Below are 72,089 nucleotides of genomic sequence, written 5' to 3' on the forward strand. Positions count from 1 at the left end.
GACAAGGAGCTTCAAGTTCCACAATCATTTCAGAAGAGGAGAACATCAATGAGACCATAAATGTTGATGAAGGAAACACAATAGAACCATTTAATTTAGGTGCATCTTCTAATCCATTATTGGATACATGTATGTCTTCATAGCCCTATGTTTTTTCTCATGAAGAAATTGGTGATTTAGTAGAAGCGGGTTACTTATTAAATCAAACGCCAATTGAAAATCAAACCCCAAATAAAATTAGAACTCAAGTTGAAACTGAAATTGAAATGCAAATTGAAACCCCAAATGAAACTAGATCTCAATTTGAAACTGAAATTGAAACCGAATTTGAAACTCCAAATGAAATTGAAAATCCACCTGCAACTAAAACCAATAATGTGTATGTAGACATTGAAACACCAATTGAAAATGAAACATGTTTGAATGATAATCAAACAAATGAAAATTTTCAAATTAAAAGTGATGTACTGGACAACCTTCCCGGCTTGGTTTCATGGAGATAGATTAGGACACATGCAAATAGATTGTTTAGACATTTTTTTAATAATAAGAAATTTGGGTTTCAACGTCAATTAATGGTACAACTAATTAAAATTACTAAAATACGAAAAGTGATGAAGAAGTTAGGCTTTTATGTCAAACCCAAGAAGAAGGACGAGTCTTTAAAACAAGTTGTATCGACTATTGCTAGTGCCTTTGATACAATCGGAAAGAAAAGTCGTTCTAAAGATTAAAATGTGGCATGACGGGTGATAACAACAACTTTAGTAAGCCAAACAACTTCTAATAAAAGAATGATGAGTAACATAAGTGGATATCTTAATATTCATCGTAAAAATTTGTCAAGAGTTGTAAAAAGAAGAGTTAATTTTGAAAGTGATCTGGCAAACAAATTGTGGACTTTTAGTGGTAGACTACCAAGGTCTGATATGAAACTTACTGGTGAAGTAAAAAAATTGATCAAAAAATTCTGGCACGATAATACGAGAGTATCACCTAATGTTAGAGATGTTCTTAAATTAATAGCTGGGTCAAAAATTCATGATCCACATCCAAAACACCTATTGGACATGACTCAAACTGAATTGTACAAAAAAAAATTGGATAATAAGGTGTTGACTATTAGCATTTTTCAAAGGTCTTTTGAAAAGTGTAAACCTTGGTATGTTCGAATTAACAAGGAAAGAGTCACATGTTGTTGCAAAACTCATGTTCAATTTCACTACCATTATGATTTATTTTGATAAATACGTGTTACCATGCATAGTAATGGAATGTTCCAAGAATGTGGTATAAATATACCACTTGAAACTATAAAGGAGTTTATATCAAGTTTGTTTTACAACCCACCAAACGAGCAAAATTTTCTTTTCAATGCATGTGTTTCCGATGTATGTGATATATGTGGCAATCTTGCATTGTTGGATGAATGTTTGCATGCAAATCTTTTAAATGATTTTGGGCAACAATTAGTTGATGTTAAAATATTTAAAACTATTGAGTATCCACTGAAGGATGGAAAGGTTGGAAGACGATGCAATCTAATCACTAAAAAAGTTAGCATTTGTGCATTTATAAATGAATTTAAGAGTAACATCATACCTAAATATGTTAAACACACTCAAAATGGTAGATGGCTCAATGGTCAGTTTTGAATATGTAAGGATACATTTCCTATTGGTAGTATACCTTCGGTTGTTAACTTTGTAGAGAACTACACGCTTGCACCACAAGACGAGGTCCAATCACAATACTACAATTCAGTGCAAGTATTGATTTTTTTCCATATTGTCTATATGCATGCACCAGATAGTACAGAAGAGGATTGCAAAATTTTGAGTACCATTTCTATATATGTGATAATAATTACATTCATCTAAGTTTGTCCAGTATTGCTTCAAGACCTTTTTTTAGAATTTGAGGGAGAGAGAAATTCATATGACACAACATCTAATATGGTCTGATAATTGCACAAGGCAATTCAAGAATGCTAGAATGTTTTATTGGTTGAGTAGGATTCATAAGAAAACTAATATCAAACACATGTGGAGTATTTTTGAGGCTGGACACGGGAAAGGAGAACATGATGGTTCTGGTGCATGTGTTAAGAGAACCCTTTGGAGAGAGCAACTCAAATTTGAGGAAAAGGCTAAATTTAAAAATGCAAGTGCAATTGTGGATTGGTGTAGTGCAACTTTATCCACAGGATCAAGTTAGAACTCTACAATTAGATGTTTCTTTTGGCTATTTAAAGAGGAGAATATCCTTCCAAGATATGATTGTGATACAATCAATGGGTCAGCTAGATGGCATTCATTTAAGAGTTCTAATTCTAACACTTGGACTATATGGACTAGAGATCTTGCATGTTTTTGTCAATTTTGTGTTGTAGGTGATGGGAACAATGCGAGAATACAGAATGGGTCGAAGAATGGCAACACAAATCCTTAACACCTAGTGAGACACAATATCAAGATGTTAGAAGAAATGAAGACCCAGATCATGCATTTGCATCAGAAGATTGTGATTTTGTTTCAGACCTCATACAACCTAATGATTTAATTCAATTTCTACATGTACTTAAATTTATTTTCTAGGACATGTGTATGTTGTTGTTGCACCTGAGGATAATGATGAGCAGGTTGAGTATTGGCTAGCTAGATGTGTAGAACCTAAGAAAATTTTTATATGTGATCAAGTAGATGATGATGGTTTTCAGTATCCAGTTGGGTCTGTTGTGGTAGTTGGCACATGGCTATGCAAATACTTAACAAGAAGGAATGGCTTACCAGCTTATGAAGACTACCAAACAGAACAGAAGATTATACACTATTCTCATTTGGTGGTGGCAACAAACATCAAATTAGAAAGATACAAAGATAGACCTACTAATAAGGTATTGTGGACACTTTCAGTAAAAGAGCATGAGGCAATCATAGACGCATTGTAGAAGATAGAGGATGTAGATGGTACATTAGGTTGAATCAAATTTATATGCATGTAATTTTGTGTTACTTGTGTGAAATCTTTTATATTTAATCATGATAATTATTTTTCTTTGTCCCTTTAACATTGTATTTGTCTACATTTGATACAATTTTGGTTTCATAAACAACATTGTATTAGTTATCTTCTTCTTAATGTTATTTTGTGCACATTGTAATTGTGTTACAATCATTCTAATTTTTTATGATATATTTATTTTATCGTAATCTCTTCATAGATTAATTGTAAGTTCTTGATTTTATTATTATTTTAAGAATAGGATGTTATTGTAAATTGGGATAATTATTTTATTGAATTATAAACTATTGCACTATAAGATGATCAATCACAATGTTACAATATAAAATCATAAATAGATCATATATAATCACTAGAGGGCACCAAATCACAAAACAACATCACATATATATAATCACTAGAGAGCGCCAAATCACATAACAAGACCTAATATCATAATAGCAATGAAATGACATAATAAAAACTCCTATATATAATCACATAACAATTCTTGATGACATAATAACAAGTCTTGAAAAAATAGTAATAAGGAAATGACATTAAAACAAGTCCAAATAACATAATAACAAAACAACATCACATATATAATCACTAGAGTGCGCTAAATCACATAACACGACCTAATATCATAATAGAAACAAAATGACATAATAAAAAGTCCTATATGTAATCACATAACAACAAGTCCTATATATAATCACATAATAACTGTAAAGTGGAAAATCGCGATCGAACCCTAGTTGCTCTCCCCTCTTCCAACTCCAAGGAGAGAGAAGGGAGGTTACTCTAGGGTTAATGGTTTTCACTTAGGGAAGAGACTTTACATTCAAAAGAGGGGTTGAAACCCACAAGATCCAATCCCACACAATACAAGATTGGATGCTAAATGAGTTTCAAGGGTTAAGAAAGCAAGGCTACCCTCTTTTGTAAAGAATGTGCATAGGAGAATTAGGCTAGGAATGCATAGAAAGTGACAAAGATTCGCTTATAAACTGAGATAGGGATATAGGATGAAGCTGCGGACCTGGAATTAGCAGTAAAATGTCGATACGGCACTGTCCTGCAAATTTGAGCAAAAGTTGTCGGGACGATGGCGCCCGGCACCACGGTCCTCCGAAAAATCCGCGAAACGAAGGGGGATTTGTTCGTCTCTGCACAAGGATTTCAGATCTTCAATTTCAGCTGCGTACCTGCAACCTACACATAGAAAAGCGAAGACGATTGGGGGGTTAGGGATTAGGGGTTTGCCATTAGGTCAAACCCCAGTTTTGGAATTAACCAAGAAATGAGCAAGAGTTGTAAATGTAAATGACTGTAAAACAAGTACTAATACCTTGTTCTAAGGATGTTTGTATCCTTATGTGCGAAGGTATAGATGTTGTATGTTGTTGTTGTATTAGTATGTTGTATGTAGCATGTAGTATGTGATCTCCTCTTCAATGGTTGAATCCTTGTCTTGAATGCAACACTTAGCCTTGAATGGAGACTTGAAATGATCAATTGCTTGAATGCTTGAATGCTTGAGTATAGTTTCCATGCTTTTGCACATATGACCCTCTTCCCCAAATGGGAGAGGACAATGTAGTTTATATACTTGTCATTTAGGGCTGATAGACTGATTTTCCCGACCTTAGGCCGACCAGGAAAGTTTATTTTCCAAATTGCAAACAAAAAGACCCGAAGTCCAAAGGAGACCGGGCCCAAAATAGGACCCAGGGACCAGGGCGCTGGGCGCCATGGTCCTGGGGGACCAGGGCACTGGGAGCCCTAGCCCTGAAGGACCAGGGCACTGGGCGCTCTGGTCCCACCTCCCGGGACAGCAGGGTGCAAGGAGGTTCAGGCCAGGGTGCTTGAAAAATGCAGTTTTCAGTGTCGTAATCAGGTTTCCGGGTCTCCATTCAGGTTGTGTGTTGCGTCGCCATCGTGAAGACCGAAATGCAGTCAAAATTGCAAGTGTCGCAATTTTAGGACGCTACATTTAGCCCCCACTTTAGCGGGAGTATGTATGCTCATACTTCCGGTAAAGTACAAGGAACAATCATTGAAAGACTTTCACCACGTCAAGGAGGCAAGACACACCAAGCCCCCAGTGGACTAAGGATCTTACGACTTCGATTGACAAAGTAAAAGGGAAGATCATGAGGGAGAACCATGACTGTCAGTAGTAAGGTTCCCTCACTATGAGTCATGCAAGAAAGATATCAAAAATTTTCAAGGCAAAGCTAAATTTGTCAAGAAATTTTCAAGTATCTTGAAAAGATATGAATGGGATGTATGCCCCCCGACATTAAAGCGATCACACACGCCTCACCGGGGGTGATTGCTTTAAGGTAGTGATACATATAAGAAATGAGAAAGGATCGGAGCACGTTATCGCAAGGATTTAGCCCCCAAGTGTGAGATAAACCCAAGGATAATAGACACAAAACACAAAGCACAAGGTGACTTCTCTTTCCTTGGGGTCAGTATGCTGTATGATAATTCATGTATATATATCATATGTATGTATGCATAATTGTTCTTCATTCCCCAATCAAGGAAGGTCACCTAGAAGAAGGGAACACATGTGTCTTTTGAGTCAACATGAGAGAGATCGAGAGATCTCAATGCTTTGCATCGTCCTCAAGTAGACAACACTAAGGACGACAAATAGAAGAATGAGAATAACATATAGAAGAAGTAACAAAAGAGAGGAGGAGAGAATCTGCTATGCTAATGAAACTAGTCTAGCACGTCATCTACCCCCGATCTTGCTGATCAATGTTTCGGGAAGGCAGGGAACACGCCAGAGGAGGAACATCCAACATAGCAGATGGAGCTATCACAAGATCCAAACAAGGGCTATGTTCATGTTCCGAGCCACATTGTTCTTGTCTAGGAGCTAGGATAAGTGCTTTAGAAAATTCATTAGATAAATGGTTATCAATATCAACAAGTTCATATTCACTATCAGAAGCAAGAGGAGAAGTAGCATTTTCATCATGAATAACATTTTCATCTATATCATCATCAAGATTTATAAAAATAGGGTCTTTAATTCGCACAGGATCAAGACCATCATGCATCTTATGTTTTGGAGATTTTGGAGAAAATGGAATAATGCTTGTTGAAGGTGTTTTTGGAGATTGCAAAGTTTGAGAAGCAGCTGCTTGAGCCCTAAGACGACGCTTTCGTCGGTGTTCACGTGTAGAACGATTACGTCTAGTCTTAGTAGGAAGTTGAGAAGATTGAGGAGGAGGAATGTTTTTCATCCTTATCACTTGGGTGTTTAGGTTGTGGTCTCTTAGGCTAGATAATAGGAGAAGAAGAAGGTCTCTTCTCTCTATAAAAAGAAGGAGGAGGAACTGCTCCATATAAGGGAGGAATATTTGGTTTAGGAAGGAGACCAAGTCCCTCATGACGAGGAGGGATAGGTCTACTTTTAGGAAGTTTATTAGATATAGACATAGTCACATCCATAGGGATGGGTTGGGAATCTTCTTGAGGAAAGACATTAGTTTTATCTTTCAAAGGAAGAACTTCCTTCTCAAGAATGATAGGAATATCAAGTTTAGGTGTTCTAGGTTCACTTAAAGATAGGATCATATCTGTTTTCCACTTTTGATAAGATTTGAAAAGATGATCACTTCGCGGAGGAAGAGATTGGAATTGTTTAGGCCAAAAGTAATCAATAGGAACGCTAGAAGTTCTTTCAGCTGGTTTAAAGAGACTATGATTGACAGTAACAACTTCACCATTATGGGGAAATTTCAAACACTTATGAATAGGAGAAGCAATAGCTTTCATGGAAGATAGCCAAGGATAGCCAAGCTTCACACGAAATTGTTCGGAAGATGGAATAATAGCAAAGTTCACATCAAGGGATTTGTTATGGACCTCAATAGGCAATGTAATAGAACCAATTGCAGGAGAAGAAAATGCATCAAATAGTTTCACAATCACATCTGTTTTGTCATATATCACTTGATTCAATTGCAAAGTAAAAAGAAATTCTTCAGTAATAACATTAACCATGCACGAAGGATCAATAAGCACTCCACGACAAGGTGTATTCTTGACTTTTGCAACTATGTATAAAGGACCATCAGGTGCCCTAATGGTTTCACTATAATCAAATGTGATGGAAGGTTCTTTAGGGTTTTCTTGCTGCTCTACAAAGTTAATCACATTCGGAGCCATAGACACAAGACCAGCAGATGAGAGAGAGGAATCATTAGCCTCAATTGCATTAGAGGTATGAGAAGGTAATGGATCAGTGAAAATCTGAAGATTTTGATAAGGAGGAGCTACAGATGTATTGCCTTTATCATTCACTCCAGAAACAGAAATAGTATTATTATCAATCAAATCTTGAATTTTACCCTTTAAAGAAAAACATTTTTCAGTATCATGCCCAGGCTGACGATGAAATTGACAAAAGGCTTTGTTATCAAAATAAGGTGAAGTAATCTTTGCAGGATCAATTTGCCTTATAGGAGGAAGAGTAAGCACATTTTGTTCCAATAACTTATTCATAATACTATGTAATGATTCATTCAAAGGAGTATACTTTCTTTCTTTCTTGAAAAATTTAGAAATAGGAGGCACACCTGATGCTGCATTCACATTGTTGTTGATGATGTTTTCATTGAATTTGATGGAATCTCTGTTTGGTTACTTCCCAAATGGTTGTTGACTGCTATCACCCTTATCACTCGGAGCCATAGGATGTGATTGTTCCATTTGACTCACAGTCAGTTGATAATTGTGAAGAGTTGCACACAACTGTTGGAAAGAAGTAAACTCAGAAAACAGAAGTTTGTCTCGAATATCTTTTTGTAAATTAGAAATAAAGATTCTTTGAATATCATTGTCAGGCACTGGAAAAGAAATTTGAGCATACAAATGCTTATATCTACCAATGAAATCAGTCACTTTTTCTTTAACACCTTGTTTACAATGCATTAAATCAATCAAAGTAACTTTAGGACTTATATTGTTTTGAAATTGTTGAATGAAAGCATTTGCAAGTTGTTCGAAAGAAGTAATAGAATAAGAAGGCAACGAGCAATACCATTGTAGGGATTTGTCTCTTAATGTTCTAGTGAACAGTTTCGCAAGCAACCTTGGGTCATAAGCAAAATCAGTACAAATTGTTTGAAAAGTCTTAACATGTGTTAGAGGATCTCCTTTACCATTATAAAGTTCCAAATGTGGAATTTCAACATGTTTAGGGGGAATAGCTCGGACAATGTCAAGAGAAAGTGGGCTCGCAACGTCAAATGTGGGCACACTAAACTTAGATTGATTCATAGAGGCAATTTGTTGCTATAAAGAAGAGACAGTTTGTGCAAGATTATTAATGGTCGCTTCAGTCGAAGAGTTCATATTAGACGTGTTAGATTGAGATGGAGGTGTTATGTTATTGAAAGAAGGTAAAGAGTAAGGTGGTGGGACTCTATGATAATTAGTCATAGGAGATGATTGGACAGGAGGAACACTACAAGGAGGAATGGAATGATTGAATGAATTGCCCCCTTGCATCATGTTCATTTGTGAAGATGTAATAGGAACACTCATTGAAGGAGTGAATGAAGAAGTCGGATTAAATGAAGGAAGAGGGTTAATTGAAGAAGAAGAATTGCCCCCATGACTGGTGATCACAGGAGGAATGTCTTGTGTAGAAGTAGCCATTATGTTTGATGTAAAGGTAGGTATGCTAGCAATAGAAGTCATCAAAGGAATAGAATGATTGACTTGAGTAGGAGGTTGTGTATAACCTAAAGATTCGGCACAACTCTTCATAGGCATCACATTCGAATCCACAATGTGTGCAATACCATGCAAAATATCAATTCCATTCTTATCACTTTGAAGCATACATTTTAGACCCTCAATTAAAGGAAGATCTTGACTATCGGGGTATTCTTGAGACATCTAGTGTCGAAAATCGTCAAATTGGTTATCCAATTTTGAAAGTTGTTCTACAGAAACCTCATGGAGAGCTTCTTCATTATTAAGAGGATTAGAGGAATTACCCATGTCCTCGTTAAAAAGGCTATTCAAATTAGGTTCCATCTCCTCGGTAATTAAACCTCGGAAAGACTTAATTCTACGGCTTCGTCTAACGGGAATAGTGTAAGTAGGGCTTATTGTTGTAAAACTCATGCACTAGAAAGAGAGAGAAGATTTTGATTTTAGAGGTAGCAATTTTTAGTAAAATCAGCCAATCTTCTGGATTTAAGCTGTTAAATGCAATCACGACAGTCTCCCGAAATTTCGAAAAAAATGTCCGGGACCGTGGCGCTCGGAGTGCAACACGGTCCTTGCAACTTTTTTCAAAATTTGCAGGGATGAAAGGTATGATGATTTTAAAGCTAATCTGAAAAAATTGAGTGATTTTACGATCTGTAGGTAGGCCAAATTAAAGTTGCAATCTCAAAATTGAACCCTACCAAGATTGTCGAAAAATGCAAAATTTGAATTTTGAAAAAGAGAGGGAAACTGAAATTTTGAATTTTATGATTTTAGAGGGAATGTCAAAAGAAATGCAAGTTTTGAAATTTAAAAATTGACTCAATTTCACGCAAAATTCAATTTTGAAAGCGGAAATCAAAGTTGTTGTAATTAAGCACTTAATTTCAAAAGTCACAAAATGCAAGAATTTGAATAAAGCACTGAAATTTCGAATGAATGCAAACACACTTTTCAGATTTAGGACAGTAAGAACACAATTTTGACACAAAATTTCAGTTTCAATGATTTTTGAATGTTTAGAAGCCTTAATCCAAGCAATCACAAGACCAACTTTGACTGTAATTTTGAAATTGTTAGATTTGATGAAATCAGCCAAAATTCTAGATTTTAGCAGGAAAATACAGTAAGATCTAGCTCCTGAAATTTCGGAAAAAATGTCGGGGACGATGGCGCTCGGAGTGCACACGGTCCTCGCAACTTTTTTCCAAATTTTCAGGGATGAAAGATATTGTGATTTTATTGCGGAATCCAAAGTTACAGCTGATTTGGAGATGTTTTGATCAGTGAAATTGTCGGACAAAGGTTGAATCAAGAGGGTTTAAAAAATTAGGGTTTTGACACTTAACCACTTAATTTTTAGAATTAAAGCATAGATATGAATTGATAATTTGTAATAGAAGGACAGATCCGAAACAAGCATTAACATTTAGACATTTCGCAAGTTCAATTACTAAAAAGAAAATTTAGGGTTTTTATGCAATCAACCTCTAAAATTTGCAAAAGATCAAACATGGAAATGTAATCAAGGAATCCAATTTCAGATCTAACCATGAATAATCAGAAAGGATGTTCACGTCAGGTTCACCAAAATGTAAAGCGGAAAATCGCGATCGAACCCTAGTTGCTCTCCCCTCTTCCAACTCCAAGGAGAGAGAAGGGAGGTTACTCTAGGGTTGATGGTTTTCACTTAGGGAAGAGACTTTACATTCAAAAGAGGGGTTGAAACCCACAAGATCCAATCCCACACAATACAAGATTGGATGCTAAATGAGTTTCAAGGGTTAAGAAAGCAAGGCTACCCTCTTTTGTAAAGAATGTGCATAGGAGAATTAGGCTAGGAATGCATAGAAAGTGACAAAGATTCGCTTATAAACTGAGATAGGGATATAGGATGAAGCTGCGGACTTGGAATTAGCAGTAAAATGTCGATACGGCGCTGTCCTGCAAATTTGAGCAAAAGTTGTCGGGAGGATGGCGCCCGACGCCACGGTCCTCCAAAAAATCCGCGAAACGAAGGGGGATCTGTTCGTCTCTGCACAAGGATTCCAAATCTTCAATTTCGGCCGCGTACCTGCAACCTACACACAGAAAAGCGAAGACGATTGGGGGGTTAGGGATTAGGGGTTTGCCATTAGGTCAAACCCCGGTTTTGGAATTAACCAAGAAATGAGCAAGAGCTGTAAATGTAAATGACTGTAAAACAAGTACTAATACCTTGTTATAAGGATGTTTGTATCCTTATGTGCGAAGGTATAGATGTTGTATGTTGTTGTTGTAGTAGTATGTTGTATGTAGCATGTAGTATGTGATCTCCTCTTCAATGGTTGAATCCTTGTCTTGAATGCAACACTTAGCCTTGAATGGAGACTTGAAATGATCAATTGCTTGAATGCTTGAATGCTTGAGTATAGTTTCCACGCTTTTGCACATATGACCCTCTTCCCCAAATGGGAGAGGACAATGTAGTTTATATACTTGTCATTTAGGGCTGATAGACTGATTTTCCCGACCTTAGGCCGACCAGGAAAGTTTATTTTCCAAATTGCAAACAAAAAGACCCGAAGTCCAAAGGAGACCGGGCCCAAAATAGGACCCAGGGACCAGGGCGCTGAGCGCCATGGTCCTAGGGGACCAGGGCACTGGGCGCTCTGGTCCCACCTCCCAGGACAGCAGTGTGCAAGGAGGTTCAGGCCAGGGTGCTTGAAAAATGCAGTTTTTAGTGTCGTAATCAGGTTTCAAGGTCTCCATTCAGGTTGCGTGTTGCGTCGCCATCGTGAAGACCGAAATGCAGTCGAAATTGCAAGTGTCGCAATTTTAGGACGCTACAATAACAAGTCCCAGGATAACATAACAAGTGTCATCATAAAAAGTCCATAATACAATAACATGACATGATCTAAAATATATAATCTAAGAACTCACGTGCATCTCATCTGCATTCCTCTTCACTCCACATGAAGGTGGCTGAGATGAATCATCCTGCTACACGTGGTCCTGAGATGTACCATCCTATGTGTGTGCAGTATCAGTGTCTCCACCGTCCTGTGCAGTATTAGTCTCTCCACCCTCCTGTATATTATTAAAAGATTTTACATGAGAGGAATTTACTTGCATAATTCACTTTTAAAGTAATTAAATACTAAAAAATTAAAATAAATTACCATACGACCATGCTCTACAATGCCCTCACTGGTATGTGGAGGTCCACTATCATGAACAAGAAAAGTGGTTGTAGTCAAGTCCTACAAAAAAAACATTGTACATCAATTTTGATATCCCTATAAAAGCCAGGTACACAATATAAACAAATTAGAAATTATTTTTCTAATCATCACCGCAAATGACAATGTCGACGGTTGTATCTAGCTCAATCCCATAGCCATACCAATACTGGTAGTGGTATCGACCTGAACAACATATATAAAGCATGAATCAAACTTGTATATATTCATAAATTATAAAGTATATATATAGACTACAAGTTTATCACAAAAAAGCATACATTTGATGCAGGCAAAGTTATTGACGGGTGAAGGCGTATGTGTAGGGGAAAAAGCTTGACTAGGCTAACATGCCCTAATCCTACCTTTTGACACACATTGTGGAATACGAAAGATCCTAGAGGTATCACACAATTGGATACTTCTTTTTGTGGAAGAGAGAGCCACAGGCTACCTATTAGGGTTTCTATTCCTTTGTTGTAATTAAAAGATAAAATGATGCAAGTTCAATTCCTAACCCTAAAGTGCAAGTATGAACTAATAACAAGATTGCAGAATTGAGATTAAACAATGGAAAGCTGTAAACACAAGACCAAGGCAAGAATGCAGATGTGTACCAGGAGTTAAAATCTGAGTGAAAATGTTCGGGATGGGGGCGCAGGCGCCACTGTCCTGATACTGCTCCTGAAACTGCTATTTTGCAACCTGAAAAGCTGTCAGAAATGCTAAAACTTGTTGTCTAACAGAGGGACCAGGGTGCTCAGTGCCCCTGTCCTGGCAGGACTAGGGCGCCCCATGCCCCTGTCCTAGTCTTTTGTCTTGAAATTTGGTGTGTAGCTCAGTTTCTGTCTGCTTCTGCCAGATCTACAATTTGCGGCATCGTCCGAATCCCAAAATCTGCACTTATATCTGAAAAGGTATATTGGGTGGCTATATGAGGTTTTGCCTTAGTCAAACCCCCGCTTTGGTGATTTCCACCTCCATGAAGAGCCAAGTTGTATTGTAAAAGTAGTGTGTGTGCAGACCTTGTGTGTGTGCAAGATCCTAAAATGCAAGTAAGCAAACTAGAGCAACCTAGAAAGTAAACCCTAACTGCTTGTAAATGATAATGTAAATGCTCCAAATCAAGATGCAAAGTGATCTAAAGCATGAATACAAATGATATAATGAGGCTTATGCAAAGACATGAAAACAACATGAAATCATACCCAACCCCAAGGGAGGGGTACAAGCCAATCTTCAGTCGGTGATCCCCTATTGCTCTTCAATGTCTTCAAAGCCCTAAATGGATGAATGAAATTGATGAATTCTTGATGGATGGATGTTGGATGTTGTTGAAGTCTTCAAAGATCTTCTCTTTCACTGCGTAGAAGGCCCCTGAAACCAAAATTCTGATCCTTTCAAATGAAGAAAGAGAGCTCTTATATATGAAACCCTAGGTCTTAATTTCAACTTTTGGCTGTCCTAGAGATTGAATCTCCCGCCAATTTCTTGGGGTTAAGCTTTATTTTATGATTGGATTGCGCTCCTAAAATTTCAGGAAAAATGTCCAGGGCCGTGTGCACTCCGGGCGCCATGGTCCTGACAACTTTTCACCAAATTTTCAGGGCCGTCGGATATGATGATTTTAGAGAAAATCCCGAAGTTACAGCTGATTTCAAGATGTTTTGACCCTTGAAATCAAGCCCCCAAGTTCAAAATAGGACCTAATTAGGGTTTTTGATTAAATGATGTATTGGAGGAATAAAATAAAAGGGGCACACTTCAATGAAAAGGGCCCAACTTTATGACATGGGAGATGATAAAAATAGAACCTTAGACCTAATTAAGTGCTAAAGGGGAAGTGCAATGAAAAATGAAAAATGCGCCAAGGCGGGTGCTAAACCAATTGTGAAATTGTACCACCCTAGCAAGTGTGTATAATTTACGATGCTACAACATACATGTGATGCACCATCAAACAATCTAGAAGCCTACAATTGCAAAAAATAACGAACTTGAATCAAAATTGTACATAAATTAGTAAGCATATAAACACTTCAAATTAATGGATGAAAAACATACTAGTGGTATATGAGGCTAAGCCTCAATGGTCCACGGGTCACGTGAAGAACTACCCACCTTGATGCTACACGAAGCACCCTACAAAATTGAAAAAACATATCATACACATCATTACATTAAAAATTTTATTGTTTATTTTAAATGTACATATCAATACAATGTATCTAGATGAAAGTACATACCGTAAATGAGGCACCAACATCTCTAGGTATTGAGGTAACATGATGTCGGTTCCTCAATGATGTGGTATGATCCATCCTCTATTCAGAAAAAAATGACTCATGTTATGGTTCATATGTGTATATATAAGGAATTTAATATTGCACTATAAATTATATAAATAAATTTGTACCTCTGTAGGCTGATCATCGTCTGCCCACAGGAGATCAACATATGAAGAGATGACATCAACATGTGCAGCCTCCTCGACATCATCATAACCACCATGGGTAGCATCAACATCATCAAAATCACCATCTCCTCCAGGGGCAACCTCACTCTGTGGACCCATACATACATCCCCGCAACTCATGCAAACATGTGCTAAGCTAGGGGCATCCCTCACCTCGCACAACTGCTGTACCAAATTGCCCGATAGGTCACTCAATGAACCAAGAGCAGAATCCACTGGTCGATGATGGGTAGGTGCTGGAACAAGTGGTGCTGGAAGAGGAACCAAGGGATCATCGTGCACACGGTTTCTAACCCTGTCACTCAATTTGGCTCCCGACCTATCCTGGGGCATGCCTCTCCTAACCCCCTGAAATGATCTAATATCAAAGTAATTGGGCTTTTTACCCAATTCAAATTCGGCCCATACTTTTTTCAAAATATACATTGGGACCTCATGATTGGAGTGTGGTGGATGGTCAAAGACCATCCACCACCACTCCCAAAAGTGTCTAGCTATGCCTAGGTGCCTACACCATCAAATTGAGATCGGTGGCCTCTTTGGATCTATATCTTCACCCGTCTTAGGGTTCACAAAATATTGTTTCAAATCCATTTTGGTTATTTTTAATTCATTGACTTATTTGTATGTTAGGCCATCAGTGTAAAATGCACGCAATCCCTCCCACCAACTATGATAGCTATCCAACTCGCTATCTAAAGCATGTACAAAGTGTACAATCCCTTGCATACTATCTGCAATGTGTAACAGCTACGGAGGTGGATGAGGCTCATGTCTAATGGTATGGATATCTCTAATCAAAGAATCAATATTCCCCCTAATGGTTTGCCTCAACTGATTGGGTGGAGGTGGAGGTGGCGCTAGACCTAATAGCTCATCTATCTCAAACTCATCCATTCTATGAAAATAATCTGCATATATATACAAACATGAAAATTTACAATTACTATTTAATTTACATTTCACCTTCCAAACAAACTTATAATTAAATACAATTTACCAACTTAAATATAAAAAAATGAAACTCACATAGATCTATAACATTATTAATAGGTGGGTCTATTTTAATAATAAGCATCATTTAAGAAATATTATCCACTTAAATCAAGGTATAAGAAATATTCTATAAAATAAAACATCATAATGCCCACACAACTCAAATAGTACTTTTTAACATCTAAAGATGCATTAGTATAAGTTCCATCAAAATCATAATAAATAATCATGAGAGAGAGTGAGAATATATAATGAATAAAATGACTCCACTGATTTAGATAATTAATAATCATCTCCTCTAGACTCCACTAAGGGCTCATTCTCGATTAAGATTTTTTTTTAGTTGACATTTTGGGCCATCATGGTGCATTTGTATGTTTGTTATAGAGAGATGGATGATTACAATACCTATGATAGTTGTACTTTGGAACCCATAATAGTTGACCATCTTGTCATGAGAGGCTTCGAATCATAGTTTAATGGTAGCATTGTGTAGTTCATATTTTTAAAGAAGGTAACTTCCATGGAATTATAATTTAGTACCCTTGCAATATTTAACCATTATCGTCAATTAGGCTACCACTTTTATTTTCAACTTGATAGGAATCGATTCAACTACTCTCTTTTGGTTTTAACTAAATTCATTAAAGTCATAAGTTATATCTATGAACTTGTCAATACATGTACTACTTTGTTGTGTTCTTTGCTAGAATCATGGGATGATTTAGTGATCGCAACTAGTAGTACTACACTAAGTTGAAGTTTGAATAAATAGTAGGTTCTCTACTCTTGGAGGAGTTAAAACAAAAAAAAAATCTATTTTTTTTTATATTCAATTTTATATTGGTATTTTCTTGTTCAAAGTCGCAACCCACAAAATGTGATTCCAATATTGATCTATATTTGATTCTTATTTTTATTAAATCTGCCAGTAGTGTGATTTATTGTCCTCTTAACTTAAATCAAGATATGTAAATTTAAAGCCTCGTAACTTTTGATAGAGAGCATATTTTTCCATGCTTCATGTGGCATTGAAAAGGTGGTTCATAAATCTTCATAGATCACACAATTATTTTCTAGAATATTCCCTCGTATTTTATATTTTATTTTTTGTGATTTCACATTCTAGTCATTTACTTGGACATCTTGGCACTTGAAAATGACCGTCTTACATGAGATGAATTTGTTTGATATGTTTTATATGTATTGATTTTATTGATCTTTTAATTTTTTATTTGAGGAGGTATCATAGGTTTCTCTATTCATCCTTTTGTGGTAAAATTAGAAAGGGATAACTATGGTTCTTTTGTAAAATGATATCTTGATAAGTTTTAGGTGGTGTAATCATTTTCCTTTTATGTATGGACTCATACCTAAAATAGAAACACTAGAAACTATATAATCTTGGTGTAACATCATTGACCATGTAGGAGTGATTTGATCTAGTATCAAGATCATGATTCTATGTGTATTGCATTGGATATTGATTTCCCCCACACACTTTGGAATATACTTTAGGAGATCCATGGAGACCCTCATATCTCTCCATTCCTAGAGGATCCTATTGTAGATTGTTTCATTCCCTTTGTAGATGAAGATCACATACCCATCAATGGTGATACTTAAGAGGAAATTTATTATATCATAGGTCTTGCATGTTTTGACAATTTAGAGGCTTGTCTCATTCTTCAAGTACTCATCCTATCAAGACCTAATATACATCTTATGTTTTTTATTATTTTAGATTATTATCACCAATTCCATAAACCCAATTGATTTAGTCTAGCATGGCATTAATCACCTTCTAAACATGACCACTCAGGATTCATATCTTTTGAATATATTATCCTTGTTTGAGGAGTTTAGAATTACATATGTTAAATATTATTTTGAGGATATTGATATCCTCTTTCATGATAGCTATGCCATCATTGGCAACCCATCATATTATATTTGGCACTCATTCTACTTCGATCCTCACAAGATTCTTTATCATCATTTTGTTCCAACATGTGAATATTTGCAAAGTTTTTAGAGACACAAGTCTATTTAGATTTGAATTTTGTATTTACCCAACTTATTATAATGACATTTCCAGTCACCAATGTATTTATTTCTTCCTAAAGGAAAAAAATGTTGTTTGCAAGTAATGGATCATGTTTTTTCTTCAATCTTTCATCATTAGCATGTGACCTACTTCTTTATGGGGAGTTTTGTATTCTCATTTTATCTCTCTTATTAGGGGGGTATTTACTATAAAAAGGAGGCATTGGTTATTAGAGGAAGATAAAAGGATAAAGAAAAGAGAAAAAATAAGAAAAAGGACATTTTATCATGTTTGTAAATATATAGTATATCTTTAGAGATTGGGATAAGTTAGGAAGTAGTGAGGATTAATAGTGATAGTTAGAGTATTATCAAATTTAAGAACCCTATTTTTCACAAACACAAAAAAACACATTCATATTCATTATCATTTTAAAGTTCAATTTAAACATAAATTAAACATCTAACTTTTACAAAAGAATCCTATAATTAAATACAACATTTAGAAATATAAATTTAAACATTCAAACTTTTACGCATGATTAAAATAGAGAGAGAGAGAGGGAGAGTAGGTAATTTGAGATACAACGAGTTAGAGAGAGAACAGATAATTTGAGAGATAGAGAGTAGGTAATGATAGAGAGAGATGGTAATGTGTGAAAGAGAGAGAGCGGGGTAATGTGTGTGTTAGAGAGAGAGGGGATAAAGAGAGATTGAGAGAGAGAGAGAGAGCATAATGACAGAGATGGTCACATGTACATGTGAGAGAGAGAGAAGGGGGGTTTATTGTTGATTTTCATCTAGGGTTTATTGTTTGTTAAATTTTTAGGGTTTGTTGTTCATTTATTTTCTAGGGTTTATTGTTCATTTTTTTCTATCTAGCGTTTAGTGTTTGTTTTTTTGTTCAGGGTTTATTGTCTGTTTTTTGTGTCTAATGTTTATTGTTTGTTTACGTTTTTGTTTTTTGTTTTTTTCCTACGGTTTTTACTATTCATGTTTTTTGCAATATTTAAAAACTAAAAACTATTTTAAACATGAAATAAAATAAAATAAAAAACATTTTTCAAACTTTAAAACACTAAAATTAAAAAATAACAATAAATTAACATTTTTTTTATGAAAAATAATAACAGTAAATTAACAGTTTTTTATGAAAAATAATAAAAATAAATAAAACAGAATATAAAAAATAGAACTACGTACCTGGAAGGAGGTAAAAAGTGGTCTGGGGGATCAGCTGGGATGAAAAAAATGGGTACCCGTGCTCCTCTAAAACGTTTACCCATTTTTGAAATAGTGAAAATGATGGAAAATGGTTTAAAAAAAAATACATTCAAGAAACAGGTGCCCACTTTTTTCAAATCGAGCGCCTGTTTAGCTTCGGGTGCCCATTTTTGAATGGCTCAGGCACCTGAAGCGAAATGGGATTGGGCACCCATTTCTAGTGGGCTCTTTTCCCAACCCACGGACTTCTGTGGGATTGGGACCCAACTTTATGTATTTACCCAACTATCTAATCTATCGAATAACTATCAAACTATCAATGTGATCAACATCTTATCTTAAACGGAATTGGTACACTCAAAGTCAGACAGGTCAGTCTTAAATGGGGTCCAAAACTTCTGAAACCAGACATTATCAAAATCATATCAAACATATCAAAGCAAAGACACAGCCCAACTATTGAGTTTTGTCTATTTTGGTTGAATCTTTTTATCAATTTGGTGAAGATCATTGGTTTTAGCTACTCAAGGATATCCAGAAAAGTGACTAGAGGAGTCATGATGGGCATGATCCTTTTCTTTGTTTGTTGTTTGTGGTTTGAACCAATGAAGTTTCAACACAATTGTGTTGTGGGTATGTGTGATAAGTACATTCTCTCTATGAATGCCACACATACCTCGACTCGCAACATAATTTCCGAAATGGAGGGTTCATTCCTTGTTTGCTATGTGTTTATTTCTTGCAATGATATATCTATACATCTTGGTTCCTCATACCCTAATGTAATTGTTAGGATTCCCACAGATATTGAGAGGGGGGGGTGAATCAGTATCTAACCAATGAATTGAATTTCTTAACTTAAAGCATGTAGAACATATTATAACAATGTACCGGTATGCAAGAAATAATGCAATAAACAGAATTAAAAGCATCCACATGAAAAGAACACCATGACACTAGGATTTAATGAGGAAACTCGATGTGGGAAAAACCTTGGTGGGATTTGTGACCCACAATATTCACTTACTGGCCAATAAGAGAATATTACTGCTACAAGAGGGGCCTGCACATGCAGGAAGGCCAACTGCTTAGAGCTCACTGCTCAAACATAAAATGGGAAGTCTCACTGACTTACAATGAGGATTATACAAATCCAATATCTTGTACTGCTTTACAATAGCATCTATAATGCTAGATCCAGTACCAGATTCTGCTCTGTTCTTTACATAAAACCTTTAACCTATATTTTGCATAATAGGTCTGCCTAATATCTTTTTCTTCTCTTACAAAATGTCTACAATGATCTCTCTTATATATAAGATTCATTTTACAACTTGTCAAGTCGGCTTACAAAGTTTTTACAATAATAAACAAAATATAATATATCAAAAATCCTATCGGCCTCTGTGTCGGTGCCGATGGTCTGAGCGTCAGTGTAGAGTCTAATCTTGCTAGTGCCGGTGTAATGCCTTGCCAGTGCCATAGGATTGTAAGGTTGCCATCAATGACAAAACCTTCAATCACCTACAATGTCTCATTGGAGTGTGCATATGCCAACAATTGGTGTAATAAGTTCCATTGTTACATAATAAGGCTCAATGATGATAATGTATTGCACTACGAATAAAGCAACAAAGACTTTCTCATCAACTTTTTATCAATCAGGTTGATTTTATCAATTCTATTTTTGGAATAAATAAAGGTTAGTTCAATTAGTTCATCATTTCTTATCTATTTTCCATCTAACAACTAACATTTCTTCACAAATTTTCAACACCTAATTTGACACAACAAAAACATCACATGCATTTTCATTTAAATAATTTCACTTCTGCATATAATGTTGTATTAGATCATTTTTATACATTCACATTTTATATAACATTTGCATTGTCACAAGCATTTCACTTAGGCAATTTTAGATCTTGATCGTACATAGATTCATTCCTCATAAAATAGAGGCATATTACATATACCGCATCATATCACATTAACATTAGTTGCATCATCAAATAAGCATAAAAAGAAAAAACATTATATCATAGAATGCATCATCAAATAAGGCATAACTCATCACCAAACAATGCATGCCATATATCTCATCAATGTGTCAAAATACATTGTATCTATGATACATCATCAATAACAAAGCATCTCAATCGAAGCTCCCTCTATCAATAGGCACATCTCTCCTAGTACCAGTCTATCCCGATGACGCCCTACGTGGACCCATTGCTCCTCCATTGCTAGTCTGTTGAGAGGTAGACCGATTCGATCTCCTCCCCATGAAAGCACTAAAACTAGGCTCTTTGTGACCCTCCAGAAAGACTCTCTGATAAGACTACCTATAGTAATAGCCTCCTGTACAACAACAAAATATCTATCTGCCTAGCTCTATTCCTATGTCACTGGCACAAATAACTGATCATATGCATCCATGGTGATCTCAGCCCACCTGACTACCTCATCCCTCTCTCTCTATAGCCGATCTCTCTCACTGGTTATCTGATCCCTCTCTATAGTCAACTCCTCCATTGCCCGCTGATATTAATCTCTATCCTACATCCACCGATGCCACAAGGTAGTGACTATGAAGTCCTCCAAACTCCTAACCCGAGCCCTCATTCCCTCCTCATCATCATCTCCCTCCACACCTCGTCTCCATGGCCTGTGGCATATCAATATCATGTCCACCATCCCCACCCTCATCCCCATCACTTCTCAATGAACCTAATACTAACTCATCACTCCCACTCTCACCAGACCTTCTCATAGATGTAGTGTCTCCACCGACATCTGATGAACTTGAGAAGCACTGAGAAGGGGGGGCAGGGGGTGAATCAGTGACACCGAATAAAACACTACTTCAAATACTAACCAATAGATGAACTTAACCAAGCATTTAAACAAAATACATGCTATCCAAAGTGATATAACAGCATCCACAAAAAGTAAAGCATCCACCATAACACAAGTGTTTATACATGGAAAACCCAAATAGGTAAAAACCACGGTGAGATGGAACTCACAAGTTAACTATCTGTAGTAATAGATAACTGGCCGGTTAAGGTCTACAAAGTGCTTTGCTAGGAGTGAATCTTGTTAGAGATCCCAAAGCTTGATTAGAAGCTTATACCCTGTTAAGAGTACTACCCTTTTAGGAGTAACCTCGTTGCAGGATTTGAGAATCCAAACTAATGGAGCACCTTGTTAGAGGATTTGTAGAATGAAGCTTGCTAGAGATTACCCAGTTAGGGGATTTGATTATGTTGTAATGATTAGAAAACAACAAGAATGGTTTGATCTGTTTTGAGTAGCACAGTACTTGCTTGATCAGATCCTTCTAACTGCATTCAACACTTCTCTTCATCTTAACACTTATCGCTCTTCAATAAAAGCTTTCACTCTTGATCCATATCAGTATTCGCATAACATCATAACCATACTCATTCTCTATATATTTCAAATGACTCACTAAGATGTTTTAAAATGGACATTCAAATCTTATGTTGGCCTAAGGAAATCAAAACACAATTTCCTAGGTGTAGTGTATATAGACAAGTAATCAAAACTCATCACAAAAATGACCTCCAAGAAGTAGGTGTCCTGGAATCTTCCGTTTGATCTCCATCTTCATCTTCATCTTCATTTTGATGATGACTTAGTGTAGCCACAACTTGTCTCTTATGCACATACCGGTTGACATAAAGTACCAATTAGAGATAAACCTTAAACATACGGGTTGACAGTGTAAACCAATTAAAGTTACACTGGTAGTCAATGTAATCATATGTGTGTGTGTGAGTGTTTTATCAATGACAAAAGGTGATGAATACATTACAATCACCATCAAGCCAACAATCTCCCTCTTTGGCATTGATGGCAACACTTAGAAAATTGTAGAGAAATACAATACTGCTAAGTGAGCATACACAACAAATTTACACATATACTCATACTCCCCTTTAATGCAATACTCCCCCTTAATGCATGCATAAATACAAATTTTTCAAAAACACACATACCTATTTCTACTCCCCCTTTGACAACAATGCTAAAATGAAGAAGTAAAATACATAGTGCTCAACATATATTAACAACTTAAAAAAGTTCATGCATTGGCTAATCTCATAAAAATATCATTGAAGTTCTGCTTCATGTGTGATAAAGAATTTTCCCATGATTCCAGTATGTTAGCAGTATACTCAAATGTAGACATTAGCTAGGAATAAAATTATTCCATTGAGTCTAGTGTGCAGGTTTTAGGAGTAGCAAGAATAGCTTTTGCATTGAAGTAGGCTCTCTGAAGAATGTCGACCTGTGATGTGAGAAGACTCTTGAGCTCTTTTAGAGCTCACAGTCTCTTAGCCTATCACTCTTGTTAAGATTCTGCTTCACCGGTTCAGGAGGTACACTCTTAATGATAGCTCTCTCTGTATTCTGCTCTATTGTATTTTCAGATAACTGAGTGACAACTTTCTCAGTAGACTCCTTTTGATTATTTTCAATGACCGGTTGAGGTTGGGGTTTCTCCAGTCATTCTATTGCTGGTTCGTTTTCCACTTTTAGTTTAATAGTCAGTTGATCAACTAATGTAACCTACACTTCAGTAATTGTAGGAGGCTCCATATCTAGCACAATGTTGTCTCTAGATAGGTCAACTATGTTCTGAACATCTTCATCAACAAGAATAATGGAATCATCCTTCTTCTTGATTGGATAGACTATGTCAGGTTGAACAATCTCCTCTTCATCCATTTCTGGTAGAGGAACATCATCTGTAGTATTATCCTTAATTTCTAGAGTAGATGAGTTCTTCCCTCTGTTTGATTATATGGGCTATCTGATGTGTCTCAGAATCAATAATTGCCCTTTTTGCATTAATAATCTTAAATCTTCTCATTTTAAAATCAAAATGTACTTTGTATTGCTCAACTAAAGCACTAATTCCATCCGAGGATAAATTGGGAAAATATTGTACAAATATTTCATCAATAATTTTCTTTTCCAATTGAATAGCTTCCTCCCATTTATCTAAAAGAGTATTATACAAAGAGATTGAAATATCCTTTTCCAAGTCATGTGGAAATCTATTGTAATGACCCAAATAAGTGATGACCAATTGAATGACTTGCTTATGCTCATCTTCAATGAAAGAATCAAAATATTCTTTGACATTGTCAAACCTATTCCTTCCTAGTGTATTCATTGTTCTCTCAAAAACTATGTCAGGTTTGTAGGCAGCTATATCAATAGGTGTAGTTGCCTTTGGCACTACCTTTACCTTCTTGGATGTTTTGTCGGTTTTTTTTTCCTTCTTTGGTTCTTCTTCGGAATCTGTTCCCTAAGACTCTGGTTGCCAAATCAATTTTTGATTTCTCTTCTTTGGTGCACTCTCCTTCTTTGCATATACTTTAGGTGTTGGTTCCTTTTTGGTTAGGACACTCTGAGTCACCCTTGTGGTCTTTATCATGGGAGATGTTTCATCAGACTTCTTTTTCTTTCCTTTCACATTAGCTATGGGTACAGTACCAGTTTTTGTTGGTACAACTTCGACTGCCACAATGTTCAATTTTATTTGTTGTTTTTCTTTAGGCGATGCTAATAAGGTATTAGCATAGCCAACCGGTAAATCATGATTAACCTCATAGCTCATATCTTCCATCTCTTCCTCTCTGGGCTCAATTGCTTGCATCAAGAAAAAGTCAAAGGTAACAGTGAAGACTATGTCTTTTGCAAAGTGTTTTACCACATATTCAGATAATCTTATTCTCATGCTCATGTTTTTCTGAAATTCATTAAAATACTTATTCAAGGCAGCTGAAAAGGTGGTCTTCACAGCCTTAATGTTGTTCTTGATCTGTGCATTGACCGGTAGGTCTTTTGACCATTCAATGTCTCCAATTCCCGATAGGAAGTTGTGGAAATAGAAAAATAACCCAACTAATATCTAACCATATTTGAGATTTTGAGTGTTGTCCTTCTTAATAGATTGCAAATTTTGAAATAATTGCCCTCTGATGGCTTCACAAAGATCATAATCTACATTATCAACAATCATTCTATGTGTTGTGTGAATTGCTGCAGATGGAACACTATTAAGTCTATAGGAGTAAAATACCTGGTAGCCTATCACCATTGTTGCTAGTTTCACTACAGGGTCTTTAATATTGTTGATAGAAAAAGCACGCCCATCAGATGTAGAACTAGTTAATTTGAAGACAGTATCCTTTGAAATTCATCTTAGTACATGAATTTCACCGGTTGAGAAATAACCAGTTACAACCTGAATAGATTCCTTGGTTATTGTGTGAGTCCTTTCTAAATACATGTTCTCTCCATGAGCTCAACTCAAAATGATTCCGATGTGTTCTTCCTCAAAATCTTCAAGAAAGTAGGCGGCATTATGAAAACCTTTTTCAAAAACCCTAGCATATTTTGTTTCAATCTTTTTGTTCTTATCACAGAGTGATTTCAACTGTGTATATATGTGTAGAGTTTCTAAATCTTCTATCTTGCAGTCTATATAATTGGACAAGTCACCTTTGACCACAACTTTGCTCGGGACTTGCGAGAATCCATTATAAGATATAATTTGGTCTGCCTTTAGAGCTTTCTTAGGCTCAACAGTGATCATCAACCTCTCTATAGACTTAGAAGTAGATACCATTCTAGATAAGCAAGTTTCGAAGTGGTATACTCAAAGAAATACCTTGTTTCTTGCACATTGCTCTATTTCTTGGTTGAAATGCCCAAATGCACACTAGTTTGCCTCTTTGCAACTTTTGATTCAACTTAATTTCTCTAATCATGAAACAATTCACCAATTGACAACAAGACAATCTTATTCGGCTCTACAATCGCTTCAAATTTCTTTCTCGAAAGAGTTAGGGTAAAAATGATAAAGTAAAACTTTCTTTTATCCTTTTTACCAACTGTAATAAATGCTCTCACTTTAGGGTTACAAACCCTAATTTCACCGCTCAAGTGAAAAACTGGTTGATAACATGTCAATAAAAAGTCACCAAAATTCATGATCCAACATTCTTTCCCACTCATTTTACAAGGGATTTAGAGATGTTTTACCGTTAAGCTCCCCTTAGCCATGTTAAAACAGGCTTAAGTCACCGCTGTTGGGTTCTCTTCACTAGGTGAAGGAACAATTTCTTCTCCAAGCGAGTCATCACTTTTCTTCTTCCAAGTTCGATTCATATCCTCTCTGGTTTCCTCAACAGCAACTTTTTGCTTTCCTTTTTGATCCTTGAAAGAGTTGACCGGTTTGCTATTTCTTGATCTACAAAATTTTGCTAAGTGCCTCGGTTTGTTGCAGTGGTAACAAACCATACTAGATGATCTCCAAGGTCCTGCATTTCCTCTTCCTATTCTTGTTTTGCAGTTCATAGCCACATGACCAATGTTATTACAAAAGGTGCAAATAACATTTGTTACCTTTTCCATCTCGAATGGACTAAACTGGTTGCCTTAGGATCTATGCCAGTTCAGGTTTACCCGGTTATCAAAGTTTCTTATCTGGTCACCATTTGGTCTTGGATGCATGTGTGGTATAGGATTGTTTGCTCCATATCTGCACTCAACATGTCTATGCCCATACATTCCACATGTGAAGCAATGACCTTCAAACTTTCTTGACACATACCTAGCATTAGTATTGTAATTTGCATTTCTGTTAGGTTTGTCTCTACAAACATTTGCAGTATGACCAGGCTTATGGCAAACAAAGCAGACAGGTTTAAAAAACTTCTTACCGGTAGTCTTATTGACTTTAGGAGCAATTTTGTTCTTTGGATAGTTGCTCTTTGTACCAGAGGATTCACCTTTTTCAGTTGTATGAAAACCAAGTCTAGAGATATCACCCTTCATTCTCTATGATTGAATTTGTTCTTCCAGCATGGTAGAACTTTTGATGAACTTCTCCAATTTCTCATTGGCTTCAGTAATCTTTTTGACAAGATCTTCATTATGCTTAGATAGGTTCTCTTTCAGAGATGATGCCAGCTCAAGATCCAGCTTTAGGTTCTCCTTTTCTTCTATTTCAGCAATCAAGTTCTCATGCATAGTGTCTTTTTTCCGTTTGATCTTTATAATCTCTTGATCTCTTTCCTTGATAAGATCTTCAGCATCTCTTATGGCTTCCAGTTCCTGACTCATGCAGATAGTGAGACCTTCTAGCTCTCTCCTTAGATTTTGTTTCTCACCGTTCACCTTTTCAACTTCTTCTATTAAAGCTTCAATATTGGCTTCATCTGAAGAACTATTATCAGATATTTCTAACAGTTTTTTAGATAGCTCTCTCCTTTTGACTTGAGAAGCTTTCACTTTGCCCCTAAGGGATTCAACTTCATTTCTGCTAGCTTCTAGATCTCTAGCCATCTTGAAGTAGCTCCTGTCCCCCATGGTAGTTTCAAGACTTCCTTCTAAGAAGTTAGTGTTGGTATTTTGGATATGTTTATATGGTTTTGTCATTGATGTCAACACTTGTCAAACACTTGAGAACACTTAGAGATCTTTGGTTATGTTCACTAGCATGTTCAATGACTTTTGCACAGTCACAGGTATCTGGTTCACCAATAGGTTATGTTGTTCACCAGCACTCGAAATGACTTGGAGATTACTTGGTTATGTTGAAGACATTGTTTGGACACTTGCTCTTGGTGATTTGTTCATTGGTCTAATCGGGTTTGCATATTTGTTGTTACCAGTAAATTGGTCTAGGATATGCACTGGCAAGATTATCTATTCCAAATCATCATGACACGTTATGAAGATGATTTATTGTTATTGTAATGTATTGAGCCGACATCATACATCGCATATTGATTCATTTGTAATTTATTTTATTGTAATATCTTAGTGAGCCGACCTACACATTTGGTCTTAGGTTTTGGTATATATGTAAGATCTCATTTATGAGATTGTATGGTAGAGTGTGGAAAAGGATTGTAATAAGGTATATGCAAATATAAGCAGAGCTATACATGCAGACATCATTCAAGATTGAAGGAAGGTTTGAAGAAGACAGATCAAAGCTTAACCGGTACTGAATCCAGCATATCAAGATGTTATTTTGAGCAGTACATTATCATTGGATTTAACCATCCAATTGTAGTTAGTGTGACTCCCATTTTGTGATTGAGCAGTGAGCTCTAGGCAGATGGTCTTTCTGCATGTGCATACTGCATATTGTACACACATACTATCTAAAGTAGTATCATCTAATTATGGGTAAGGTTTCCCACCATGGTTTTTCCCCTTACAGGGTTTCCATGTATAAATAATTGTGTTATGTGTTGTGCATGTTATTTGTCTTTCTGTTATATGCATTAAACTTTACCAATACTGTAATTAACTATTAAACTGTCTACCGACATTAAAGTTTGGTTTACTGACATTAAGCATTAAGTTTGGTTAAGTTAGTTTTGGTTTGTATTTATTGGAAAACTGAGTCACCCCCCCCACCTCTCAATTACCTCGGGGACCTAACAATTGGTATCAGAGCCTAGTCCTCTTTTTGCAGAAGTTTAACAGCTTGAGGAGATCCAATATATACTAACTATTTCTGGAACAACAGTTCGAAGCTTGATGGAACCAACTTTGTTATATGGAAGATCAAAATGGAGACTCATCCGAATTACATTGGGAAGGACATATGGGATGTTACAAAGAATGGCTATACTGTTCCTACTCAAGGTCAACCTATTCCACCAACCTTGGCTAAAGATGAGGAAAATGATTGCAAACCAAGAGAGAAACTTTTGAGTGCATTGTCTAATCAACAAATAATGGGATTATCAGATAGATCTACTCCTAAAGCTATTTGGGATAAATTGGAAACATTGAATGAAGGTGATACCACAATCAAAATTACAAAACTAGAATGCTTCCGGGTCAGGTATGAAAATCTGAAAATGGAAGAAGATGAAAGAATTTATGCTTTTATGGAAAGAGTAAATGAAATTGTTTTTGGTATACAATGTTGTGGAGGAACCTTAAGTGAAAATTGTTTCTAAATTTTTAAGAGCATTGCCACCGGTATATAAAATGAAAGTTACTGCTATAAATGAATTGAGAACAATGCCTAATGCATCAGTATCTAGAGATACTTTGGTTGGAAAAATTTTAGCTTTTGAACTTGAGGAATTTGGTCCTGCTACTACTATTAAGACAGATTTAGCTTTCAAGGAATCATCATCATCTATAGCATCATCATCATCATCTGAAAAATCTGATTGGAAAGCCTTTTATGCAAGAGAACTTGAAGAAATTAAAAAGGAGAATGAATAACTGGAATAACTTGAAGCACTATTTACAAGGAAAATGCCTAAAGGTCCAGTTGGAAGTAAGTATGAAGGTAAAACACCATTTAAATGTTTTAACTACAATAAGATTGGTCATATGGCTTCTAGGTGTCTTGATAGACATGCAAGATAGAAAGAAGAAGCTAAATGAACATAGAAGCCTAACCCTGAATATCAAAGGTATAGATTTAAGAAGAATAGAGACAAATCATGTTACTATGTTGATGAAGGAGTTACTGATGATTCTGATGAGGAATCGACAGACAATGGATGGACTTTTGTTACAATAACAGAAGATCAACTGACACCTACTATTCAACCGGTAGAGCAGGCCCTGGCAGCTAAAATTGAAGATAAAGATGAATGGATTATTTATTCTGGATGTTCACATCATATGACTGGTGATAAGAGTAAATTCTTAACCTTTCAGGAATACAATGGAGGTCTAGTAAGATTTGGAGATGACAAAGCTTGTTTGATCAGAGGAAAAAGCACTATATCTTTTTGATGGTAAGCATAATACTGATAATGTTTACTATGTTGAAGGTTTGAAGCATAATCTTTTGAGTGTTGGTCAATTAGTTGAAAAGGGATTTCAATTACTATTCAAGAATGGTAAATCCAAAATCATGAATAGAACTGGTTTGGAAATCGCAACCAATAATCAGACTAGAGGGAATATCTTTCATTTGAATAACAATGAGAAGACATGCTTGATTGCACAAATTAATAAAAGTTGGCTATGGCGTAAGAGACTATATCATGTAAATTTTGATTGCATTGTGAAAATCAGTACAATTAAGGCAGTAAGAGATTTACCTAAGATTGTCAAACCTCACAATCTAGTATGTAAGGAATGTCAATTTGGAAAGCAAGTTAGAACATATTTTAAGAGTATACCAGAAAAATCCAATAATATTCTTGACTTAATTCATACTGATTTATGTGGTCCAACAAGAACTAGAAGTTTACAAGGAGATAGATATTTTATGCTAATCATTGATGACTATTCTAGAATGTGTTGGGTTACTTTTCTCAGGGAGAAATCAAAAGCTTTTGGGAAGTTCAAACTATTCAAGGTGATGGTAGAGAATGAAACTAGTAAGAAAATCAAATGTTTGAGATCAGATCAAGGAGGTGAATTCATATCTAAGGAATTTAATACATTTTGTGAAGTGAATGGAATCAAAAGATATTTATCAGCACCCCGGACACCCCAGCAGAATGGAGTTGTGGAAAGGAAGAACCAAACTATTTTGGATGCAGCTAGAAGCATGATATCAGAAGCAAACCTACCTCATGTGTATTGGAGGGAAGCACTCAATACAACTAGTATACATTCAACAGAGTTCACATCAAAGGTGAAACCGGAAAGACCCCTCATGAACTATGGTTTGGTAATACTCCTACTCTTAAATATTTCAAAATATTTGGAATTAAATGCTATATTAGAAGAGATGAGTATATTGGCAAATTTGATCCTAGAAGTGATGAAGGAATATTTCTTGGTTATTCATCTAAGAGCAAGGCATATAGATGTTTTAATAAGAGATTATAAAAAATCATTGAAAGTGCAAATGTGAAGATTGATGAACAGTTTAGAAGGTACATAGACATTGAACCGATAGTTGAGATAATCACAAATGAACCTACTATGAGCACACCAATATAGAATGTTGATCCAGTCACACCGATTGAAGAACAACAACAAGTGAAAACACCCTAGTATGTAAGATTGAATCACTCTGAAAATCAAATAATTGGGAACAAGTATCAAGGAGTTATGACTAGAGGAAGACTGGCAAATGAAGAGGTGTGTCTTATTTCTCAAATTGAACCAGCATCAATTAATGAGGCATGTGAAGATAAATATTGGATTAAAGCTATGGAAGATGAATTGGAACAAATTGAAAAGAATAACACATGGACATTAGTTCCCCGACCTAAAGACAAAAATTTAATTGGAACTAAATGGGTATTCAGAAATAAACTTAATGAAGATGGTAAGGTAATCAGAAATAAAGCAAGATTAGTGTGTAAGGGTTATTCACAAAAAGAAGGAATTGATTACAATGAAACCTTTGCACTGGTAGCTAGACTTGAGGTAGTCAGATTATTCTTAGCTTTTGCAGTACACAAGAACTATAAAGTATATCAGATGGATGTTAAATGTGCATTTCTGAATGGAGATCTTGAAGAAGAAGTTTACATTGAACAACCTGATGGATTTTCTTTGACAGATGACAAAGATATGGTTTGTAGGTTGAGGAAAGCATTATATGGATTGAAGCAAGCTCCTAGAGCTTGGTATGCTAGATTGGACAAATATCTTTTGAAGATTGGTTTCACTAAAGGTAATGCTGACAACAATCTATATTACAAAGTGACTAATGATGACATCTTGGTTATTGAATTTTTTGTTGATAATATAATCTTTGGAGGAGAAGATGGATTGTGTAAAGAATTTTCTAAAAAGATGCAGGAAGAATTTGAAATGTCTATGATTGGGGAGATACAATTCTTTTTAGGATTGCGGATTTCACAGACTGATAAAGGTATATTCATAAATCAATCAAAGTACTTGAAGGAATTACTTGAGAAATTTGGCATGGAAAACTCTAAACCGGTAAGCACACCTATGACTACAACTGATAAACTATCATTGAAGGATGAATCAACTATTGGCATTATGTGAACCGGTATGAGGATATAATGACATTGTATCTTGTCATTGATGTCAATATGTTGAAGAGGTGTGAACCGACATATGTGAGAACCGGTATAACACTGTGAACCAACATTTGTGCCAAAGTGAAGTGGTGTGCTTGTTCAAGGTGAACGGGCATATGGTTATGGGAACCGACACATGGAAGATTTGTATGACTACAGGTTGGTAGTCTCAACTCTAGGGTTTCTGGTTAAAGTGCTTCAAGCCTATGTGGCTCAACCGGTGACTTTGTGTGATGAGTTAGCATGATAGAAAAGAACAGATCATGTCGCCACGTAAGCCTTGTGTGCATGAAGGATCTTGCATGAAGAATATTTCTCCTATCTACCTCGGGAATGTGCGAAGACTGTAAAATAGTGATAACGTGTGATGGGTTATCAGCCGCCATGAAATCGGTGGAAAATGAATGATGGAGCTTAATGCAGTATGCTCAATGGTGAGGATTGAACCGTTTGAATTCCTTAACCTATTAGGTTTAGGGTTTAGGGTTTATGCTACTAACCTAACTATTTTTCCTATAAGGTGGATGTTGTGACTCTTTCTAGGGTTGTTGGCAAAAGTTGTGTGTGAGTATCCAAGAGAAGGGATATGTGATTCTTGCCAAACCAAAAGGAGAGAAGTGATACCTATAGAGTGTAAGTGCAGAAGGTAAAGAGGAGCTTAAGTAGATCTACATTGGCATTGAGTGTTGTTACCAGATCATTGTAATACTTGTTGATCTCTAACCACCTCAACAGTTCAAAAATCCCTTAACAGGGTAGCCTTAACCGGCTTGCTGTAAATCCTTTAATAGGGTAACTCAAAGCTACTGAGTTCGAAGTCCTTTAGCTATTGAGCTCTTGAAATCCTCTAACAAGGTAACCTTTAATAGGGTTTAACCCTTAATCAGGTATTGTATCCATCCCTTAACCGGGTGATCTCTAACAGGATCGGTTCCTAGCAGAACCTATTGTAATGTCTCTAACCAGACAAGGCCCCTAACAGAGCGAACTTCCAAAGAGTTCAAAAAAAGCTTGTGGGTATTCATCCCCACCGTGGTTTTTCCCAATTGGGTTTCCACGTGAAAAATATGTGTGTCATGTGTGATGCTTTTATCATGTGATGCTTTGCTATTGTTTGTCAAGCATATGATGGTTTTGTGTTTTATGCCTGTCAATAAAACATGTTGAACTAGTTGTTATTATGATTAGATGATAGATTACCTGTTTATGCATAAGGGTGAAATGGTAGTGTAGTCTCGAGTTGAGTGAAAAGATAACTGAGTAACCAGTTAATGCTTGTCTCAAACATTCTTAGCTTTACCGGTTGTACTCTGTTTCAAACTGATATCACTGTCTGCCAGTCTTTTGAAGTGTTTGTTGTCAAACCGGTTTTGGACTGTATTTTTACCTGTATTGATTCACCCTCCCACTCAGTACTGGTTTGGTACTATTCGCTCATCATTGAGTTATCAATTGGTATCAGAGCGTCCTCTAGGTCCTCTGTGTTATAAGCTTAACCACTTGAGGTAAAGATCCCAGTCAAATGATGAAGAGGGAAGGTCCAAAGTTTAATAGGGAAAATTTTAGTATATGTAAAGACAGGATGAAGATATACATCAGATGCATGGGTGCTCAACACTAGAGCTATGTAGAGAATGTCTATGTTGCCCCTACCGGTACTCTCACCGATGACCAAAAGAGAGAGATATAGGAAAATGGGCAAGTCATGGAAGCCCTAATTAGTAGTTTATCTGACATTGACTTTATTGATGTTTAGGACAAGGTAAATCCCAAAGAGGTATGGGATACTCTTGAAAATATTTATGGTGGTGATGAGCATGTAAAAAAGGCTAAGGAAGAAAGCCTGAGAGGGAATTTTGAAGATATGCAGATGGTTGAAGGTGAGACCATTCAACAGTATGGAATAAGAATCAAAACCATTGTTGGAGATATCAAGAGTGCAGGTGGTAAAATAGAAGACTCCATTGTGGTAAGCAAAGTACTGAGATCCCTATTGTCGGTCTATGCAATAAGGGTTGCTACTATTCAGGAGCTGAGATAAATAGATGAGACTAAGGTATCCTTGGACTCCATCATAGCAAAGTTGAAAGCCTATGAGCTAAATAGTTTTGATGGCAGTATTCAAAAGACTGAATTAGCTTTTAAAGCTTCTGCTATACCAACCAGAAAAGGAAAAGAAGCTAGCACTAGTGGTGAACCAAGATAGAGCAAAGAAATGGATGATGAGGAGATTTTGATGGCATTTGATGCTCTCCTTGCCAGGAAAATTCCCAAAGGAACCGGCAAATACAAAGTTAAGCTACCTCTGAAATGCTTTTCTTGCAACCGGATAGGACATATTGTTGTAAACTGTCCTAATGGTGACAACAAGGACAAACCGGAAAGGTTCAAGAAATTCAAAGGAGGAAACTAGAGAAACTGTTTTATGGTAGTTGATGAAGGTATCACAGATGAAGAATTAGAGGATGAAGAAAATGAAGATATTGTGTTTGTTGTTGTCAAAGAAGATGTGTCAGGCAAGAAGGCTCTTGTCTCCAAGTTTGATAATTTCAATGAGTGGATCATTGACAGTGGCTGTTCTCACCATATGAATGGTGACCGGAGCAAGTTTCTATCCTTGAAGGAGTATGATGGTGGTGTGGTTCACTTTCACAATGATGCACCATGTATGGTCAAAGGTAGAGGGTCCATCACTCTGAACGGAAAGAGTAGTGCTAACAATGTGTACTGGGTTGATGGTCTTAGACACAACCTTCTGAGTGTTGCCCAGTTGAATGATAGTGGCCTCACTCTAGAATTCAAGAATGGAGTTTGTAGAATCAAAGGAAAAGATGGTGAATTGGTGGCCACCGGCATGCAGACCAAAGGTAACCTATTTCATCTAAATGCAAATATAAGTACATGTCTTATGGCTAAATTTGATGATAGCTGGATATGGCATAGGAGACTCTGCCATGTAAACTTTGATAACATTGTAAAGGCCAGTAAGATCAAGGTAGTTAGAGGGTTGTCGGTGCTAAGCAAACCGGATAATACCTTGTACAAAGAGTGTCAATTGGGGAAAATGTCCTCCTCAACCTTTAAAGGTAAATCTTTCACTGCTGACAACTTGCTTGATCTTGTGCATACTGATTTGTGTGGTCCTATGAAAACTAGGAGTGTGCAAGGTGATAGGTACTTCATCATTCTCACTGATGACTTCTCAAGAATGATGTGGGTCACATTCTTGAAAGATAAGTCTAAAGCCTTTGTAAAATTTAAAGCTTTCAGAGCATTAGTGGAGAAGGAAAGCAGTAAAAGGATCAAGTGCCTGAGAACTAATCAAGGAGGGGAATTCATTCAACAAATACTATGAAGAACATGGCATCAAGAGGCAATTATCTTCCCCTTGGACTCCACAGCAGAATGACCTAGCAGAGAGGAATAACTGGACTGTGGTTGAAGCAGCTAGAACCATGTTGATTCAAGGAAAGGTAGCTCACACCTTTTGGAGAGAAGCGGTGAGAACTACAGTCTACACAATGAACTGGGTACTCATCAAGAAAGGTAAGGATAAAACTCCTTTTGAGTATTGGACGGGTAAGACACTTCTAGTTAGCTACTTTAGAGTCTTTGGTAGCAAATGTTACATCAAGAGGAGTGAACACCAAAGAAAATTTGATGCGAAATGTGATGAGGGAATATTCCTAAGATATTCCACCAAGAGCAAAGCTCTCAAGTGCTTCAACAATAGACTTAGAGAATTATGGAAAGCATCAATGTAAGAGTTGATGAAACCTCTGAGAAAACTAAGGAAACCGACAGTGAGAAAGTGATAAATGAACCGGTTGCAACCTTTTGGGAATCGGTTGTCAGTCAACTGAGTACCAGTAACAGTGTTCCTATACCGGCAGATGTAGATGCTGATACTGATGGAGATGAGGATGAAGAAGAAAAGCAAGAGGAATCTATCAAGACCATTCCTTGGTATGTCAAGTTGAATCATGATCCTAAGCAAATCATAGGAGATAAGGATGCAGGAATCCTTACAAGAAGAAAAGTCAGAGAAAACTCATGTATGATCTCTGAATTCGAGCCTAAAACATTCAAAGAGGCACATAAGGATGAAGAGTGGATCAAGGCAATGGAAGAGGAACTTGACCAGATAGAGAAAAATGGTACATGGTCCTTGGTACCTAGACCGGAGCACAAAAATGTCATTGGTACCAAATGGGTCTTCAGAAATAAGCTGAATACAATGATTAGGAACAAAGCCAGACTAGTGTGCAAAGGATATGCCCAAGAAGAAAGAGAAGACTATGGAGAAACCTTTGCTCCTGTAGCCAGATTGGAATGAGTTCGTATGCTTCTTGCTTATGTAGCTTTTAAAGGCTCCAAACTATATCAAATGGATGTAAAATCTGCATTCCTGAATGGTGTACTTGAAGAGGAGGTGTATATAAAGCAACCAGATGGGTTTTCCCTATCTGAAGACAATGACATCGGCACCTAGAGCATGGTATGAATGCCTGCATTCCCATCTTGTGAAGATTGGATTTGAGAGAATAAGTGAAGATAGCAATATCTACTAGAAGTTTGAAGGAGATCAGATCCTGATCTGTGAGGTATTTGTTGATGACATTATCTTTGGTGGAGATGACAAGATGAGTCATGAATTTGCAGATGAGATGAAGAATGAGTTTGAGATGTCACTCATAAGGGAGATTAAGTTCTTCATTGGACTGCAGATCCAACAAATGAAGGATGAAATATTTTATCACTCAGTCCAAGTATGTCAAAGAGGTGTTGAAGACCTTTGGCATGGAAGATAGCAAACCGGTTGGTACACCGATGGTGGTCAGTTGTAAACTATCCAAAGTGGATGACTCTACATTGGTTGATGAGAAGGAATACCGATCAATGATTGGTAAGTTGCATTATGTAGTGCATAGAAGACTGGATATTACACATGCAGTTGGTATTACTGCAAGATTCCAAAAAAGTCCAAGAGAATCCCACTTGGTTGCAGTCAAGCGGATTCTTACGTATCTGAAAGGAACTATTGACTATGGGTTATGGAATCCATACAATAATGATTTTAACTTGAAAGTGTTCACAGATGTTGATTGGGCTGGTAATGTAGATGACCGGAAGAGCACAACCGGTGGTGCATTCTTCCTTGGTGGTTGTTTATGGTGAAAATGGAAACAACAATATTGAAAGACTAAATAGATTCAACCACAAAACCCTAGCCTAACAACAACAAAGATCCACCATAACATATGAAGATTACCTAAGACTATGCAAATCAAATGAAATCACAAAGATTATACCATCACATGTCCAATAGGGTTTGGATCTCCATTCTTCCTATCTCCATTGATCTTGCTTAATATATTTGCTCTCAGATTTTATGTGCACAAGAGCTCAACAAAGAAAGGAAATGTGGTTGCAAGTAGGATCATATATGTATGTTCGAAAGCGTAGTCGGGGTTGAATGCATAGTGAGGGTTTGATAATGAAGGAAGCATCTCCTTATATAGAAGCCACTATATGAAATAGAGAGATACGATTGAGAGGTGTAAAAGAGGTTGGCTATGATTAGAGGGTAGGTAAAGAAAATAATAAAATAATGAAAGGGTAGGTAGTGTAGGAATTAAGAGATGAATGACATGTGTCATGGGTAGAAAAGGCTAATGAATTAATTAAATAAATAAAGATTTATTTAATTAATAGAGGAAGTGGGATCAATTAAATAAATAAGATATTTATTTAATTTAAGAAAAGGATAGTTTAAATAAATAAAGGTATTTATTTAAATGAGAAATAAGGCTAGAAGAGGATAAATGAATTAATTAAATAAATAAGAATTTATTTTCATTAATAGAAGAATTAGGCTTAAATAATTAAATAAATGAAGATATTTATTTAATTAGACTTGACAATTTTAGGTGTCTACATTTTGCCCCTCTTTGAGACAATGCAGCATGTCGCGTTGTTTCAAAAAAGATAAGATGAATTGATACAAAGTTGCCCCAAGATGGGAATGATATGCCCCCTCGAGAGATTGGATGAAAATATGTGAAAAGATCACAGGCAATCTCTCGATAAAAAAGAAAGGCTATAATGGACTAACAAGATAGAATAGAGTGACAAGAGTCACGGGATAAAGAAGACCGACTCGAGAAATGAGGGCTAGGGCTAGGGATAGGGTAGTCTATAGAATAGACCACGAGGGGAATACATCCTCATTGTCATCCACACATCCAAGAGATCAGAGTGCAGAGAGAGAATAGAGCAGCATCAATCAATAGTGATAGCATTGGTTCACATATTCGATCGTGTTCGCCAATTTTAGAGGCCAGTCGACGCAGGAGAGCCGGTGAGTACCACAAAACCTCCTTGTACTTTGTTGCATTAAATGTTGTCATAAATGCATGCTAGGTAGTGCATTTAATGCACTTTAGGATAATGTCAAAAAATGTCAAAGACGTGTAGGCGCGTCTGCGTTGGTGTCAAGCACATCTATGTTGGCCAGGTGCATCTGTGTTTGTGCCAAGCGCGTTTGTGCAATCTGTAAGCGTGTTTCTGTCATGAAGGCGTGTTTATGTCTTCAAGGTCAAATCAATTGTTCTATGATGAACATACGCTGTTGATTGGATAAGCTACTAAGAGGATACACTCAAGCAGGTCCTCTAGGGAAGACTAGGATAGATCGAGGCACTTTGTGATGAACAGTGGGTACCAAGACATAGTACTTTGTGATGAACAGGGAGTACTAAATATGAGCAGCACTTTGTGATGAATAGGGAGTGCAAATATGAGCAGCACTTTGTGATGAACAGTGAGTGCAAAACATGTAGTACTTTGTGATGAACAGGGAGTACCAGTAGGCTAGAAGCAACACTTTGTGATGAACAGTGAGTGTCACTAGGATAGAAGCAACACTTTGTGATGAATAGTGAGGGTCACTAGGATAGAAGCAACACTTTGTGATGAATAGTGAGTGTCACTAGGATATAGTATCATAAGAACTTAAGATAAAAAGCAGCATTTTGTGATGAACAGGGAATGCCACTTTGACTGACACAGTTGATTTGCTTGACTACAGGAGTGCTTGCCTATGCTGGAGTCACGGGAGAGATTCCCATCGACTCAGAGGTTGCGACCAGAGTTGACTTTTGAGGACAGGGCTTCCATTGAGGTTATGGGCTTGAGATTCATTATGTATATGCCTGAGTTTTGGGTGAACATGGGTTTGCTGACTACGTTGGTTGAGAGATGGCACTCAAAGACATGTACATTCCATTTGTCGATGGGTGAGATGATAGTCACCTTAGAGGATGTATACAGGATATTGAGGATACCGATCGATGGGGAGTTAGTACCCTATGATCGAGATGGAGACATGGATGCACTGAGATGAGTGTTTCAAGATCCTAGACTAGAGGTGAGGGTAGGACACGTGGCTTGGGACACGATGACACGGACAGGATTGGCACTACCATCAGTACTGGCAGTAGTGATCAGTGGGTTCCTCTATCCGGATAGGTCGACACAAGGGGTGGCTGTAGAGGACACAGGGGCCATGAGAGATGATCTTGGGGCAAGTCCTTCCAAGGCTTAGACTCCGTCGAGGCCAGCCGACTCTAAGGGAGGGAATTCATCATAGCTGTAGAGGGCTCCCTATGTATCAATTTTGTACCATTTTGTATGATGATGTAGACACCTTGGGGTGATTGTAGCCATATGATTTTGACATCATTGTATCATGACACTTATGATTATATATATGAGATGATTCATCTTTGTAGCAACTATATGCATGCGTACCTATGTGATGAGATGTTTCATGATGTATGTTTCTATGTGATGCTTATGTTATGGATGCAAATATGTACATAATGAAATGCAATATTTTTTTTGTTCTTTTATGTTTTTATATGTTATGCCAATGCAAATGTGAATGTATGAAATGCAGATGAACATGATAATGCAAATGATTATTTACATGATGAAAATATAAAATATGCTAACATGTGTTGTGTGTCGGATGTGATGTGATTGTGATATCTATATGTATGTATGAAATGCTTAATATGTGGTAATGCAGGTGCAACTACATGAAATGCAAATGTTTTTGACGTGTCATTATACTCAGTTATGTGATAGCAGGATACACAAACTCAAGAAGGACGATGGAAGTCAATCAAGAAAGGGGGATGGAAGGTAGAAGATATGAAAGTGAAAGAGCTTCTTGTGCGTTATCATCATTGAGCTTTATTATGGCAAAATAGGTTATGACAATCGAGTCATATGTTCGACCAAGAAAGTCATTGTACCCATTTGCATGGAGATAAGACAGTTGCCAACAAGTAATGCCCCAGTTCATAGTAGACTCTCAGTGTCCTCATATCCTTGGACAAGTCATAGCATTACTAAGAGATAATCCACAGATAGCAAAAGAAAAATAGGTGACGATACCCCATCCTCGCCTTTCTAGTCAAAGACATCCTAGAGATAAAATCTCTAGTCAGAGACATCATAGAAAAGCTAAAAGACATGTCACCAAAAAGATAAAATCAAAAGAAAACCAAGACTCGACACCAACATTCACTGTAGTCCTCAAGTTTAGTGTCTCTTGTCACTTGTATAAGTCTTATTTGATTGTGGTCACAATTTTTACTTTCACAAAAAGGATAGATCGCACTGAACCATAATGTTGTCTGAGTCTGTTGAAAGATTTGATTTGTTGAAGCCCATTGTTGCTGTTGTGTCTCATCTGAAACTGACTGAATCCATGCAACTAATACTGTATTGCGGAGAAGACAGAACTTTATTGCGGATTGGCGATGCAAATGTTTCTTTATTGCGGATTGTGCGTGGATATACTGAAGAAATTGTACTCCTCGAAATGTGTGATGCTCTTAGTTTCACACCCATCACGAGACGTAGGATTAGCCTTAGCCACAGATAGGCACTGATTTATTATGGATGGAAAGGGGGGGAAAAAAGGAGGTTTATTATGAATGGCTAGCCAATCTTGGGTAGATCAATGACAAGCCATGATGGGAATGGGTAAATTTATTATGGATGAATAGGTTGTGAGTGTGTGTAAAGTGAAGGATGAAATTAAATCCTGAAGGAGGGAGGAGCAATGTCTCTACGCATGGTGCTGGTGACCCATTTTTCACCATGATACTTGCCCAGGGAGCCACCGAAGTGGTTTTCATCGTTGGACGAAATGTTTTTTCCTTACTTTTTTTATTTTTTTTATTTTTTTGTTGTCACAAGGTGCCTGTTTGCCAGGTTTTCACCAAGTAACGATTTTTATGTTTTATGATTTTTTTTGTATTATTTATTTATTTTTTATTGTTTTGTATTTTTGAATTAGGATACTCTGAAGAGCTATGTGTAAAACCTGCGAAGGTGCCTATTGTTGATAGGATCCTCCAAAGGTTCACCCTCTGTGGTTGAGAGCTGATATGCACCAGATCCATAGGTTGTTATGATGATGTAAGGACTAAGCCAATTTGGTTCGAACTTGCCCTTCTTCTCTTTGTCTTGCTGATTTTTAGGATTTTCTCTGATAACTAAGTCACCTACCTCAAATGTGTGAGGCTTAACCTTATGATTGTAACTACAACATTCCTTGACTGAATGATGTGTATCTCGAGTGACTATCTCCCTTGATGAAGGAACTGAGATAGAATTACTAGTGTGTGGACTACACAGGCCCGTATGTGTGTCACCTGAAGAAGTTTGGGCACCCCTGATAACAAAGTCCTTCGAGGAAGCTCCATTAAAGGTCCATGAGGTATCGCCGGAAGGGAAAGCATGTGTGGAACGCGTCGATGAGTGATGAAGGCTTATGATTGCGAAAAGAAGTGAAAGTATCATGACATGATGGAGACTTAGAATCAACAAGTATGCTTTTTCACTTAAAATTTTAGAGCTTTTGCCCCCAGTTATTTTGATATTAGGGGAGATCAACTCTTGCTCTTTTTCTTTCATAGGATTTTTATCCTTGACCTTGATTTTTGCAGAGTCCAATAGCTTTTAATTTTGATTTGGGCTAAAGGACTTTTCTTTATTTTCAACTTTTAGATTTTTCTTTTCAAAGCTTGATTTTTGATTCCCAATGAGTAAGGGCTTTTGTAATTCTTGTTGGTCCAAGTCTAGAAGTGGAGTGGAAATGGGATGAGTGGATGAAATGGTAAGGCTATGTGAGTTCTCAAAAGGGTTGGTGATAGGCTCAATAGATTCTTTGTTGGAACCACTCTTAGGACTATTAATATCAAGAGATGCTTACACCCCTGGAGGAGATTTGCATTCAGACTTAGTAGCCACAACACTAGGTGGTTCACACCCAATTCCTTGGCATTGCAAATTGTTTGTAGTTTGTTCTTGTTGACTGAATGTCTTAGCAGATAGTGGGAGTTGATCAACATGGAAGATATACTCACCACATCCCATGTCTTTAAAATTGAACCTTTCTTTGATATCTTCTTGTTTTGATGTAGAACCTTTCAATGATTCTGGATCCACATATGCTGAAGATGGAACAACTTGTCGATTGACTGGGATTGTTATTTCTGATCTAGGTCACAGATTGTTGCAATATATGAATGGATTTGGGTCAGCTTTGACGGTCACTTCAACTCCATTGTGTGGAAACTTGATACATCGATGATATGTAGATGGTACTGTGCTCATCTCATGAATCCATGGGCATCCCAACAATATGTTGTATGTGAGATCCAGGTCTAGGACTTGACAAACCACAACTTTTGTAACTGGTCTAACTTTGAGAGGCAAGGTGACTGTGCCTTTGGATGAATGCCCTTCATCATCATATGCCTTGATGGTAATTTCATTTGTAGAATTCATAGTTTTATCTGAATATCCCAATTTTTTAATAGTGCTCAATGTACAAATGTTTAGACCTGCTCCTCCATCTATCAAGACTCATTTTATTTGATGTTTTTGTATGAAGGCTTCAATGTGTAACGGTGCATTATGTGGATAACTTACGGAGGAATCATCGGCTTTTGTGAATCTAAGGGAGTGTGGAATGGAAAGGCATCCCACCATGGCTTGAAACTGGTCCACGTTCAGATCAGTGGGGATAGAAGTGTCTCTCAAAGTTTTATCAAGAATGGCTTTATGTGCAGGGGATATGCGTAAGATCTCAAGGATTGAGATAAGCATGGGTGTCTTCCCTAACTGTTCTACAAGGTCATACTCAGGCTTGGTTGATGAAGAAGTGGTGTTTTTAGCTGGAGCACCTTGCAAAGTGAATTTACCTCGATGAGTTGTGACATTACATTCAGAGGTAGGTTCAGAAGAAGATCCAACGCCTTTCAGGACAATTTTGGGTCTTTCAGTAGAATTCTCAGGCGTTTTGTCCTTGATGATAATGGTAGAGACATAATTGTCCATCGAAATGTGATTGATAGTTGAATCATAGTTATAGGATGCTCTAGTATAGTTGGTTTGATCATCTGTGGCTTTAGCTTTTCCCTTGTCATGCTTTGGGAATGGTTCCTTAAACATTCCATGTTCTTGATTGGATGAGTGTCCTTCAATCTCAATGTCACCTCTATCAATGAGATCTTGTATGATGTTCTTCAGTCGATGGCAATTTCTTATCTTATGACCCTTGCTCTTATGAAATTCACAATATTCATCATCATTCCACCAATTTGGTTTAACCTTTGGTTCATATGGAGGAAAATTTGGAATAGTGATTACTTTGTTTGCCACTAGCTTCTTGAAAACTGACTCAAGTGGTTCTCCCAATGGGGTGTACTTCCTTCGTGATCTAGAAGTTGTTTGAATATTCACTTGATTGTTTGTAGAGCTTGATCCCAAAAAAATAATTTTGGGTCACATTGTATTGGCATCAACAACACCATCATTGACTGTGTTCTTGTTTTTATTCCAAAATCTTGGCTTATCTTTTCCTTTGAAGTCATCTTTGTTTTCCTTGAATATCTTAATGACTCCTTGTTCAATTAGGACTTTCTTTGTTGCTAAGCCTTTTTCAATGGAATCCTTTAAGGTGGACAAACAAGCTTTCCTCAAGTCATAACCAATGTCCTTGTTAACATTCTGGGTGAACATCTCTACCATTTGTTTTTGTGGAATTTCACAAGAGCATCTGCTGGCTAGATTCCTCCATCTTTGTAAAAATGATGAAAAATATTCTCCATCCTTTTGTTTGGTGTTGCACAAAGTAGTGATTGATATGTCTGTCTCTATGTTGTATGAGAAATATTGGATAAATGCCTTTGCTAAGTCACCCCATGACTTAATTCTAGGTGGAAGTTGGGAGAACCATTCCATAGCTTGATCTCCTAAGCTTTGTGGGAATAATCTCATCAAATATGTCTCTTCTACTGCTACCTCAATGTAGGCTATGAAAAATTGTCTTATATATGCCTTAGGATCCCCTTTGCCTCAGTATTTATCAAACTTAGGCATCACAAAGTGTGTAGGAAATGGAGGCATTGGAATGCTTTTGTCAAATGGATAGGGACATATGTCTCTCATTGTGTAAGTTGGCTTCAATATATTTATGTCCTCCATTTTCTTTTGTAAGTCCTTGATTTGCTATTACAAATTGTTCTTAGGTGGATACCGACTTCTTGAACCATACCCCATGCTTGAGGCACCAATTGGAGGAGGAGCATGTTGCATATATGGATGATATTGATCATACACATGTTCATATGGAGGAGGTCTATAATGATGTTGCGTATATGGACCACTTGGTATAGAGTCATGTTGAGGAACGACATATCTGCTTTGTCCATGTATACCATATTCTATAGGCATGTCATGAGTTTGTTCTAGTGTGTTGCCCCCAAATTTGACGCGAGGTTTCCTTGTGTCCAAATTTTGAGCATGTCTTTGAATATCCAATTGCTTTGGTGGTTGATCCTTAGCATTGGTATGTGATTGAGCATATTTTTCTGCATAAGACTTCCATAATGGTCTGCGAAGGTGAGTATCATATGCTTGACCATGTGTGTATGGGACCTCTGGTTTTTGAAACAAAGATGATGGTGATTCAGGCATAAGATTTGGTCCTCTACTTCCTCCACTATTAGGCCTCCTTTGATCCATGTTGGAGTGAGTTTGTTGCAAAGGTCGATTTTCCATTATTTGAGACATGTCAAAATCATGAGGTATCTTGGCTCCACTTTGTGCCATCACTTGTAAGAAATATTGTCTATCCCTCCTCATTATTTCCTCAACCAATCTATTGAAATGGGGATTCATAATGGTGTCTTCCACTTCTGCTAAATGTACAAAGAAGTTGTCCATATTGTCATTGTGTGTATCATTGTTGTTTGTAGTTTCCATGTTCTCAACATTTGGAATGTTTCTATAGGCATCCATGTCAGGTAATGTAGTATGATCAGAATTGAAAAAGATATCATTGTCATACTCATAAGAACTCATGTTTGCGGACTCTTGAGCCTCTTTAGTTTCTCTCCTAGATTTTTGGGAACGAGTTTCAACCATTAACTAGGTCTTGACCAAGATGTGAGACTAGATGAAAATGGAAAGAGTATGGAAGACCAAGAGTTGGATGGAATGTAAATGAATCTAAGGTTTACTTGCAATGTCCAAAGTGTAAGACCAAGTATGTATGTAGTAGAGTAGGTGTAGCTTCCAAAGAGATGATAGTTTCTCTTGATGAGGTAAGTTGACCTTGACTCTAAGTAAGACCAAATGAGACCCAAAGGTGATATACCTTGATGAGGGACCACTTAGCAAAATGTTGTTGTATGTAGTGTGTTGCCAAAGTATGATGGGGACAAGCAAGTGACCTTTTGACTCAAGTTTAAACAAATGTGAATGTAATGTAAGGTGTAAAGAAATGATGGACTTTGTGAGACCCAAAGATAGGTTGAATGCTAGATGAAAACCTAAAGAGATAGCTTAGGAAGCTCAAGAATTCTGAAACTGATTGCTCTTGTTTGTTGGACTATAAATTTTTTCAATTTATGAAGTTGTTTGTTGTGACCAAATCTAAAATTTTGACTGTATTTCCATGAAAAGAGGACACAATGTTGATGAAGACTCAATGTTTGCAAGTGTTTAGACTCAAAAATGACTCAAAGAAAAGTGTGTTGTTTGATGTAAAATTGTTTTGCATACACTTGAAGACACAATGTTTTGTTGTTTGGTCTTGAATGTTTGATTGTTCAAAATAAGACAAGCACAAATCTTATGGTTGGCCAAGACAATAGTTGTTGATCCCACATGGAGTTTCCCCCGAGGCTATGCTATTCTGAGCGGATACTTAGATGCTTGACCCCACTGGCTCCACCCTCGACACTCACTTCCCGAGGCAGCCAAGCCTCAGTCCCCACGAAAACTCCCCGTGGTGAACTTTGTATCTCTACTAAGAACCGTATGTATGTGGGCGCTACCAAAGGTCTGACCTCCTGCCCCAACAACTAGAAGGATTTTGGCTTCTAAAACAAAAAGGTGCTAGTAAGGGCATCTGCTCATGTGGCCATACATGCGGCACTTTCAGCTCTATAAATACAGAAGGCTCCCAGCCAGTAGGGGTTATGCCCTACAACTGATCAAATAAATTTGATCAAATGGGTTTATGGGGAGACATAGTGTCGGTATGAACTAATCAGCACACGTTATCCATAGTTTTCACCATGAATACAGTTGTTTATAGTGGTTCGGAAGAGGTGGGTTTTCCTCGCTACCACTTAGGTCGTTCTCTCCTCACTAGTAGTCCTAATGACCACACAGGGAGATAGGCCCTCTAAAGATGAAACAAAAAGAGCCTATTGCTCAAGACACAAAAGACAATGGTTCAATTTTAGTGCACCAATTGAAGTGTTTGCTAGTCTATGAGAACAAGGCACACAATAAAGATCAAAAACCCTTGCCAAGGTCCTACAACAAATATTTGTTAGTAGTTTGGATTGTTTCAAATGATCACCCCTTCCTGCAAGCACACAAGTTAGGTAAATTTTAGATCCAAAAGACTTTGTGAAATAGGGGCCTTCAACAATGCATTTTGCTGACCAATTCAAAGATTAGATTCATCATAAAAAAAGATCACTTGTAAAATTTTAGGAGATTTCCAGAAATGTAAGAAAATCCAAAAATTTTGCTAATTTGCTCCAAAAATTAATTTTTTATGAAATATCATAAAAAATTCATATAAAATGCAAAATCAATTCAAAAACTCTGAAATTTTTACTGGAGAGTCCTGATGGTCTTCCAAACCTACATAAAAAAACTTCTACAACAAATCCAAGCAGTTTGTGAGATATGAGTAAAATAATGCAAAACCCTAATTTTCAAAGATCCAATTTTTGAGGAATTATTTTGCATCAAATTTAAAATCACAAAGAATAGATCCTATTTAAAATTTTGAGAGATTTCCAAAAATGTAAGAAAATCCAAAAAATTTGATAATTTTCTCTCAAAATTAATTTTTTATGAAAAATCATAAAAAATTCATATAATAATGAAAATTTGATCCAAAAAATCTGAAATTTTTACTGAATCCTTTTGATACTTTTCCTGACCTACACAAAAAAATTTATGCCAAAATTCGAAGCCGTTTGTAAGATCTGATCAAAATAAGGAAAAACCCTAATTTTTAAAGATCCCATTTTTATAGAAACATTTTACATCAAAATTAAAATCACAAAGAACATATCTTGTGTATAATTATGAGATATTTCCAAAAATGTAAGAAAATCCAAAAAATTCTCTCATTTTCTCTCAAAATTATTTTTTTATGAAAAATCATAAAAAATTCATAGAAAATGAAAATTTGCTTCAAAAATTCTGATTTTTGGATTGAGAGCTCCTGATACTTTCTTCAAATTGCAAAAAATATTTGGTACAAAATTTCCAATCGGTTTGTGAGATATGATCGAATCTCTCCAAGATCTTGATTTTGTGTCCAAAACCGTAGCTGCACAAGGTTATTCTCCAAATTGTTTTACAAAACAACAATATAGGGTTAAAAAAATCTGCAAAAAACATAGATCTAACAAAAATCCATGTCCCACCAGGTGTGCCAAAATGTTTATGGTGAAAATGGAAACAACAATATTGAAAGACTAAATGAATTCAACCACAAAACCCTAGCCTAACAACAACAAAGATCCACCATAACATATGAAGATTAACTAAGACTATGCAAATCCAATGAAATCACAAAGATTATACCATCACATTTCCAATAGGGTTTGGATCTCCATTCTTCCTATATCCATTGATCTTGCTTAATATATTTGCTCTCAGATTTTATGTGCACAAGAGCTCAACAAAGAACGGAAATGTGGTTGCAAGTAGGATCACATATGTATGTTTGAAAGCGTAGTTGGGGCTGAATGCATAGTGAGGGTTTGATAATGAAGGAAGCATCTCCTTATATATAAACCACTATATGAAATGGAGGGATAAGATTGAGAGGTATAAAAGAGGTTGGCTATGATTAGAGGGTAGGTAAAGAAAATAATAAAATAATGAAAGGGTAGGTAGTGTAGGAATTAAGAGATGAATGACATGTGTCATGGGTAGAAAAGGCTAATGAATTAATTAAATAAATAAATATTTATTTAATTAATAGAGGAAGTGGGATCAATTAAATAAATAAGATATTTATTTAATTTAAGAAAAGGATAATTTAAATAAATAAAGGTATTTATTTAAATGAGAAATAAGGCTAGAAGAGGATAAATGAATTAATTAAATAAATAAGAATTTATTTTAATTAATAGAAGAATTAGGCTTAAATAATTAAATAAATAAAGATATTTAGGCTGGTAATGTAGATGACCGGAAGAGCACAACCGGTGGTGCATTCTTCCTTGGTGGTAGACTGGTCTCATGGATGAGTAAAAAGCAGAGTTGTATCTCTCAGTCTACAGCGGAAGTGGAGTATGTTGCAACTTTCATGAACTGCACTCAGACAATTTGGATGAAGCATGTATTGAATGGCTTCAAAGTTCCTGTATCTGAACCGGTAAGTATATTTTGTGACAATACTAGTGCAATTAATATCTCCAAGAATCCAGTTTTACATTCTAGAACCAAGCATTTTGAGCTTAAGTATCATTTCTTGAGGGAAAGGGTTCAGAACAAAGAGATTGCACTGGAACATGTTTCCAGTAAGGAGTAGTTAGCAGACATATTCACCAAGCCTCTCCCAAAGACTACATTTACATACTTAAGAGGTGAATTAGGGGTACTGCCCCTTCAGGAGGTGAACTAAAAGAATATGCTCCACATTAGTTAGGTATTGCATAGTCAAATTTATTTTGGATTGATGTGTTGAAGGATGCTACTCCTCAAGGGGAGCATCACAATGGAACAGGGAAGCTTGTGCCTCCACTTTGGCATTGTTGTCAAAGGGGGAGAAGATGTGAAGAGGAGAAGATATCTGTAGAAATTGGGGGAGATGTGAAGCAGAGAGATATCTTTGTATATTGCCATCAATGCCAAAAGCGGAGATTGTTGGCATTATGTGAACTGGTATGAGGACATAATGACATTGTATGTTGTCATTGATGTCAATATGTTGAAGAGGTGTGAACCGGCATATGTGAGAACTGGTATAACACTGTGAACCGACATTTTTGCCAAAGTGAAGCGGTGTGCTTGTTCAAGGTGAACTGCCATATGGTTATGGGAACCAGCACATGGAAGTGTTGTATGCTTACCGGTTAGTAGTCTCATCTTTAGGGTTTCCGGTTGAAGTGCTTCAAGCCTGTGTGGCTCAATCGGTGACTTTGTGTGATGAGTTAGCATGATAGCAAAGAACAGATCATGTTGCCACGTAAGCCTTGTATGCGTGAAGGATCTTGCATGAAGAAGATTGTTCCTATCTACCTTGGGAATGTGCAAAGATTGTAAAACAGTGATAATGTGTGATGGGTTATCAGCCGCCATGAAATCAGTGGAAAATGAATGATGGAGATTAATGCAGTATGCTCAATGGTCAAGATTGAACCGTTTGAATTCCTTAACCTATTAGGTTTAGGGTTTATGCTACCAACCTAATTGTTTTTCCTATAAGGTCGATGTTGTGACTCTTTCTAGGGTTGTTGGCAAAAGTTGTGTGTGAGTATCCAAGAGAAGGGATACGTGATTCTTGCCAGACCAAAAGGAGAGAAGTGATACCTATAGAGTGTAAGTGCAGAAGGTAAAGAGGAGCTTAAGTGGATCTGCATTGGCATTGAGTGTTGTTACTAGATCATTGTAATACTTGTTGATCTCTAACCACCTCAACAATTGGAAAATCCCTTAACAGGGTAGCCTTAACTGGCTTGTTGTAAATCCTTTAACAGGGTAACTCAAAGCTACTGAGTTTGAAGTCCTTTAGCTATTGAGTTCTTGAAATCCTCTAACAAGGTAACCTTTAACAGGGTTCAACCCTTAATCGAGTATTGTAGCCATCCCTTAACCGGGTGATCTCTAACAGGATCAGTTCCTAGCAAAACCTATTGTAATGTCTCTAACTGGACAAGGCTCCTAACAGAGTGGACTTCCAAAGAGTTCAAAAATAGTTTGTGGGTATTCATCCCCATCGTGGTTTTTCCCAGTTGGGTTTCCACGTGAAAAATATGTGTGTCATGTGTGATGCTTTTATCTTGTGATGCTTTGCTATTGTTTGGCAAGCATATGATGGTTCTATGTTTTATGTCTGTCAATAAAACATGTTGAACTAGCTGTTATTATGATCTGATGATAGATTACTTGTTTATGCATAAGGGTGAAATGGTAGTGTAGTCTCGAGTTGAGTGAAAAGCTAAGTGAGTAATCGGTTAATGCTTGTCTCAGACATTCTTAGCTTTACTAGTTGCACTCTGTTTCAAACCGGTATCACTGTCTGTCAGTCTTTTGAAGTGTTTGTTGTCAAACCGGTTTAGGATTGTATTTTTACCTGTACTGATTCACCCCCCCCTCTCAGTACCGGTTTGGTACTATTCGCTCATCATTGAGTTGTCATCAACACCTGCTAATCCGACTAGGTACAAGTCTATGATAGGAGGTTTACTATATTTGATGCAAACAAGACCTGATATTATGGATGCAGTATGTATTGTCTCAAGATGTATGAGTAATCCTAAAGAAAATCATGAATCAGTAGTGAAAAGTATTTTCCAATACCTACAAGGCACAACAAATCTTGGTTTATGGTATCCTAGAGATGAAAAATTTGAATTATGTGTATACACAGATGCAAATTGGGTAGGAGATGTAGATGACAGAAAAAGCACCACTGGCGGAGCATTTTTTCTTGGTAGCAGATTAATCTCTTGGTTGAGAAAGAAAAAAAGTTGCACATCTTTATCAACAACAGAATCAGAATATGTTGCAGCAACAACTAATTATACACAGGTATTATGGATTAAGCAAATGTTGAAGGACCTCAAGGTAAAATGCAAGGAACCCATAATCATTTACTGTGATAATATGGCAGCAATTGATATATCAAAGAATTCGGTATTTCACTCTAAAACTAAACATATTTCTATCAAATTCAATTTTTTGAAAGAGAATGTTGAAGAAAAAGAAGTGAAATTGGTTTATGTGAATACTAAAGAGCAGATTGCAGATATCTTTACTAAGTCTTTGCCTAAGGAAACTTTTGAGTATCTAAGAGAACAGCTTGGAGTTATACCCTCACCGGTAGAAACTTAGATAGTTGGAGCATGGTATCAGGCTAACATAATTAATGGAGAAATCTTTTTTTTGGCTTTGATGAGGAGAGCTACTTCTCAAGGGGAGTAGTTGGATAAATTGATAAGTTGGTATTTTGTGATAAGTTCTTTGAACTGATTGTATTTGGTTTTGTATTTCTTTGGCATTTGATGTCAAAGGGGGAGAGATATCTATGGAAAAACACTTTATCTTTTGGGGAGAGATTATTCCTAGGGGGAGAGATATTATGTATTTTGATTTCTGGTTAATGATCTCTTTGGGAGATTGTTGGTTTTTGGTTTTTGGCATTTATGTTTTGGCACTTTGATGGTTTTTTAATCTTGTGTTTCCATCGATGCCAAAGGGGGAGATTTTTGGTATTTTGGATATGTTGATATGGTTTTGTCATTGATGTCAACAATTGTCAAACACTTGAGAACACTTGGAGATCTTTGGTTATGTTCACTGGCATGTTTAGTGACTTATGCACAGTCACCGATATCTGGTTCACCAACAGATTATATTGTTCACTAGCAGTATGACCAGGCTTATGAAAAACAAAGCAAATAGGTTTAAAAACCTTCTTATCGATAGTCTTATTGACTTTAGGAGCAGTTTTGTTCTTTGGATAGTTGCTCTTTGTATTGGAGGGTTCACCTTTTTCAGTTGAATGAAAACCAAGTCCAAAGATACCACCCTTCATTCTCTGTGATTGAATTTGTTCTTCCCGCATGGTAGAAATTTTGACAAACTTCTCCAATTTCTCATTGGCTTCAGTAATCTTTTTGACGAGATCTTCATTATGCTTAGATAGGTTCTCTTTCAGAGACGATGCCAGCTCAAGATCTAGCTTTAGGTTCTCCTTTTCTTCTGTTTCAACAATCAAGTTCTCATGCATAGTGTCTTTTTCCTGTTTGATCTTTATAATCTCTTGATCTCTTTCCTTGATAAGATCTTCAGAAGCTCTTTTGACTTCTAGTTCTTGATTCATGCAGATAGTGAGACCTTATAGCTCTCTTCTTAGATTCAGTTTCTCACCGTTCACCTTTTCAACTTCTTCTGCTAAAGTTTCAATATTGGCTTCATCTGAAGAACTATTATCAGATATTTATAATAATTTTTCAAATAGCTCTCCCCTTTTGACTTGAGAAGCTTTCATTTTGGCCCTGAGGGATTCAACTTCATTTCTGCTAGCTTCTAGCTCTCTAGCCATCTCGAAGTAGCTCATGTCCCCCATGGTAGTTTCAAGACTCCCTTCTAAGCACTTAGGCTTCAAAGAAGTTAGTGTTGGTATTTTGGATATATTGATATGGTTTTGTCATTGATGTCAACACTTGCCAAACACTTGAGAACACTTGGAGATCTTTGGTTATGCTCGCCGGCATGTTCAGTGACTTATGCACAGTGACCGGTATCTGGTTCACCAATAGGTTATATTGTTCACTGATACTTGGAATGACTTGGAGATTACTTGGTTATGTCGAAGACATCATTTGGACACTTGGTCTTGGTGATTTTTTCATTGGTCTAATCAGGTTTGCATATTTTTTGTTACTGGCAAATAGGTCCAGGATATGCATCAACAAGATTATCTATTCGAGATCAGCATGACACGTTATGAAGATGATTTATTGTTATTGTAAATGCATTGAGCCGACATCATGCATCACATATTGATTCATTTGTAATTGATTTTATTGTAATATCTTAGTGAGCCGACCTACACATTTGGTCTTAGGTTTTGGTATATAGGTAAGATCTCATTTATGAGATTGCATGGTAGAGTGTGGAAAAGGATTGTAATAAGGTATACGTGAATATAAGCAAAGCTATACACGTAGACATTATTCAATATTGAAGGAAGGTTTGAAGAAGGCAGATCAGAGCTTAACCGATACTGAATCCAGCATATGAAGATGCTATTTTGAGTAGTACATTATGAAGATGCCTTTCTGCATGTGCAGACTCAATATTGTACACACATAATATCTACAGTAGTATCATCTGATTGTGGGTAAGGTTTCCTACCATGGTTTTTCCCCTTATAGGGTTTCCATGTACAAATAACTATGTGTATGTTAGGAAATAGGAAATCATCACAAGCATTATAAACGTAATAGCTCAATCACAAGAAGTCATTGCAATGATCTATCCTAAACAACACTCAATAGAGACATGAAATAAAAACATTCAAAACTAGAAATTAAGCAAACCAGAGATGTGATTTGAATGCTCCTTCATGCAGCTCCATTGTTCTTCTTTCCTCTTCAAATGGTTTGGTTGTGGATCTCACCTACAAGTGCACACACATAATTGAAAGCAAGTAGACAAGATTTTTGATCAAGAGTACTCGAAATATGATTGACTAGAAATTCGATAGTCTGATTACCAATTAGCTTTGATTGATGAAGATCATCCAATTTATAGAAGAATTGGAGAGATGACAAGATTAGCATGATTCAATTCAAATGGAAATTGCAAATCAATTATGTCAATTATGACAAATTATGACAAATTATGACAAATTATGCACTTTCTATGCAAAATTTGTTGATTGATAATTTATGACAAATTTCTATGTCATTTCCATGAATTTACGAGAGAAATAGGAGGAAATTGAAATTAGGAATTAGAAAATTAAGAAATAGAAAAAGAGGAATTAAGAAATTAGAAAAAGATGAAATTGATGAAAATTAGGAAATTAGGAATTAGGTAAATTAATTAATAATTTGTCATTTATTAATTAATTCACAAAGAGGAATAATTAGCCAATTAAATGAACATTTAATTGCGATGAGAAGACTTAGGATAAATAAATAATTTATTAATCCTAAAGGAGGAAATGACAAACCAGGTTAAATGATTAAATCACGAAACCCTAGAAGATGAATTAGGTCTTGAAAGATAATTGACTTGATTCGATTTGATTTTGGATTGATAAATGACCAATGTGATAAATGATTTGATTGAGAAAATGCGCCAATTAACGAGGAACAATGACTAATTGATCCAAATTGACATAATTGAGACAAACAACGATCGATGACAAATCGATCGCAAAATGACAAGATCGAACAAGACAACAAGAATCGACGAAAAAATAGATTGCAAAACGACAATATTGAAAATGACCACGATCGATGACAAATCGATTGCAAAATGACAAGATTGAACATGACAACAATAAATGACAAATAGATCGTTAAACGACAAGATTGAAAATGATAAGGATTGATGATAAATCGATCGCCAGATGACAAGATTGATAAGAGGACAATGATTGATGACAAATCGATCGCAAGATTGATAGGAGGACAAAACCCTAATTAGGATTGACGATGTCCAAAATGATGACAAATGAGCACGCACATTGATGCGACAGGATAAAATTGATCAAAATCATGATTGGATAGTATTGTCGACAAGACCAATTCGAGAGCGAGATAAATAAAGAATGTAGAAGAATGACTCGATGCTCGCAAATGATAAAAACCAAGTGCGTGACATAGGAGAAATGTTAATGCGATGCAAAAACCTAAAATGAGGCAATGCGCAAATGTTAAAGTATGATCCCGCAAGCGTTGACCATTTTTAGGTGTCTACACTGTGTTATGTGTTGTGTATGTTATTTGTCTTTCTGTTTCATTCATTAAAATTTACTAGTATTGCAATTAACTGTTAAACTATCTACCAGCATTAAAGTTTGGTTTACCGAGATTAAGCATTAAGTTTGGTTAAGTTAGTTTTGGTTTGTATTTATTGGACAACTGATTCACGCCCCCCCCTCTCAATTGTCTCGAGGACCTAACAGTTAGGCTCTGATACCAATTGATGAACTTGAAAAGCACTGAGAGGGGGGGTGAATCAGTGACACCATATAAAACACTACTTCAAACACTAACCAATAGATGAACTTAACCAAGCATTTAAACAAAATACATGCTATCCAAAATGATATAACATCATCCACAAAAAGAAAATCATCCACCATAACATAAGTGTTTATACGTGGAAAACCTAAATAGGAAAAAACCACAATGAGATGGAACTCATAAGTTAACTATCTGCAGTAATAGATAACTAACCGGTTAAGGTCTACAAAGTGCTCTGCTAGGAGAGAATCTTGTTAAAGATCCCAAAGCTTGATTAGAAGTTTATACCCTATTAAGAGTACTACCCTGTTAGGAGTAACCTCATTGGAGGATTTGAGAATTCAAACTAATAGATCACCTTGTTAGAGGATTTGTACAATGAAGCTTGCTAGATCTTACCTGGTTAGGGGATTTGATTATGTTGTAATGATTAGAAAACAACAAGAATGGTTTGATCTATTCTGAGTAGCACAATACTTGCTTGATCAGATCCTTCTAAGTATATTCAACACTGCTCTTCATCTTAACACTTATCGCTCTTCAACAAAATCTTTCACTCTTGATGCATATCAATATTCGCATAACATCATAACCATACTCATTCTCTATATATTTCAAATGATTCACTAAGATGTCTTAAAATAGACATTCAAATCTTATGTTGGCCTAAGGAAATCAAAACACAATTTCCTAGGTGTAGTGTATCTAGACAAGTAATCAAAACTCATCACAAAAATGACCGCCAAGAAGTCGGTGCTGGTAACTCATCACAAAATCAGATACTGGTTAGAATAGTCAATACCATTTGGAACAAAACATGTGAACCGTTGTCCTGGAATATTCTGTTTGATCTCCATCTTCATCTTCATATTCATTTTGATGCCGACTTAGTGTAGCCATAGGTTGTCTCTTATGCACATATTGGTTGACACAAAGTATCGGTTAGAGATAAACCTTAAACATACTGGTTGATAGTGTAAACCAATTGAAGTTACACCGATAGTCAATGTAATCATATGTGTGTGTAAGAGTGTTTCATTAATGAAAACAAGTGATGAATACATTACAATCATCGCCTTCTCATAGATGCAGTGTCTCCACTGACATCCACATCCTCCTCTCCACTCTCAACCTACTCTACAACTACTGTTATCAGATCTATCTGACCCCTATCTCAACCTTCATCTCTACCTCCTCAACCTCCATCTCTCCCTCCTCCATCTATCCCTCCTCCATCTTTACCACATCCTCTCCCTCTCCCCCTGGGACTCCTGCTATGCCTAATCTACTGATCTCCAATCAGAACTATAGGATCTGCCAGTGGTATGGGCCTATGCTGTATCCACCATATACTATACTGTGTTCTAGTCCCTAGATTTGCAACACTAGATAACCAACCCCACTGAATAGGAGCAAGAGCATTGAACCCTGCAATGGCAACATGAGGTTGCACACATGCACCCCATCACCGATCTCATGAGTAGTACAAGCAAAATAGGTTGTGACATCTAGAAAACCTTGTATCTCCCCAAACTATCGGAGTACATAGCCATGAAGATGTATATCAATCACTCTATGACCACCAACATCTCACCCAATAAGGTATCTCTGCTATCAGCAAAAAGGAAGATGTTGGGCATCATCAACCCAATGAGGACAAGTAAGATAAGGTCTCCATGAGAAGTACTGTAATGTATCAATCTAATGACGCTAATATAAAATATTACCCGACACCCTATGTCTCACTCCAATAGTATATTTATAAGCATATGGTTGCTCTGGCTATAAATCAACATGTATCATAGGCCGAAAAATAGCAATGTGCTCCCAAGCCCATATCTAGAGCAAAGTAACACCACATCCAACAGATTTCTACTGCAAATATACAATCCCATGCATCTGATGATATAAAGTGGCAAGAAGACAAGGACCCCAAGAAAACATTCATCTATGAATAACCATATCATGTATCACTCGTCCCCATCCAACAGGGAAACCATGGGTACGTCTATTGAGGATCAATAATCCAACAATAGTGCAACAAAGAACAATGGTAAGATCATTATAATCTAAATCATCTCAATGAATCTTATAATGACCTTGCATTTGGAGATCATCCTCAGAACACTCAAACAAAGCACACAAGGCAACTATTCCATCACTATGATCAAATGTAACTCATGCACCAAATATGGGAATGTGTAGAATATGCCACACATCCTCAAGTGTGATGGATGCCTCACCTATCGGAAGATGAAATGAACAATTCTCTGAATGCCACCGCTTAATCAAGGCAGTAATCATGGCCCTATTGGTTGTAACCTCAAGTAAGTGCACTATATGGTATAATCCAACCTATCGGAGCAGAGCTGTATCCTTGGCATCTAACTCATGGCATCGATCAAGACCATCTGGCCTTGTCTGTCTCACAACCAAGACTAGATAATTCTCATTCATTTGACAAAAAGCAAACTGAATTAGATACATCATTTGCATCATGAGAAAACACAAAAAAAAATTCATATTATGTCAAATGCGAACTGAAATTATCAATTGCGGATCAATTAAAGCAAGTGTGAACTAAAATTAGCAATTGTGAACTAAAATTAGCAAGTACAAACTAAAATTTGCAAGTGTGAATTAAAATTTTCAATTGCAAATTAATAATTTCATTTGCGAGAAATTTTATCAATTGCGAATAAATATTAGTAATTGCGAACTAATATTAACAATTGTGAATAAATTGACAATCAATTGCGAATTTGCTATTTTTGTACTTTAACAAATCGATAATTTTTTTGGAAAAAATAGACAAAAAAGGGCATAATTTTTGGAAACTCACCATGCCATCAATATCGGGAGGTCTCTGATATGATCGCACTCGCTCAGACAAATGCAGCCTCTCTCTGTGACCTGTCATCTCTCTCCAAGGACGTTGAAAGTGCTAAAATCTCAAAGGAATTCCTACAAAGCAAATGAGTACAAATCAGCTACAATCAAAACCAATTTTCAATTTATAGCTCAAAATTAGGGTTTTTGCCACCCTAATGGTCATGATCCCCTCCAACTTCAACACATTCGTAGCCATATCAAACAAGATCGAAACATCACCAAACTTTACATGAACAATTACTAGCATATTTTCGAAAAAATGGTCTTAATTTCATAATTTATCGACCACTTTTTCCAGGGGAGCATAGTTACACCATAAGTGTCATTGGGGCATACTGGGGCATCAATTTTTTCATTTTCTTTGAAACATCATTTCGACATTGTGTCAAAGAGGGGCAAATGTAGACACCTAAAAATATCTCTTTAATTGTATACTAATTATTCGTCTATTTAATTAAGTAATTCTTTAATTGTTTGATTAAACTAATTAGTTCTTCTGATTATCACATTCAACATTGCTAATTATTCAATTTCTATTCTCAAATCAATTTAATCAATTAATCCTCTTCCAAATATTAATTATTTAATTAATTGCGATATTTTCCTTAGTTAAATAATCTTTATTATTTAATTAAATTCCATTTCTAATGTTTAAATAATTTCATTTAAATTATTTAAATTAATTATTTTTCCTCCAATTCCCCAAATTCGAATTTCATATCATTTCACTTAATTTCATTTCTTCCAAATTAATATTTCACCAAATGTGAATTTCAGTTAATTTCATGTGCATTTCAACATTCAAAAGTCCAAATTCAAATCCAAATTGAAAATGAAAATCAAATTCAATTTCAAAATCCTACAACACATGCTGAAATCAAATTGATTGATCAAATCAACTGACTAATCAGTTAACTCCTCAATCTCCCATTTTCACTCAAAATCAGCTTTTTATGACCAATCAATCATTTCAGTCTTCTAACCCATCTAATCAGTCATCTCCTCAATTAATTTTGTTAAAAAATAAATCTATTGAGTTCACTGATCAATCAATTTTAGTTGTCTATCAATCAACACTTGTGTTCAAATTCTCACCTCCTTTGTGTTGAAAATCTATAAATTCAATCTCTTTTCTCATTTTCAAGCTAGATCACAGTCTTCAAAATAGTTGCTAATCTATGCAGGAAATCAGTGCAATAACTGAGAGCCATTCAACAACAACTAAGGTGAAGAGCAATGGAAGCTACAATGCAATTGAGGGTGTTTTTAATTAGGATAATTGTTTAATTCTTTCATTTATGCATTTCATTTCATTAATTTGTGTTTGGAATTGCTTTGATAGTTAAGGATCTTGTGACCGTCCTTATTCCCTATTTCAGCATTTACAACATTCAAGCATGAGAAACAAATTAGAGCATTAATAGATCTCCTTGTAAGACTACATTTTAGATAGTATACATTGCAAATCCTAAAGGAGTTGTGGACTTAAATGATTTGCCATTGAACCCAATGAACAACCAAGAGGCTACAAATTTCTTAGAAAATATTCAAGTGGTACATTGATAGGTTAGGCTCAAGTTGCAATCCATGAATGAACAATATAAAAGAGAGTTGATTTGCATAGGAGAAGAAAGGTCTTTCAAGAAGGACAAAAGGTCATGGTACATTTGCACATACAACAAGTTGAAGCCCAAGAAGATTGAACCTTACAAAATCATAAAGAAGATAAATGACAATGTCTATCAAATTGATTTTTGAAAGCACTTGGACATTAGTCCTATCTTTAATGTCTCCTTAATTTTAAAAATAAAGGAGGGGATAAAATTTATTCAAAGCAGAACAAGTACAAAGCAAGGGCATCAAACAGCCCTATCAAGATTCACTAAGTTGATAACTCAATGATGTACCACTAGTACCAAACTTGTACTGAGAGGGGGGGGTGAATTAGTACAAACACAAATACAGTCCAAAACCGGTTTGACAACAAATACTCCAAATGACTGACAAACAGGGATACTGGTTAAAACAGACTGCAACCGGTAACATCCAGTACAGCTCAAACAGTCATAAACCGGTCACTCACTAAGCTTTCCTCTTAGCTCAATACTATAGTACCATTATGCTCTCATGCATGAACAGGTAAACTAACATCAGATCTTCATAACAGTGAGTTCAATATGTTTTATAGACAGGCATAAAACATAGAACCATCATATGCTCAACAGGTAAAAACAAAGCATCACAAGATAAAAGCATTACACATGACACACATATTTTTCATGTAGAAACCCAACTGGGAAAAACCACAGTGGGGATGAATACCCACAAGTTGCTTTTGAACTCTTTTGAAGTCTGGTCTATTAGGAGCCTTGTCCGATTAAAGACATTACAATAGGTTCTGCTAGGAACCGATCCTGTTAGGGATCACCCAGTTAAGGGATGGCTATAATACCTGGTTAAGGGTTAAACCCAGTTAGGGTTACCTTGTTAGAGGATTTCAAGAACTCAATAGCTAAAGGATCTCTAGAGCTCTATAGCTTCTCAGAACTCATTAACCTCGAGTTACCTTGTTAAGGGATTTGAATCAAGCTTGTTAAGGGATTTTGCATCAAGCCCAATTAAGGCTACCCTGTTAAGGGATTTCACAACTGTTGAAGTGGTTAAAGATCAACATGAATTACAATGATCTGATAATAGCACTCAATGCTAATGTAGATCTATTTTGGCTCCTCTTCTCCTTCTACACATTCACTTTGCAGATATCTCTTCTCTCCTTTGGTTTGGCAAGAATCACATATCACTTCCCTTGGATACACACTTACAACTTTTGCCAACAACTTTAGAAAGAAACACAACATCGACCTTATAGGAAACAGACAGGTCGGTAGCAAAAACCCTAAACCCTAAACTTGTTAGGTTAAGCAATTCAAGCAGTTCAATCCTGATCATTGAATCATACTACATTAAATGCAACAATCTTGAATTGATCTCAAGACATTCTCCATCATCCATTATCCACCGATTTCATGGCGGCTGATAACCCATCACGCGTTATCACCATTTGACAAACTTCGCACATTCTCGAGGTAGATAGGAATAGTCTTCATCATGCAAGATCTTTCACGCGCACAGAGCTTACGTGGCAACATGATCTATTCTCCATTACACTACTAACTCATCACACAAAGACCACTGATTGAGTCACATAGGCTTGAGGTACTCCAACTGGAAATCCTGAAGTGGAAACTACCTACCAACTGATAGTCACACAATGCTTCCATGTGTCGGTTCCCATATCTACATGTCGGCTCATCTTGAACAAAATATGCCGCTTCACTTTGGCATATAAACTAATTCATACATATGTCGGTTCCTCTCTCCTCACCTATCACTCGCCTATCACATGTGTCAATTCACATTATGTCACATATTGACATCAATGACAATCATACAATGTCATTATGTCTTCATGCTGGTCCACATAATGCCAACAATCTCCCCCTTTGGCATTGATGGCAGTATACAAAGATATCTTCTCTGCTTCACATCTTCTCCCCCATTTGCTCTAGATATCTTTTCGCTTCACTCCTTCTCCCCCTTTGACAACAATGCCAAAGTGGAGGCACAAGCATCTCTGTTCCATTATGCTTCTCCCCCTGAGGAGTAGCATCCTTCAACACATCAATCAACAAAAATTTGACTTTGCAATACCTGACTGATGTGGAACAATTACTTTTAGTTCACCTCCTGAAGGGGCAATACCCCTAATTCACCTCTTAAGTGCACAAATGTAGTCTTTGGGAGAGGCTTGGTGAATATGTCTGCTAACTGCTCCTTACTGGAAACATGTTCCAGTGCAATCTCTTTATTCTAAACCTTTTCCCTCAAGAAATGATACTTAAGCTCAAAATGCTTGGTTCTAGAATGTAAAAATAGATTCTTTGATATATTGATAGCACTTGTGTTATCACAGAATATACTTACCGGTTCAGATATAGGGATCTTGAAGCCTTCCAGTACATTCTTCATCCAAATTGTCTGAGTGCAGTTCATGAAAGCTGCAACATCTGCTTTTACTCAACCATGAGACAAATCTACCACCGAGAAAGAATGCACCTCCGGTTGTGCTTTTCCGGTCATCCACATTACTTGCCCAATCAGCATCTGTAAACACTTTCAGATTGAAAGCATTGTTGTATGGGTACCACAATCCATAGTCAACTGTTCCCTTCAGATACCTAAGAATCCGCTTGACTGCAATCAAGTGGGATTCTCTGGGACTCTTCTGGAACCTTGCAGTAATGCCAACTACATGTGCAATATCTGGTCTGCTATGCACTACATAATGCAACTTACCAATCATTGATTGGTATTCCTTCTCATCAACAAGTGTGGAATCATCCTCTTTTGTCAATTTGCAACCGGTCACCATTGGTGTACCAACCGGTTTGCTATCTTCCATGCCAAAGGTCTTCAACACCTCTTTGACATATTTGGACTGAGTGATAAAGATTCCATCTTTCATCTGCTGGATCTGTAGTCCAATGAAGAACTTAATCTCCCCTATGAGTGACATCTCAAACTCTTTCTTCATCTCATCAGCAAACTCATGACTCATCTTGTCATCTCCTCCAAAGATAATGTCATCAACAAAAACCTCACAGATCAGGATCTGATCTCCTTCAGACTTCAGATAGATATTGCTATCTTCACTTGTTCTCTCAAATCCAATCTTCACAAGATGGGAATGTAGGTGCTCATACCATGCCCTAGGTGCTTGCTTTAGACCATATAAGGCTTTATGTAGCCTGCACACCATATCACTGTCTTCAGATAGGGAAAACCCATTTGGTTGCTCTATATATACCTCCTCTTCAAGTACACCATTTAGGAATGCAGATTTTACATCCATTTGATATACTTTGAACCTTTTAAAAGCTACATATGCAAGAAGCATACGAACTCCTTCCAATCTGGCTACAGGAGCAAAGGTTTCTCCATAGTCTTCTCCTTCTTCTTGAGCATATCCTTTCCACACCAATCTGGCTTTATTCCTAATCACTGTGCCATCCTCATTCAACTTGTTTATGAACACCCATTTGGTGCCAATGACATTTTTATGCTCTGGTCTGGGTACCAAGGACCATGTACCATTTTTCTCTATCTAGTCAAGTTCCTCTTCCATTGCCTTAATCCAGTCTTCATCTTTATGAGCCTCTTTGAATGATTTACGCTCAAATTTAGAGATCATACATGAGTTTTCTCTGATCTTTCTTCTTGTAAGGATTCATGCATCCTTATCACCTATGATCTGCTTAGGATCATGATTCAACTTGACATACCGAGGAATGGTCTTAACTAGTTCTTCTTACTTTTCCTCTTCATCCTCATCTTCATTAGTATCAGCATTCATCGGTTTAGGGACACTGTTACTAGTACTTGGTTGACTAACAACCGGTTCCCAGAAGGTTGCAACTAGTTCATTTATAGCTTGCTCACTGTCGGTTTCCTTAGTTTTCTCAGAGGATTCATCAACTCTTACATTGATACTTTCCACAATTCTTTGAGTCCTATTGTTGTAGCACTTGAAAGCTTTACTCTTGGTGGAATATCCTAGAAATATTCCCTCATCACATTTAGCTTCAAATTTGCCCTTATGTTCACTCCTCTTAATGTAACATTTGCTACCAAATACCCTAAAGTAGCTAACCACAAGTGTCTTACTGGTCTAATACTCATAAAGAGTTTTGTCCTTACCTTTCTTGATGAGTACCTAGTTCATAGTGTAGACTGCAGTGCTCACCGCTTCTCTCCAAAAGGTGTGAGCTACCTTTCCTTGAATCAACATGGTTCTAGCTGCTTCAACTATAGTCCAGTTATTCCTCTCTACTAGGCCATTCTGCTATGGAGTCCGGGGGGCAGACAACTATCTCTTGATGCCAAATTCTTCACAATACTTGTTGAATTCACCGGAAGTGAATTCCCCTCCTTGATCAGTTCTGAGACACTTGATCCTTTTACTGCTTTCCTTCTCCACTAATGCTCTGAAAGCTTTGAATTTCCCAAAAGCTTCAGACTTGTCTTTCAAGAATGTGACCCACATCATTCTTGAGCAATCATCAGTGAGGATCTTGAAGTAACTATCACCCTGCACACTTCTAGTTTTCATAAGACCACACAAATCAGTATGCACAAGATCAAGCAAGTTGTCAGTAGTGAAAGATTTACCTTTAAAGGTTGAGGAAGACATTTTCCCCAATTGACACTCTCTACACAAGGTATTATCTGGTTTGTTTAGCACCGAAAAACCTCTAACTGCCTTGATCTTACTAGCCTTCACAATGTTATCAAAGTTTACATGGCAGAGTCTCCTATGCCATATCCAACTATCATCAAGCTTAGCCATAAGAAAGGTACTTACATTTGCATTCAGATGAAATAAGTTACCTTTGGTCTGCATGCCGGTGGCCACCAATTTACCATCTTTTCCTTTGATTTTGCAAACTCCATTCTTGAATTCCAGAGTGAGACCACTGTCATTTAGCTGGGCAACACTTAGAAGGTTGTGTCTAAGACCATCAACCCAGTACACATTGTCAGTGCTGCTCTTTCCATTCAGAGAGATGGACCCTTTTCCTTTGACCATGCATGGTACATCATTGCCAAAGTGAAGCACACCACCATCATACTCCTCCAAGGATAGAAACTTGCTCCGGTCACCAGTCATATGGTGAGAACACCCACTGTCAATGATGCACTCATTTGAATTATCAAACTAGGAGACAAGAGTCTTCTTGTCTGCCACATCTTCCTTTACAGCAATAAACACAATGTCTTCATTCTTTTCATCTTTTGATTCCTCATTTGTGACACCTTCATCAACTGCCACAAAACAATTTCTCCAGTTTCCTCCTTTGAATTTCCTGAACCTTTTTGGTTTTTCCTTGTTATCGCCATTAGGATAGTTTATAGCAATATGTCCTATCTGGTTACAAGAAAAGCATTTCAAAGGTAGCTTACCTTTGCATTTACCGGTTCCTTTGGGAAGCTTCCTGGCAAGGAGAGCTTCAAATGCCATCAGAATCTTCTCATCATTCATTTCTCTACTCTGACTAGGTTCCCCACTAGTGCTAGCCTCTTTTCCTTTTATGGATGGTATAGCAGAGGCTTTAAATGCTGATTCAGTCTTTTGAACACTGCCATCAAAAGTATTTAGCTCATAGGCTGTTAACTTGGCTATGATGGAGTCTTGTCTATTGATCTCAGCTCCTAAATAGAAGCAACCCTTATTGCATAAACTGGCAACAGGGATCTCAGGACTTTACTTACCACAGTGGAATCTTCTATTTTGCCACCTGCACTCTTGATTTCTCCAACAACCATTTTGATTCTTATTCCATAATGTTGAATGGTCTCTCCTTCAACCATCTGCATGTCTTCAAACTTCCCTCTCAGGCTTTCTTCCTTAGCCTGTTTTACATGCTCATCACCACCATAGATATTTTCAAGAGCATCCCATACCTCTTTGGGATTTGCCTTGTCCTGAACATCAATAAACTCAATGTCAGATAGACTACTGATGAGGGCTTCCATGACTTGCCCATTTTCTTGTATCTCTCTCTTTTGGTCGTCAGTGAGAGTACCGGTAGGAACAACATATACATTTTCAACATAACTCTAGTGTTGAACACCCATGCTTCTGATGAATATCTTCATCCTATCTTTCCATATACCAAAATTTTTCCTATTAAACTTTGGACCTTCCCTCTTCATCATTTGACTAGGATCTTTTCCTCAAGCGGTTAAGCTTACAACACAGAGGACCTAGAGGCGCTATGATACCAATTGATAACTCAATGATGTACCACTAGTACCAAACTGGTACTGAGAGGGTGGGATGAATCCGTACAACCACAAATATAGTCCAAAACTGGTTTGACAGCAAATACTCCAAATGACTGACAAACAGGGATACTGGTTAAAATAGAGTGCAACCGGTAACATCCAATACAACTCAAACAATCATAAACCAGTCACTCACTAAGCTTTCCTCTTAGCTCAATACTATAGTACCATTACGCTCTCATGCATGAACAGGTAAACTAACATCAGATCTTCATAAGTGAGTTCAATATGTTTTATAGACATGCATAAAACATAGAACCATCATATGTTGAATAGGTAAAAACAAAGCATCACAAGATAAAAGCATTACACATGACACACATATTTTTCACATGGAAACCCAACTGGGAAAAACCACGGTGGGGATGAATACCCGCAAGTTTCTTTTGAACACTTTTGAAGTCTGCTCTGTTAGGAGCCTTGTCCGGTTAAAGACATTACAATAGGTTCTGCTAGGAACCGATCCTGTTAGGGATCACCCAGTTAAGGGATGGCTATAATACCCGATTAAGGGTTAAACCTGGTTAGGGTTACCTTGTTAGAGGATTTCAAGAACTCAATAGCTAAAGGATCTCTAGAGCTCTATAGCTTCTCAGAACTCATTAACCTTGAGTTACCCTGTCAAGGGATTTGAATCAAGCCTGTTAAGACTACCCTGCTAAGGGATTTTGCATCAAGCCCAGTTAAGGCTACCCTATTAAGGGATTTCACAACTGTTGAAGTGGTTAAAGATCAACAAGAATTACAATGATTTGATAACAGCACTCAATGCTAATGCAGGTCCGTTTTGGCTCCTCTTCTCCTTCTGCACATTCACTTTGCAGATATCTCTTCTCTCCTTTGGTCTGGCAAGAATCACGTATCACTTCCCTTGGATACACACTTACAACTTTTTCCAATAACTTTAGAAAGAAACACAACATCAACCTTATAGGAAACAGACAAGTCAGTAGCAAAAACCCTAAACCCTAAACCTATTAGGTTAAGCAATTCAAGCGGTTCAATCTTGACCATTGAATCCTACTGCATTAAATGCAACAATCTTGAATCGATCTCAAGACATTCTCCATCATCCATTATCCACAGATTTCATGGTGGCTGATAACCCATCATGCATTATCACCGTTTGACAAACTTTGCACATTCCCGAGGTAGATAGGAATAGTCTTCTTCATGAAAGATCTTTCACACGCACAGAGCTTACGTGGCAACACAATCTATTCTCCATTATACTGCTAACTCATCACACAAAGATCACCGATTGAGTCACACAGGCTTGAGGTACTTCAACCGGAAATCCTGAAGTGGAAAATACCTACCAACTGGTAGTCACACAATGCTTCCATGTGCCGGTTCCCATAACTACATGTCGGTTCATCTTGAACAAAATATGTCGCTTCACTTTGGCATATAAACCGATTCATACATATGCCGGTTCCTCTCTCCTCACCTATCACTCACCTATCACATGTGCCGGTTCACATTATGTCACATATTGACATCAATGACAATCATACAATGTCATTATGTCTTCATGCCAGTTCACATAATGCCAACATAAGTGATCTAACTGATGAGACAAATCTAGGGGTAATTGACCCTTATCTACGACATACTAATTATGCATATGCTCAGAAGCCCATTTGGTGAGACAATCGGCAACACCATTCCACTCCCTAGGGATATGTGTGAAAGAAACAGAAACCAAAGAATCACACAAATGAAGAATCTGGTTAACAACCAAACTCAACTACCAGCTAAAATCCGTAGAATGTTGTCGAGTCAGCAAATTCACCACCACCTGAGAACCAGATTCGCAAATGAGCCTACTCTAGCCAAGAGCACAAGCACTCTCCATAGAAAACAAAATGGAGAGATCCTCCATCAAATTATTAGTGTGAAAACCTTTATAAATAGAAAAGAGAAACTGAATGGTCCCCAAGCTATCTCTACCAATTTCGCCAATACTAGCAAGACAAGGGTTTCCCTGAGAAGACCTGATCGTGTTAATTTTTAGAATGCCCTGTTGAGGAGGATACCACCTCCCCACCCAATTTATCTTCCGAAGAGGGCGTCTACATCTATTTCTCATGAGTTGGCATTGTGGAGGAGGAATATGGAGCCAGTTGTAGTAACTAACATCACCTGGATCCACAGGCTCAAACAAATCACATTTTGTAGAAATAGTTTCTCCCAAAGAGTGGAGAATTTTTCACCACAAGGGGTGGGTTCCCAGCAACACATCTTGAAAAATACGATGATTCTTCTCCAACCATATATGCCAAATAATAAAAGAAGGGCCAAGAGACCAAGCAACTTGAAGAAAAGAGGTTTTGGTCGGGGCCTTGCTCTAACATGCAAAAAACTCAGCCAAAGAAGAGACATGCTAATAGGATTGGTTCCACAACTCCCACCAAAAGTGCCAAATATGTCTAGAATAGGAACATTGAAAGAAGAGATGAGAGACACTCTCTTCACTATTAAAACACAACACACACATCGAGGGGCCTTGAAAACCATTCTTACATAAATTATCCCAGGTGAGGCACTAGTTGTGGACCACCAACCACATGAAAAAATTACACTTTGGCCAAGAGAACTTATACCAAACTTGCTTCCACCAAAGGATCTGAATGTCCCCAAAAGCCTGCCGCACCAACTCAGCATATCTAGTAGAAACAGAAAAATTTCTAGACAAATCATTACTTGCCCAAGCCAAAACATCATTCCCCACCAGAGTGGTGCACTCACGAGACTCAAGAATTTGAGCCAACTCTTTTCTATCTTCCATAGAACCTCCAAGCAACCATTTAGAAGGATTTTTCCAACGAAATCTAGCCACCAGCCCTCCATTATGAGAAATCTTATAACGATCAACAATATCCCAACTAGCAGCAGTGAACATATCAGAAAGGGACTAAAGATGAGGATGAGTAGAAAGGATAGGAGGATGACCATCCCAATAATCTAGCTAAAAAAGAGCTTGAGACCTTGTATGACAGATCCAAAACAACCCATTCTTAACTAATAGAGCCCCCAACTTCAAAGTATTCTAGATCATAGAACTATGACCCTCCACTGGAAAGCGAGGAACATAAAACACATTAATATTTGGAAGATACTTATGGGTGAGAATATGAGCCCAAAGCTAATGTTGACTAGTGCACTAGCGCCAATATAACTTAGCAACAAGAGCTTGCCCATTTAAAATAGCAAAGCGTAAACCAAGTCCACCCTCATTCTTCGGCCTGCACACCATGTCCCTCTTAACAAGGCTCCATTTAGTAGTTGACAAAGTACCACTCCAAAGAAATTGTTGAGAGAGGGTATCAAATTCCTTAAAGAAATACATGGGAGTAGATTGAACAAAACATTTGTAAATAGGAAAAGCTTGAATAACAAATTTTAAAAGAGTCAATCTGGTAGCATTAGATAGCCACCGGTGAGTCCAATGATTAACCTTCTGACACAACTTGTCAAGAAGAATCTTCCAATAAGACCTAGGGTGTCTTCCAGTAGTAAGAGGAATACCCAAATAAACAAAAGGAAGACACCCAACCTGAAACTGTAGAATATCAACAATCCTCCTCTAAATGGCCTAAGGAGTATTAAAGAAGAAGATGGAAGATTTATGCTCATTGACTTTCTGACCAGAAGCAGCAAGGTAAATACCCAAGGCATTCCAAAAAGATTCAACTTTCCTAATACGAGCCAAACCCATAAGAGTAGTATCATCTACAAATTGGAGATGTGAGTGTAGACACCCAAAATTGTCCAGAATAATTAAATAAATATTTTATTTATTTAATTATCTAAGCTTAATTCTTCTATTAATTAAATAAATCTTTATTTATTTAATTAATTCATTTATCCTCTTCTAGCCTTATTTCTCATTTAAATAAATTCATTTATTTATTTAAATTATCCTTTTCCTAAATTAAATAAATATCTTATTTATTTAACTATCCCACTTCCTCTATTAATTAAATAAATCTTTATTTATTTAATTAATTCATTAACCTTTTCTACCCATGACACATGTCATTCATCTCTTAATTCATACACTACCTACCCCTTTCATTATTTTATTATTTATTTTACCTACCCTCTAATCATAGCCGACCTCCTTTTACACCTCTCAATCTTATCCCTCCATTTCATATAGTGTCTTCTATATAAGGAGATGCTTCCTTCATTATCAAACCCTAATGAATCATCTTAATGACTTGACTACACTACGATCCTACTTGCAACCACATTTCGTTCTTTGTTGAGCTCTTGTGCACATAAAATCTAAGAGCAAATACATCAAACAAGATCAAGGGAGATAGGAAGAATGGAGATCCAAACCCTATTGGACATGTGATGGTATAATCTTTGTGATTTTGTTTGATTTGCATTGTCTTAGGTAATCTTCATATGTTATGGTGGATCTTTGTTGTTGTTAGGCCAGGGTTTTATGGTTGAATTCATTTAGCCTTTCAATATCGTTATTATTGTCCCTTTTGCATTTAACATCTTTGTTGCAGATTTTGTATTTTGAAGTTGTAGATCTGACGTTTTCGGCAGCATTTTGATATTCCCGCGTCTGCGCACTTTTGGATTGCATTTTTATTTTTCTGGCGCGTCTACGACATCTGGAATTGCGTCTGTGTTACTGGCAATATTTTATTTTGCAGGTTTCGAGAAAGTGCATTTGTGTTATTCAGTCACGTCTACGGTGTTTTTAGTCGCGTCTATGACCAAAAGTTGCGTTTGCATTCTGTAACCGCGTCTATGCCTCATAGAACCACATCTGTGTTAGGAAGACGTGTCTGTGTTGAGGGTAATTGCGTCTGTGTTCACCAGTTTCAAATTTTGGGTTTATTGATTCAGTTTTTGGATTTTGCATCTAGGGCTTCAGATCTGGTTTATTTTGAGCTAACATTTTCAGGTCTAGCTAACGAAATTGGTGTAGCTTGTCTTGAAAGAAAAATCGTTTGGTTGAAGGCCCCTATTTTCACAAAGTCTTTTGGGTTTAAAATTTACCTAACTTGTGTGCGTGTAGGAAGGGGTGATTATTTCAAACAATCCAAACTACTAACAACTCTTTGTTGCAGGTCCTTGACAAGGGTTTTTTGGAATTTTATTGTGTGCCTTGTTTTCATAGACTAGCAAACACTTCAATTGGTGCACTAAAATTGAATCATTGTCTTTTGTGTCTTGACAAATAGGCTCTTTTTGTTTGATCTTTAGAGGGCCTGTCTTCCCATGTGGTCATTAGGACTACTAGTGAGAAGAGAACGACCCAAGTGGTAGCGAGGAAAACCCACCTCTTTCAAACCACTATAAACAAATGTATTCATGGTGAAAACTATGGATAACATGTGCTGATTAGTTCATACCGACACTATGTCTCCCCATTAACCCGTTTGATCAAATTTATTTGATCAGTTGTAGGGCGTAACCCCTACCGGTTGGGAGCCTTCTGTATTTACAGAGCTAAAAGTGCCACATGTATGGCCACACAAGCGGATGCCCTTACTAGCACCTTTTTGTTTTAGAAGCCCAAATCCTTCTAGTTGTTGGGGCAGGAGGTCGGACCTCTGGTAGTAGCCCACACATATACGGTTCTTAGTAGAGATACAAAGTTCGCCACGGGGAGTTTTCGTGGGGACTGATGCTTGGCTGACCCGAGAAGTGAGTGTCGAGGGTGGAGCCAGTGAGGTCAAGCATCTAAGTATCCGCTTTGAATAGTGTAGCCTCGGGGGTAAAACCCCATGTGGGATCAACAACTATTGTCTTGGCCAGCCATAATAATTGTGCTTGACTGATTTTAAACATTCAAAACATTCAAGACCAAACAGCAAAACATTGTATCTTTTGTGTCTTCAAGTGTATGCAAAACATTTTTACATCAAACAACACACGTTTCTTGGAGTCATTTTGAGTCTAGACACTTGCAAACATTGAGTCCTCAACAACA

The sequence above is a fragment of the Cryptomeria japonica genome, chromosome 10 (assembly GCF_030272615.1).
Source record: "Cryptomeria japonica chromosome 10, Sugi_1.0, whole genome shotgun sequence".
Taxonomy (NCBI): domain Eukaryota; kingdom Viridiplantae; phylum Streptophyta; class Pinopsida; order Cupressales; family Cupressaceae; genus Cryptomeria; species Cryptomeria japonica.